The following is a 72,089-nucleotide window of genomic DNA, read 5'->3' on the forward strand; positions in this document are numbered from 1 at the left end:
AGAATTGATAGAGGAGGAGTGAATCAAAGCATGAATTAAACCTAGATTTAAGAAGAGAGATTAACCTAAACCTAATCCTAATTCTAGAGAGAAGAGAGAGCTTCTCTCTCTAAAACTAACTAATCCTAATCCTAATGATGCTAAAAATGATTCCAAGATGTCTTCCCCTTTAATCCTTGATCCTTTTATTCCTTTCTATCAGCAATTGGCGCCAAAATGGGTTCAGAAACCCTTCCAAATCGCCAGGCACGTGTTGTTTTAATGAAATCATGTGCGGACTGTGACGCGTGCGTGCACGGTACGTGTGCGCGCCCCTGGCCGATTCTGAAATGTGCGCGCGAGCGCCTTGTGCGCGTGCGCGTGCTTGGCTGATTTCACTTCTTTGACTTTTCATGCTTCTCTCCACTTGTATGCTTCCTTCCTTGCTCCCTTTGATCCATGCCTAGCCTATTTCAATCCTGGAATTACTAGCAAACACATCAAGGCATCTTATGGAATCAAAGAGGAATTAGAATTCATCAAAATAAGGCTTAAAAAGCATGTTTTTACACTTAAGCACAAATACGGGAGATATTACAAAACCATGCTAATTCATAGGTTAAATGCGAGAAAAGGTCATCAAAATACCCTAAATTCACTACAAGATAAACCATCAAATTGGGGTTTATCAAGCTTTTGCCTTCGTTCTGAGCGGTCTGAGCCGAGGGGAAGAAGCGCGATAGAGACGGAGACCGGGCGACGAGCAGGACGACGGATGGCACAGAAGAGAACGAAGACTGCTAACAGTGAGCCTGACCTTCGAAGGATGACTGCGAGCAGACGACGTCGATAGTAGAGAATGAAGACTGAGAGCCAACAAGGGTTCTTCTTTGGAGGACGCCAATGGAATAAAGTGAGGAGCCCCTGACTGCGACGGACGGCGGTGAGGCTAGGGAACAAAATTTTCAGCACAATTTTAACCAGGAAACTAAAATCTCCTAATTATTTAAATCAATGATTCATCCAAAGCAGAGAACAACACAAAATTTGGTGAAAGAGAACAGGGTTTGGAGAATGAAAATTCTTCTGAGCAAAAAAATTGAAAACAGAGAACAAAAATTAAAAAATTAAGCCATTGCCTTCGAGGAAAAAGCTGTGCACCTGCGATTGGTAAGAGGGAACAGGGTTTGGAGACATGGAGAATGTCGAAAGGACGAAATGAGAAGCCCCTGAGTGTGATGGGCAGCGGCTGCGGCCAACTCTTTCCGACGGTGGTGGAGGCTAGGGTTGAGGGCAGTTTTGCTCTTTGAAGGAAGGAGATTGGCGAAGGGGCTGGGGGCACAAGACACAATGAAGGAGAAACGGTGGCCCCTGAGCACAACAGACGACGGTGTTGAGGCTCTCCTTGTAGTGGTGGGCGAGACTGTAACCTAGGGTAGAGAATTGAGAGAGGAGAGAGTCTGAGGAATGGGGCTGGAGGGAGAGTGGGTGACTGAGCCAGGAAAGAAGAGGAATTTTTTATCCTTAAAGCTAAAAACATCAAACGACGACGTTTCTTTAAAATTGGCCAAGTTCTGGTTCGGTCCGACCGACGGATTCTCGGCCGATTCAACGGTTTAAATGGGGTTTTTAATTTGAGTGGTTTTTATCGTTAACCGAACCGTATTAGCTTTCAGTTTGCGGTTGGACCAGTCCAATTTTTAGAACATTACTTATTACTATTACACTTTGGGATAATTCAACAATGCATGTGACTGGTTCAGCAGACCATCCCTGCAACGCCCTGCTGAACCCTGCAAAAAATATCTCACACCATCAACACTTGTTGTACTGAAGCGTTGCCAACACTTGTCTACACATGTAGATAAAATCTCTCTGTCCACACAAGAGAATTTGCCTTATTTTTATTCATTTTTTATTTGCTTTATTTTTCAGGTAGTGATACGATGATTAAAGGAATAATTTTCTTTATTTGCTGAAGAAACATGGAGAAACAGGCTGGTGAACACGTGTTAAGTGGTTCCCCAAAGAACGACAGTCTTGACTAGAAGCAGAAGCTAAAGAGTGTGACAGATAAAAGAGAATTAATCAGATAAGTATTATTTTGTATTAGTAATTATGATTAAATTTTTTGGCTTTTTTATTTTAGGCCCAGTAATATTTTTTGCAGTTAAATTATTTTTGCAAAATAAATAGATTGGAATAATGTTGTAACTCTTCTCCCTCTGGGGTTTTGTCCCCGTTTAATAATAATAACAACAACAACTACTACTACTACTACGTGAAAAGAAGTATTGAAAAAATTAGGATAATCCAGATTCTCTGTCAGTGTTAAGAGGGCGAAGCCTGACGGCAAGAGACGCTGAAAGGCCTGAGAAATTGAAGGGTACGAACAGTGGCGGATCCACGGGGGGACCTAAGGTGGCCATGGTCCCCCCCAAATTTTTTTAAAAAAATAGTAAATAGTAATAATTAATAATATTAAATTTTTTTATATATAATATTAAAAAAAATATAACTTACAAAATTTTATAAATTAAAAAAACTAAAAACTGCATTATGTATTAGATATTTGAATTATTGTTGCTCTTGTTAACAAATAGCCCATTCTAATAATTAATAAAAATGGTTCTATTATACTAGCCCAAGCCCATACTATTAATTAAAGTAACCCTAGTACATTTTTCAAATATTTGTTTCAAACTATCATAGGCATAGCGCCACTTTTCTCTCTCTTTTAGTGATTCCCAAACTTTTGGTCTTCTACTCTTCTCATTCTAATTTTCTTTCCATACCAAAACAAGACATACGAAGAAAAACCATTGAAGAGAAGTGAACAACAAAATATTAACCATTGAATGCACAACAAAGATTCAAAGAGGTATATTTCAATTTTTTTTAAGTTAATGACAATGTCAAGTATTATTTACATTATTTATTTAAAATAATTAATTTTTTTTTTATAATGGACAGTGTTCAAAGATTGAAGTGAGGACAAAACTCAATAGAATTATTTTTTTGTGAGACTTGGAACAAAAAATAATCAGGTAAATCAATAACTTTATTTTTGGTTATTATATATTTGTGTTTCTAAAATTATTTGTTATTGCTCAATAGGTTTAATATTTTTTTTTAAGAAAATAATATATATGCAATTATTTTTGTTTTTTTTTGTTAGATAGTTCAAGTTAAGTTAAAAATGTCAAAGATGAAAACAATTCACTCATTTTTCAAGAGAAAAGAGAGAATATATGATGAACAAAATTCAGCTTCAGATTCTTTGAGTAATGTTCAAAATATTATTGAACAACCTGTGACACAACTTGTTGAGCAAGATATTCAACCCCCTGCTTCCAAAATAGCAAGGACTGAAATAGATCAAGTTAATATTGATACATTGATGCGTGATCCCGGAAAGCGTCCGCAAATTTGGAATTATCCTATCAATCAACAAGATGAAATCCGTAGAGCATACATAAATTTTGGACCATATCAATTTATTATGGATGAGTACCCTCTTTGTGGTCTAGAAAGTCATCCTCGTCGTTTCAAAGCTCATTGGTTTAAGAGTTTTTCTTGGCTAGAACATTCGCCAGAAGTGGATGCTGCATTTTGTCTTCCATGCTATTTATTTTCTAGAAAATCAAGTCCATTCACATCAGGAGGATTTCGCAATTGGAAAAAAGTGAATAATGGAAAGGATTGTGCATTTTTATCTCATGCGGGTAAATCTCTTAATTCTCCTCATAATATTGCTGTTAAGTCTTGTAAAGATTTGCTTAATCAATTATGTCACATTGACAAAGTATTGGCTAAGCAAAGCTCACAACAAGTTTTAAGCAATAGATTGCGTCTTAAAGCCTCTATTGATACTGTCAAATGGTTAACGTTTCAAGCTTGTGCTTTTAGGGGACATGACGAGAGTCATGAGTCTCAGAATCGAGGAAATTTTCTTGAAATGTTAAAATTATTAGCTTCTTACAATAAAGAAGTGGATGCAGTTGTTTTGGATAATGCTCCTCAAAATGCAATATACACATCACCTTCTATTCAAAAGGAAATTCTACATGTTTTTGCTAGAAAGGTGCAAAATGAAATTCGCAATGAGATTGGTAATGCAAAGTTTTGTTTGATTGTTGATGAAGCTAGAGATGAATCTAGAAGAGAACAAATGACACTTGTTGTTAGATTTGTTGATAAGCATGGATTTGTCAAAGAAAGGCTAATAGATGTTGTTCATGTCAAAGATACTACTTCTGCTACTCTAAAACAAGAGATTTGTTCTGCATTATCTCATCACAATCTCAACATTCAAAATGTTCGAGGTCAAGGGTATGACGGAGCTAGTAATATGCGTGGAGAGTGGAAAGGGTTACAAGCTTTAATTATTCAAGAATGTCCTTATGCATATTATGTTCATTGCTTTGCTCATCAATTACAGCTAGCTCTTGTTGCTGCGGCTAAAGAAGTTGTTGATGTTCATGCTTTTTTCCAAAGTTTGAGTAATATTATCAATGTTGTGTGCTCTTCTTGCAAACGCAATGATGAATTACGATCTGCTTATGCAACTGAAATTTCCCATTTAGTTGCAACTAATCAAATTGAAACAGGAAGAGGAGCAAATCAAATTGGCACATTAAAAAGATCAGGAGATACCAGGTGGAGCTCTCACTTCAACTCAATTTGTAGCCTTTTACGTATGTTTGGAGCAACAACTTCAGTTCTGGAAGATTTGGCTACTAATGGATCTACATATTCTCAACGTGGTGATGCTACTTATGCTCTTAAATCTTTATTATCATTTGATTTTGTTTTCATTTTGCATATGATGAAAGAAATCATGGGAATCACTGATAAACTTTGTCAAGCATTGCAACAAAAATCTCAAGACATTTTGAATGCTATGCATCTGGTTTCTAGTACAAAGTCATTGATTCAACAGTTAAGAGATAGTAGTTGGGGAGCACTTTTGGAGAAAGTTAGTTCTTTCTGCAATGATCATGCTATTCAGATACCTGATATGGGTGCTTCTTTTAGTGACATAATTCGGTCTCGTCGTAAAAAGGATGTTGTCACTGTTGAACACCACTATCGTGTTGACATTTTTACTAGCGTGATAGATTTTCAATTGAAAGAGCTAAATAGTAGATTTAGTGAGCAAGCAACCGAGCTCCTCATACTGAGTACATCTCTAGATCCTAAAGATGCTTTCAAGTTATTCAGTGTTTGCAACATATGCAATCTTGTAAAGAATTTCTATTCTTTAGATTTTTCTGAGCAAGAAAAGATTCAATTGGATTATGAGTTACAACATTATGAACTTGATGTGGTTAAAGCTCCAGATTTTCAGAATTTGTCTACTCTTGCTGAATTGTGTCAAAAATTGACAGAGACAGGAAAATCAAATATATATCCTTTAATTGATAGATTAATTCGTCTTGTTTTGACTCTTCCTGTGACAACAGCAACAACTGAACGGGCCTTTTCAGCTATGAAGATTATTAAAACAAGGCTTCGAAACAAGATGGAAGATGAATTTTTAGCAGATTGTATGATTGTATATATTGAAAAGGAAATTGCTTCAAAATTCACTTCAGAGATGATAATTGATGATTTTAGTTCCATGAAGCATCGTCGAGCAAGTTTAAAAATATCAAAATCTTAAAGTATGTAGTTGAACATTGACTTTTATATAATATAATTACTTTTTTGATATATATGCTACAAATCATATTTTGTTAATTTTTTGTTATATTTTATATTTAATTGGCCCCCCTCTTATGAAATTTCTGGTTCCGCCACTGGGTACGAAGGAAAAGCAACGGAAGCATAACTAATTAGTGTCGGTACCATTTACCCAGGTAAGCTTTTCCAACAGAACACATGTATTGAGTCCGGCTATTTTCTATAGGAATACATATAATTGATGAAGAAGTATATCTAATAGACTTGGTGTATTTGTGTCATCTTTAGAGACATTGAACAACAACAACAACAATAATAATAATAATAGCGTTAGGCTAAGTAACCTCCATATCACGTTCTGCATTATTTTTTTTTTTTGTTTTCAAACGGTTGCAACATATTTTGTGAGTCGTGACCACCTCCATTTGGTTTGAGGTAGTAGAATCCAACTCATGTAACATATTTGGTGGTCCTTTGAATTTGGCTTCATGACCATGATCATCATTAACACTGTGATGTTTTAACTGACCCTATTATCTTTGCCTTGTTATTTTTACGGTCCTAAATTTAAGTGGTTCAATGTTTACGAAGCAAACATAGTGTTTAGGTTGTTAACTGAAATTGCGCAATGGATTTTATTAATGGTAAAAATGGTTGGATCAAATTAAAAATCTAGAATATCATGGATCATTTTTTTTGTCTCGACGTATTATATCTAATATTAAACTTGTTCATTCATGTGGACCTAGGATGGCCCATAGTGAAGAAAAGATAGTGTAACATTTTATTTAGAACATCAGTCTACTGAGGAACATTCACAGTCTGTCATATAACAATATTCTTGTGTGCATACAACACAGACCACTATTAATAGAGCAAAAAATTTATCACCGCAACTATGGAAACAAAAAATTTCTGCAATCCAGAATTCAATCGATGGTTTAACGCAAAAAAATGTTAAATCGGCAACTATGGACACAAGAGATATCTTCAACCCAGATTTCATGTGATGCATCTTGTACAAAAAATGGAGCAACTAATCTATGAATGCGGGAAATTTCATCATCCCATACTTCAGTTAATGCATTTGAAGAGTGTTCCAACACCAAAAAAATGTTGTTAGTGCACAAGGTTTAAAGACTAAGTGGTCCCGCAGGGCTACAGTTCTTCTTTCTTGATTTAACTCATTTTATGTATGAACAAATCATGTTCCTGTCCCAAAATTAGATGGCCTTCTGTTGAACTTCTTTCGAAATTGGGTTATGGTTACCCATAACTAAATCAACAGCAATTGTCAGGTATCGTTGATCTCCTGAAATGGGATCGCACAAGAGTAACAATTATAGGATCCTTGTGATAAAATAAACTTGAACCTAAATCAAGTAGAAGACACAACCTAACCATGAACCATTTAAGTTGCTAACTTGTACGTCATACGATGCCCACAAATCATATTGGATCATCCACTCTGCAACTCAAACCCCGCAGTCCATGCTGCAAACACGAACCAATTATAACGATTAAAGTAAGAATGGTAGAATGGTACAAGTCAAGGAAGTAACAACATATGAGTCCTCAGCCTGCTGAGAAATGTGTGGCTCATGGATCCTGAATTTTGAAATACACTTGGAACACTAGTTTTAGATTCGTACACCGCCATGTCAGATAACAATAAGTCAAGTAAACGAGCCTACATTGTCAAGTAAGATATAATGGTCAGAAACATGTTCTCAGACACAATGACATAACTTAATGTTACATGATTTAGAGTGATGTCGCAAAAGTTGCAATAGATGTCCAGCATCACGCCAAAAATTAGATGAGGAATTACATGTTAATGAAACTCATTATGATTTTGGGCCTTTTAGGCTGAAAGTTCCATATTTTTGGCAATGGAGGAATTTGTTTGTTTTTAGTTGGCTGAAAGAGTAAAAAAAATGTAGTAATGGTCTTAGTGAGAATCATGGCAACCGTGACCGTGTATAAGGAAATTAGAATTCACAGGTGAAAATTGCATGCCAAAAAATCCATCATTGCCATAATGATGGTGCATTGGAGAATATGTTTCAACCGGATCATTACCGGATATCGAGGCCTATCCTCAACCAAAACAGCCGGATTATCACCAGGCTTTAAATAATTTACTTTTGAGTGTAGAATTTGGTCCAACTCCAAACTCAATTGTTGCCGGTGTGAACGATTTTGATAAAATAGGAATGAAGCCAGGGCCAGTCTTCTTCCCAGCTGCAAAAGGAGGGGCAATGACGGTGTCCAACGAGAACTCACGAGGCTCGTCTCCGTCAATGTATTCTTGAAGAGCGGCTGAGACTCTTTTAAGGGATTGGATGTAGGCAATGTGTCCAGTGACGAATGCGTATTGGTTAGGGATTTTCGATTATATTTTTTTAAATTTTTTATTAATTAACTTTTGCTATTTTATTTTATACTTTTATATATATGTTTAAATTATGTGACTTATTTTTTAAAATAAAGATGATTTTATTGGTAGATATTATTTTAAATAATTCTATTAAATTAAAAATTTAAAAAAAAATAAAAAAAATTATATTATAATTTGACTATTTTTTTATTTGGTTTTTAATTATCTATTTTTATTAATTTTAATTATTTTTTAAAAGCGTTAAGCAGACTAGTCCGCCAAACCGCTATAAAGCTAAACATACTAGTATTTAAAATTGACTTTGCTTGGCGCCCTGGTGTGCTAGGACATTATACGTGCTTTGTCATGCCTAATAATGACTAAAGTAGTAATTAATGAGTTTTTTTGTTATTTATGATAAATGACAAATTATATTTTGTTTAGGGGTGTGAACAATGGAATGCTTGTGGTATTGTAAGAATATAAAATTATATGATAAGAATGATAAAATACGATTGTAATTCCTCAAATGTTGGTGGTATTATTTGTGTTTAGGATGAAAAGATAATATGTAATACGAATAATTTATTTTTAAATAGTAAATCTATAATAAAGGATAAAATAATAAAATTAAAAAAATATTATGTGACACTTTAAAAGTATGTTTGGAGTTTAAAATGATTTATCAGCCACCCAAACTATAATAATTGACTAGGATCGCCTTAAGAAGAAGATGATGTTGAAGAACAAATTGTGAACTAAGAGTAAGTCGAATAGTTGTTTATTATTAAAATAAAAACAATTAAATGATGAAAATATTGGTGCAAGAATTTATTTTTGTTATAAAATAAAACATATTTTATTTTTAAAAAGAAAATAAAAGGATATTGTTTACTGAGATTCACTTTTTTTTTGTTTTATAACTACAACATTTTTCTGTACCTCACTTAGTAATTAAATAAATTGTGTATCTCATATTCTAATTAGATATATTTTTATACTATTTAAATTCTATTGGTATATTTTTATTTTTTGAATTAATCTAATTTTATTTAAATAATTTAAAATTTTGAATTAGATAAATATACATTAAGTTAATAATTTAATACGAATACATTTACTTAAAATTTTTAATTTAAAAATAATAATAATATGCTTACTTTTTAATTTAAAAAACTCAGTTTATCAAAATTAAATAAAATTGTTAATTTAAATTACAACCATTTAAATTTCAAATCAATTTTTCTATAAATGTAAATTATTTAAATAAAGTTATTAGCTTCATAATTCAATTATTATATTACGACTACCATGCCTTGTTCCTTTTTGTCTTATGCCTTAATTATGCCTTATTCCTTGTACTTATCTTTCTATTACATTGCAAAAGACAAATATCTCATCCAGGTGAGTTATACGGTACAGATTTAAATTTACAGATATTTTCATAACATCTCTCTTCTCACAACACGTGTACAATTTTGCTTTTATAGTGGGAAGCAGCTTGGCAAGTCGTGGTCGTCTACAAAGTTGGCGGCTTAGTTAAGCACAAGAAAAGAGAAGTCATTCATGTTGGACCTTCTCTGTATATGAGTAATGAGTTGGTTTTTGACTCCTTAAATTGTTTTTTTCCCTCTTAAGAGGTCCTGCAAGAAAAATAAAAAAGAGTTTTAATATCAATAATAATATTAATTAGCTAAGACAAAAAAAATATTAATTAACTAAAATATGAATTTAATTTTAATTGATATAATTATTTTTTAAAAAAATTAAAGCATATGTACTTTTTAATTGATGGAGAAATTTGGTGCCTAATTTTATATATTATATATTAAAGAGAGGTTTTTTTTTTGTATAACTCAAAAATAAAAAAGATTTATATGTGACTTTTTTAATTTATTTATAAATTAATATTTTAAGAGAAATTTTTTGGGTTAAATATTTTTAATAGCTTTGGTTATTATTTAATCAGTATAAATATTAAATTACCTGTAACAAATAAATTTTATTAATTTATATATACAAATTCTAAAAAATATGGATACAAATTATATTAGTTCATGTGTGTAAAATTATAATAAATAATTAAATATAGGTATAAATTATATGCTTCTATATATAAGATATCTATAAATATAGGTACAAATTATTACTGATAAAAAATAATAATATTTACTGTTCCAGTGTGAAAGTAGATTGTGGAGCTGTTACTGAGTGGGTGATAACTGCTCTTTAGTGCTCTTCTTTAGAGAGATTTGCGGAGAGATCATAGCCTCAAGCTTGACCTGTGAAAATTTTCAATTAAACAGGTTGAGCTTTTGACCTATAAATCGGAATTGTAATTATAGTAGCCCCAAACTCAACTTGTTAGATTGAAAAGAGAGAAAAATGAAAAAATTGGTAGTAACGGATGAAATAGATAAACAAATAAATAAAGATGAATAAAAAGATTAGAAAGTGAGATAGTTATGGCTATTCAACGAGTGATAACCTCCAAATTTATTCAATTAGTCGATATTTATTCAAAATCAATTGAATGGTAAGAGTTGTTCGAACAATATAATTGTGTGGGGATACTTTTCTGCGAGAACAATTTTTCATAGATGACATATAGTATTTGATTGACGCGAACTGAAAAGTTCAAAAATATGTATCCGTTAACCTGAATTGATTGTATGATCCGAGGATGTAATGATCAATTGTTTGGAGAAATTTTCCAACCCACAACAATTTATTGACGAATTTCTTACTCAAAGCAATTAATTATTGAATATTGAGTGAATAATAAATATTTGTTTTGATTGGTAAAAAGTCATTTTTCAGATTGATTAATAGCCAATTTTGTTTTCCGATAGATTGATTGATTGATTTTGATATGTGAAATGATAAGATACATACATACATAATATGAAGCATTTCGAATATATAAGGTAGTAGATACCTCGTAGGAAGCTATGATGTATTGAAAGTTGACATAAAAGATTTATACGAGCAAATTAGATTATACATATACATAATTTTACCGAAGTAGAAATGTCAACAGCGACTTATAGGTAAGGTTAGTAAGTAAGTTATAACTCGATCTGAGTTGGTGGAGAAGGTGAAAACATGTCCTGTTCCAATCGCCAATACATTAAGAAGAAATTTTGTTAAATACATATTCTGAAATTATTGGTTAAAGTTAAAATTAAGTTCCGTCATTCCGAATAATTGAAAAAACATGAATAAGACAGCACGAACATTGAGTAATTAGTTGAAGAACAAGCAATAGAGAAGTTTTCAATAATACATGAAAACAATTGAGAAAGAATAAGAAAAAATGTAGCTTATTAACGTGTATAAGACGGCGGCGTTCGGAGGCTTTCTCGGCGGCAGTTTTCTCCGCCTCCAGGATGGTAGCGACATTGGTGAATGTACATTCTTGAAAAGTAATCCAAAAACAAAAAGAGAACCAAAAAATACTAAACGAGAACCAAAAAAAATAATAAGTAAACTATTAAATTTGTCTCTTATGTTTGGACGTAATCCTATTTTGGTTCTTAAAGTTTAAAGTGTCTTATTTGAATAAAAAAAATACGAGGAGCGAAGCCAAGCGCATTCTGTAACAACTAACGACCATGCAGGAATGCCAGAACCATAGTTGTCAGAACCGAACCGGTAATCGAACCGGTAAGGTTACTGGATCACTAGGTCACTGGTTCAATCGGTGGGTCACTGGTCGAACCGATTAACTCGGTATAATTAAATATTATATAAAATTTAATTATTTGACTAGTTTAACTAAATATCATCTAACAATTTTTAACTATCAACCTTATATGAAGACAAAAAATAAAATAATATATTAAAAAAATAATATTAATAGATATCATATAATCATTAAAAAATAAATTGTGATTAATTAAATTTTTAATTTATCTTTTTAATTTATATATATTTAATAAAATTTATAATTAAATAAAATGTAATTGATTTAAAAATGAGTAACTTTGAAATTAAAATAAATTTAATATAAGTAAAAAGAAAATATGCTATATGTATTATAATTTGTATATTAATTGATGAGAAACATTTTAGCTTGGTGGTAGAAGCATGCTTGCTTTACGCTAGAGGGTTTAGAGCATGGTGGAGTTGCAGACCGTTGGTCCATTGTAGATTCTCCTTCAACGTTGACCGAGCGGCTAGAACCGGTCCAATTTTTGCCGAATTTGACCAATTTTCACTGGTTCACACCGGGTTTGACCGGTTCGTACCGATTCTCTACCTTATACGGTCCAAATACCAGACCGGACTGGCATAGGATCCGATTTACTGGTTCTCCGGTCGAACCGGCCGGTCCGGTCCGATTCTGACAACTATGGCCGGAACCGTATAAAGGGACGTGCTAGGGGTTTTTGAATGCGACGGCGGCGTTCGGAAGCTTTCTCGGCAGCGGTTTTCTCCACCTCCAGGGTGGTAGCGACATCGGTGAATGTACATTCCTGAAAAGTAATCTAAAAACAAAAAGAGAACCAAAAAATACTAAACGAGAACAAAAAAAATAAGTAAACTATTAAATTTGTCTCTTACATTTGGACGTAATCCTATTTTGGTTCTTAAAGTTTAAAGTGTCTTATTTGAATAAAAAAATTCATTTAGTTTCAATGTAGTATCACCGTGAGATCAAAATTAAATAATTAATAGAATATTATACATAACAGCAGTACAAGAAGAAGATCAATAATCTGGAGAACAAGTACAAGTTCTAGAAGCACAAAATCAATCGTGAATGCATCAATACATTTATTTATCATTCTTCTTACAATTTAAATAAAATATTTTCTATAAATTATTAATAGTCTGTCACTAGCCAATGGATTGGTGCATGTAAAAGGCGGAATTCGAATTTCCAACACTTGTTTAAGCGGACGAGTGAGCTGATCACTCGACTAACTCAAATTAGTTTAGCTAATTAATATTGTTATTGGTATTAAAACTCTTTCTCTATTTTTGTTGCAGGACTCGTTAAGGAAAAAAAGTTTCAAGGAATCAAGAACCAACCCATATACAAAGAAGGGTCCAACATGAATGATTTCTCTTTCCTTATATCTAACCAAGCCGCCGCCAACTTTTTAAGCTATCGAAATTTACCAAGCTGCTTTCTCAACATAAAAACAAAATACACGTGTTGAAAAAAAAGTAAATATCTGTAAATTCAAATCTATACTGTAGTGTGACCCTCTCATCCATCTTCCTCTATCATCAGTCCGTCACCCTACTCTTTCTCGTTTATATGATTTTTTTTTCTGTTAATATGAGAAAATAAAACTTAAAAGATAGATTTGAGTATACATAAGAAAATAATAAAAATTAGTAAAAAAAATTGTGCACATCTAAAACTTGAAAATTTGTATATATGATTGCACATCTAAAATTTATGCTAACTAAATTTTGCATGTTTTTGTACTATATTTTACAGATTTATCCTATTTAAACTATGTCAACTTATCGTATAATTTGTTTTTGTCTTAAAAAAAACGGTAAAAGTGTGAAATATAAATTTGAAGAAAATACAAGACATAAAATCACGTGTTATTACTTAAAAAAAACTTTTAGCTAAATATGTTAGGAAATTATTTGATTTTCTAATTTATTTGTGGACAATACATATATTAATTATAATTATAAATTATGCTATTTCAAATTAAATAACTTATATAATGGTGATCTCATTTATTGTTTTAAATGCTAACTGAATAAGTCATTATTACTTTTGATTTGGAATTAAATAAGAATAAAACCGGATATTATCTTTTGTTCTTTAGATAATTATCTTTTTTGGATTTTAGATATATTATTTTTTGGGCTTTAGATACTATTTTATTTGGGCTTTAGGATTTAATGGGTGCCATGCTCAAATATAAATAGACCTTCAGGTTTCGGTCCCCAATATACCAAAGCCGCCTTTGTTACTCTTTCCCCGTCAAAAGAGTTACAATTCAGCCACCTAGGAATACAGAAGGTTTTGGTTGAAGAAGATCGAAAGAACCACAAGATCCAAATTCTTTCGATCGTATGATACGCTTGGTGATTCAATATGGATAATTTGAGTTATTGAAAATTAATTATTCCAACAAGTGATATCAGAGCTATCCATAACTAAATCATTAAGTAATAATTAATTCCATTGTTATTTGTTGTTACTTAATATTGGCATATCAAATAAAAAAAAAATTAATTTGAATCAATTGATATGCGTCTTATTCAATGTATGTTGTGCGTTACTTTCCTGCGCCACTTACAGTGTTTCTCCAATTTTAATTATTTGAATGCACGCAGACATTGTAGTCTTCTATATATATATATATAGCTTTCTTAATCTATTATGAAACGTTGGTAATTTCTTTATGTATTATTATTATTATTATTTTGGATTGGTTAAAATCACTTATATGGTATATATTGTGATTTCAAAATAAATAATAATAATAATACCGGTGTTCGCTCAATTCCGAATATTAGAGCAATAATAATGTTAAAATAAAAAAAGGGTTTAATTCCTTTTGGAATTTAAGTATTTTTTTATTGTTACATAAGAAAACTAGTAATAATTTGGATTATTATACCCATCTATTATAAAGATTTGGTTTTAGAATAAATTGATTGAACATTATGCTGCCAAAGTAGCCTCTTTTGTGAAAATTGATTTATTCAAAACATAAGGAATATGGTGATATACTGATATGTAATTCATGTGAATATTAGTCGGCCCAAATGAAGGCTTATATTTGGCCAAATTACATGCACATATTAATGGTAAATAAATATTTGGGAAAATAAGAATAAAGTAATACTTATTATTTATGCGAACAATAATCGGTCCAAAAGAAGTTTATTGTTTGGCCAAAGAATAAGCATTACACACTTTTGTTTATTTTCTATTAATTATGCAGTCAATAATCGGCCCAAAAGAAGGTTATTGTTTGGCCAATTAATAGAAAATATATGCGGTAATAAATAGGTTGCAAAGTTTAAGTCTCCATGTGCATATTAAGTCGGTCTAAAGAAAGGCTTAATGTGTGACAGGAATTTTGACAATATTTGATTACTGCAATGAGAGTATCACTTACAGTTAATTTTTCTATCCAAAGATTGAAAATTAATGTTGTTCTAGATATCTCAATATGGATTTTTTTCCATTATTTAACTAATGTTTATTGCATGTTTTTTGTTCTAATCTAGAAACTATGGCTTTAGCTACCAATGTTTCTACACAAATTAGCAGTATTCCTATGTTGAATGGTTCAAACTTTAAAGTTTGAAAGGATACCGTGGAAATTGTCCTTGGTTGTATGGATCTAGATATAGTTCTTCGAAAGGAGAAACTCACTTTCACTCCGGAAAACCTCAATGAGGTTAAAATAGACAAGTGGGAAAGATCCAATCGAATGAGCATTATGATCATGAAACGCTCAATTCCTGAGGCATTTCGGGACTCAATTACTGAGGATAAAGATGCCAAACAGTTCCTAAAAGATATTGAAAAATTCTTTACCAAGAATGAAAAGACAGAGGCAAGTAGTCTTTTGAGGAAACTTGTCTCCATGAGGTATAAAGGTAAAAGGAACATAAAGGAGTACATTATGGAAATGTCTCATCTTGCTTCAAAATTGAAAGCACTAAAGTTAGAGTTGTCTGAAGATTTACTCGTGCATTTCATTTTGATTTCCCTTCCTGCACACTTTGGGCAATTCGAAGTGCGTTATAACACTCTGAAGGACACTTGGTCCTTAAATGAGCTTATATCTCAATGTGTGCAAGAAGAAGAGAGGCTACAGCAAGATAAGACTGAAAGTGCTCACATGGCTTCATCTTCTCAGTATAAAAGAAAGTGTGATACTATTGCAGATGTGCCTTCTCAGCAGAAAAAGGCTAAGAAACAGGATCAAGTTTCAACCTGTTTCTTCTGTAAGAAGGTAGGACACATGAAGAAGGATTATACCAAATATGCCACTTGGCGTGTGAAGAAGGGTATAATTCTCACTTTTGTTTGTTCTGAGGCTAGTTTAAGTTATGCACCTGTTGATACTTGGTGGGTAGATTCTGCTGCTACTACTCATGTAAGTATCACTATGCAGGATTGCCTATGGAGCCGACCGCCAAGTGATGCTGAAAGATACATCTATGTGGCAGACGGCAATATAGTTGCAGTCGAAACTATAGGAACCTTTAGATTATGTTCCACGAGTGGATTTTACTTGGATTTATTAGAGACATTTTATGTACCATCATTTAAGACGGAATTTGGTTTCTGGTGCACGAAATTGCAATCGCACTTTTGCAATCCGCACAACTAAGCAGCAAGTGCACTGGGTCGTCCAAGTAATACCTTACGTGAGTAAGGGTCGATCCCACGGAGATTATTGGTTTGAAGCAAGCTATGTTTATTTTATTATTCTTAGTCAGGATTTCAATTAAAATTCTCAGTTTGAATTATTAGAAAAATAAAAGAGCGTGAATTAATTACTTGTAATGCAGTAATGGAGAATATGTTGGGGTTTTGGAGATGCTTTGTCCTCTGAATCCCTGCAATATAATATTCAACTAAATAATATAATTGCAAAGTTCCTTCCATGGCAAGCTCTATGTAGGGTGTCACCGTTGTCAATGGCTACTTCCCATCCTCTCAGTGAAAATGGTCCAGATGCTCTGTCACAGCACGGCTAATCATCTGTCGGTTCTCAATCAGGTTGGAATAGAATCCAATGATTCTTTTGCGTCTGTCACTAACGCCCAGCCTTCAGGAGTTTGAAGCTCGTCACATTCATTCAATCCCGGAATCCTACTCGGAATACCACAGACAAGGTTAGACTTTCCGGATTCTCATGAATGCCGCCATCACTTCGGCTCATACCACGAAGATTCTGATTAAGGAATCTAAGAGATATTCATTCAATCTGATGTAGAACGGAGGTGGTTGTCAGACACACGTTCATGGGTTGAGGAAGGTGATGAGTGTCACGGATCATCACCTTCTCCATAATTAAGCGCGAATGAACATCTTAGATAGGAACACGCATATGTGAATGGAAAAATATAAGTAATTGCATTAATTCATTGAGACGCTGCAGAGCTCCTCACCCCCAACAATGGAGTTTAGAGACTCATGCCGTCAAAGAGTATGTAGTTCAGATCTGAAAATGTCATGAGGTACAAAATAAGTCTCTAAAAGTTGTTTAAATAGTAAACTAGTAACCTAGGTTTACAGAATATGAGTAAACTAAGATAATTAGTGCAGAAATCTACTTTTGGGGCCCACTTGGTGTGTGCTGGGGCTGAGACTTAAGCCTCTCACGTGCTTGGGCTGTTTCTGGAGTTGAACGCCAGGTTGTAACGTGTTTTGGGCGTTGAACTCCAACTTGTAACCTGTTTCTGGCGCTGGACGCCAGACTACAACATGGAACTGGCGTTGAACGCCAGTTTATGTCGTCTATCTTTGCACAAAGTATGAACTATTATATATTGCTGGAAAGCCCTGGATGTCTACTTTCCAACTCAATTGAGAGCGCGTCAATTGGACTTCTGTAGTTCCAGAAAATCTATTCTGAGTACAGGGAGGTCAGGATCCAATAGCATCAGCAGTCCTTTTTCAGCCTAAATCAGATTTTTGCTCAGCTCCTCAATTTCAGTCAGAAAATACCTGAAATCACAGAAAAATACACAAACTCATAGTAAAGTCCAGAAATATGATTTTTGCCTAAAAACTAATGATATTCTACTAAAAACTAATTAAAATATACTAAAATCTACATGAAATTACCTCCCAAAAGCGTATAAAATATCCGCTCATCACAACACCGAACTTAAACCATTGCTTGTCCCCAAGCAACTAGATAAATAAAAAAGGAAAAAAAGAAGTCAAGAAGCAATAATATCTCAGAGTTTTAAGTGAAGCCGAGATTCTAATTAGATGAGCGGGACTAGTAGCTTTTTGCCTCTGAACAGTTTTGGCATCTCACTTTATCCTTTGAAATTCAGATTGGTTGGCATCCATAGGAACTTAGAATTCAGATAGTGTGATTGATTCTCCTAGTTTAGCATGTTGATTCTTGAACACAACTACTTTTATGAGTCTTGGCCGTGACCCTAAGCATTTTGTTTTCCAGTATTACCACCGGATACATAAATGCCACAGACACATGACTGGGTGAACCTTTTCAGATTGTGACTCAGCTTTGCTAAAGTCCCCAGTTAGAGGTGTCCAGAGCTCTTAAGCACACTCTTTTTGCTTTGGATCACGACTTTAACCACCCAGTCTCAAGCTTTTCACTTGGACCTGCATGCCACAAGCACATGGTTAGGGATAGCTTGATTTAGCCGCTTAGGCCTGGATTTATTTCCTTGGGCCCTCCTATCCATTGATGCTCAAATCCTTGGATCCTTTTTATCCCTGCCTTTTAGTTTTAAGGGCTATTGGCCTTTTCTGCTTGCTTTTTCTTTTTCTTTCTATTTTATTTTATTTTATTTTATTTTATTTTTGCACAAGCTTTTGCTTTTTCACTGCTTTTTCTTACTTCAAGAATCAATTTTTTTGATTTTTCAGATCATCAATAACATTTCTCTTTTTTATCATTCTTTCAAGAGCCAATAATTTTAACATTCATAAACAACAAGATCAAAAATATGCACTGTTCAAGCATTCATTCAGAAGACAAAAAGTATTGCCACCACATATAGATAATTAGAATTTTTCTTATTAAGAACTCGAAAAAAATATTGCCTCTTTATTCTAAAAATCTACTATCTTATTCATGTTTGATGATGATGAGAAAAATAAATTATAACTTAATTGGAATTAAAATCAAAGTAGAGATACTAATTACTACTATTAATATATAACTTCTAAGGTAAATTCCTAATAAGAACAGTTATCACAGAGTTAAGGCAAAGATTAGAACTCAACGACCTTTATTTTGGGAAGTGGATGTTCCTCTAGTCTGTGGAGTGCTTGGTCCTTCAAGAGATAATTTCTGACGCTTCAGTTCCTTTAAGTCACATCCTTGCTCTTCCTGTTCCCTTAGGTGCCATGATCTTGATGAGTTTTAGCTCAGTGATCATGGCGAATCACACCAAACTTAGAGGTTTACTTGTCCTCAAGCAAAAGAAAGGAAAGGAGAGGAATAGTAGGAGAGGCAAATTCGAAATTCAAAAGATATGATGAGTTGAAAAAGATATGAGAAGAAATTAAAAAGATTTGAAAAGAGTTCAAAAAGATAGATGAGTTTTGAAAAAGTTTTGAAAAGAAATTAAAGAAAAATCAAGAAATATGTTTAGGATTAAAAAAATTTTGAAATTGAAGTTGAAAGATGAGAGTTTGTAACATGTTTATGCAAGAAATCATGAATTGAAACGTGAAAATTGGAAAAAATTTGAATTGAAAACGAAATTACCTCCTCCCCACAATCCTGGCGTTAAACGCCCAAACGCTGCATGTTTCGGGCGTTTAACGCCCAATTGCTGCTTCTCCTGGGCGTTCAACGCCCAGCTATTGCTTCTTTCTGGCGTTGAACGCCAGGAAGTCCTTTGTCACTAGGCGTTTTTCTGAACGCCCAGGATTCTGTCAATCTGTCGTTAAACGCCCAGAAGGTGCTTCTTTTTGGCATTCAACGCCCAGAAGATGCTCCTTTCTGGCGTTTAACGCCCAGATGGCTACCCTCACTGGCGTTGAACGCCCAGTGGGTGCTTCTTTTGGGCGTTCAACGCCCAAAATGTTTCTTACTGTTTTTTTTCACGCCAGTGAGCTTCCAAATTCCCTTGTAACTTTGTGAATTCAAGCAATTGCTATTTTACCTTGAAGATACCTGACATATACCTGTAAAAAAAATCAATTAATTAACAAATACTTTGTAAATGGCTGGGTTGCCTCCCAGCAAGTGCTTTTTTATTGTCATTAGCTGGACTATTACTGAGCTTTAATCAAGCCTCAGTTTTGAGCATTCTTGCTCAAAATTGCTTTCAAGATAATGTTTGACTCTCTGTCCATTAACAATGAACTTTTTATTAGAATCATTATCCTGAAGCTCTACGTATCTATATGGTGACACGCTTGTAATCACATATGGACTTCTCCACCGGGACTTCAATTTCCCGGGGAATAATCTGAGCCTAGAATTAAATAGCAGAACTTTCTGCCCTGGCTCAAAGACTCTGGATGACAATTTCTTATCATGCCATCTTTTTACTTTCTCTTTGTATATTTTTGCATTCTCGAAAGCATTGAGTATAAATTCCTCTAGCTCATTTAACTGGAGCAATCATTTTTCTTTAGCTAACTTGGCATCAAGGTTCAGGAATTTGGTTGCCCAGTAGGCCTTATGTTCCAGTTCCACTGGCAAGTGACATGCCTTTCCATACACAAGCTGGTATGGAGAGGTCCATATAGGGGTCTTGAATGCTGTTCTGTATGCCCACAGAGCATCATCCAAGCTTCTTGCCCAATCCCTTCTACGGTTAATTACAGTCCGTTCCAGGATTCTTTTGAGTTCTCTATTTGAGACTTCAGCTTGCCCATTAGTCTGTGGATGATATGGAGTGGCCATCCTGTGGCTAACTCCATAACGAACCAAAGCAGAATAGAGCTGTTTATTGCAGAAATGAGTGCCCCCATCACTGATTAGTACTCTAGCGGTGCCAAATCTGCTGAAGATATATTTCTAGAGGAATTTTAACACTGTCTTAGTGTCATTAGTAGGTGTAGCAATAGCTTCTACCCATTTGGATACATAATCCACCGCCACCAGAATATAAGTGTTTGAGTATGATGGTGGGAAAGGTCCCATGAAGTCAATACCCCATACATCAAACAACTCAATCTCCAATATCCCTTGTTGAGGCATGGCATAACTGTGAGGCAGATTGCCAGATCTTTGGCAACTGTCGCAATTAAGCACAAACGCTCGGGAATCTTTATAGAGAGTAGGCCAGTAGAAGCCACATTGGAGGACTCTTGTGGCTGTTCGCTCACTTCCAAAATGTCCTCCATACTGTGATCCATGGCAGTGCCATAGGATCCTCTGCGCTTCTTCTTTAGGCACATATCTATGGATTACTCCGTCTGCACATCTCTTGAAGAGATATGGTTCATCCCAAAGATAGTACTTTGCATCCGTGATCAACTTCTTTGATTGCTGCCTACTGTACTCTTTGGGTATGAACCTTACTGCCTTGTAGTTTGCAATGTCTGTAAACCATGGCACTTCCTGGATGGCAAAGAGTTGCTCATCCGGAAAGGTTTTAGAGATCTCAGTAAGAGGGAGGGACGCCCCTTCTACTAGTTCTATTCGGGACAGGTGATCTGCTACTTGGTTTTCTGTCCCTTTTCTGTCTATTATTTCTATATCAAACTCTTGCAGAAGCAACACCCATCTGATAAGTCTGGGTTTTGAATCCTACTTTGTGAGTAGATATTTAAGAGCAGCATGATCAGTGTACACAATCACTTTTGATCCTACTAAATAGGATCTAAACTTGTCAATAGCGTAAACCACTATAAGCAGCTCTTTTTCTGTGGTTGTGTAATTCTTCTGTGCGTCATTTAAAACATGACTGGCATAGTAAATGACGTGCAGAAGCTTGTCATGTCTCTGTCCCAACACTGCACCAATGGCATGGTCACTGGCATCACATATTAATTCAAATGGTAATGTCCAGTCTGGTGCAGAGATGACTGGTGCTGTGACCAGCTTAGCTTTCAGAGTCTCAAACACCCACAGACACTCCTTATCAAAGATAAATGGCATGTCAGCAGCTAGCAGATTACTTAGAGGTTTGACAATTTTTGAAAAATCCTTTATAAACCTCCTATAGAATCCTGCATGCCCCAGAAAGCTTCTGATTGCCTTAACATTGGCTGGTGGTGGTAATTTTTTAATTACCTCTACCTTAGCTTGATCCACCTCTATTCCCCTGTTCGAGATTTTGTGCCCAAGGACAATTCCTTCAGTCACCATAAAGTGACATTTCTCCCAGTTTAAAACTAGGTTGGTCTCTTGGCATCTCTTTAGAACAAGTGCTAGATGGTCAAGACAGGAACTGAATGAGTCTCCAAATACTGAAAAGTCATCCATGAAGACTTCCAAAAATTTTTCCACCATATCAGAGGAAATTGAGAGCATGCACCTTTGAAAGGTTGCAGGTGCATTGCACAAGCCAAATGGCATCCTTCTGTATGCAAATACTCCGGATGGACATGTGAATGCCGTTTTCTCTTGATCTTTTGGATCTACTGCGATTTAATTATAACCTGAATATCCATCCAGGAAGTAGTAGTATTCATGATCTGCTAGTCTTTCTAGCATCTGGTCTATGAATGGTAAAGGAAAATGATCCTTTCTGGTAGCTGTATTGAGCCTTCTATAATCAATACACATACGCCACCCTGTAACTGTTCTTGTAGGAACCAGTTCATTTTTTTCATTATGAACCACTGTCATGCCACCTTTCTTAGGGACGACTTGGACATGGCTTACCCAGGGGCTATCAGAAATAGGATAAATAATCCCAGCCTCTAGTAACTTAGTGACCTCTTTCTGCACCACCTCCTTCATGGCTGGATTCAGCCGCCTTTGTGGTTGAACCACTGGCTTGGCGTCACCCTCCAGTAAGATCTTGTGCATGCATCTGGCTGGGCTAATGCCCTTGAGATCACTGATGGACCACCCAAGAGCTGTCTTGTGTGTCCTTAGCACTTGAATTAGTGCTTCCTCTTCCTGTGGCTCTAAGGTAGAGCTTATGATTACAGGAAAGGTATCACCTTCTCCCAGAAATGCATATTTCAGGGATGGTGGTAATGGTTTGAGCTCGAGTTTGGGAGGTTTCTCCTCTTCCTAAGGGATTTTCAGAGGTTCTATTATTCTCTCTGGTTCCTCCAGATCAGGCTGAACATCTTTAAAGATATCCTCTAGCTCTGATTCGAGACTCTCAGCCATATTGACCTCTTTTACCAGAGAGTCAATAATATCAACGCTCATGCAGTCATTTTGGGTGTCTGGATGCTGCATGGCTTTGACAACATTCAACTTGAACTCATCCTCATTGACTCTCAGGGTTACTTCCCCTTTTTGAACATCAAGGAGGGTTCGGCCAGTTGCTAGGAAAGGTCTTCCCAGAATGAGAGTTGCACTCTTGTGCTCCTCCATTTCCAGCATCACAAAGTCAGTGGGAAAGGCAAATAGCCCAACCTTGACAATCATGTCTTCAATCACGCCTGATGGGTATTTAATGGAGCCATCAGCAAGTTGGAGACATATCCGAGTTGGTTTAACTTCATCAGTCAACCCAAGCTTTCTGATAGTAGCTGCAGGTATTAGATTAATACTTGCCCCAAGATCACATAGAGCTTGCTTGGTACAAGTACCTTGTAATGTGCATGGTATCATAAAGCTTCCCGGATCTTTAAGCTTCTCAGGTAAGCTTTTCAGAATGACTGCACTGCATTCTTCAGTGAGGTAAATTTTCTCAGTTTCCCTCTAATCCTTCTTATGACTTAAGATCTCTTTCATGAACTTTGCATAAGAGGGTATTTGCTCAAGTGCCTCTGCAAACGGAATCTTTATTTCAAGAGTCCTGAGATAGTCTGCAAAGCGGGCAAATTGCTTATCCTGTTCCGCTTGGCGGAGTTTCTGAGGATAAGGCATTTTGACTTTATATTCCTCAACCTTAGTTGCTGTAGGTTTATTGCCTACAGGTGTGGGCTGAGAAGCCTTTTTAGAGGGCTTGTTATCAGCACTTGTATGTGTCTGATCTCCCACTGGCGTTCGAATGCCAGGGGTGGAAGCTGGAGTGGCATTAGACGCCAGCTCCTTACCTGTTTTTGGCGTTTGAACGCCAGAACTGTGCTTCCTTTGGGCGTTCAACGCCAATTCATTGCTTATTTCTGGCGTTGAACGCCAGGACTGAGCATGGTCTGGGCGTTCAGCGCCAGCTTTCCCCCCATTTTCTGGCGTTTGGGCACCAGAGTCATTCCTTTCTGGGCTCTGATTGTCCTCAGATGAATTTTGGGTGGTTTGCTCATTTCTTGGCTTCCTACTACCTTGAAGTGAGGTATTTAAGGTTTTCCCACTTCTTAATTGAACTGCTTGGTATTCTTCTGTTATTGGTTTTGATAACTGCTGTTCTGTCTGCTTTAACTGTATTTTCATATTCATATTAGCCATTCTTGTTTCTAGTAGTATCTCCTTGAATTCGGCTAACTGTTTTGTTAGAAAATCTAATTGCTGATTGAATTCAGCAGCTTGATCTGCAGGACTGAGTTCAGCAGTTACTGTTTTAGCCTCTTTGTTGATGGAAGATTCCCTTCTTAGGTACAGATGCTGATTTCTGGCAACTGTATCAATGAGCTCTTGAGCTTCTTCTATTGTCTTCCTCATGTGTATAGATCCACCAGCTGAGTGGTCTAGAGAAATCTGAGCTCTTTCTGTAAGCCCATAGTAGAAGATGTCTAATTGCACACATTCTGAAAATATTTCAGAGGGGTATTTTCTTAGCATCTCTCTGTATCTTTCCCAGGCATCATAAAAGGATTCATTATCTCCTTGTTTGAAGCCTTGGATGCTTAGTCTTAGCTGTGTCATCCGTTTTGGAGGAAAATAGTGATTCAGGAATTTTTCTGACAGTTGTTTCCATGTCTTTATGCTGTCCTTAGGTTGGTTATTTAACCACCTCTTAGCTTGGTCCTTTATAGCAAATGGAAAGAGTAATAATCTGTAGACATCCTGATCTACTTCCTTATCATGTACTGTGTCAGCAATTTGTAAAAATTGTGCCAGAAACTCTATAGGTTCTTCCTGTGGAAGACCGGAATACTGACAACTTTGCTGCACCATGATAATGAGCTGAGGATTCAACTCAAAGCTACTGACTCCGATGGAGGGTATACAGATACTACTCCCATATGAAGCAGTAGTGGGGTTAGCATATGACCCCAGAGTCCTTCTGGACTGTTGATTTCCACTTAGTTCCATGATGGAGCAAGGGAGATGATATGGATGTTGATATTATTTATTTTATTAATTTTTTTTATATATTTTCGAAATAATAAAATAAAATAAAATGAAATAAATAAAAAAATGAAATAAAAATGAAAATAAAAATAAAAATAAAAATTTGAAAATATTTTATGAAGATTTTCGAAAAAAATGAGGTGAGAGAAGTTGGTTAGGATATTTTCGAAAATTTTGAGAAAAGATAAGATAGAAGATATGATTTGTAAAAGATAAATATGATAGGAAACAGATATAATTGAAGATTGAAAAGATATAAAAGGTATTTGAAAAAGATAAATTTGTTTTGAAAAAGATATTGTGAAGATTTGAAAAAGATATTTATGAGTTGAAAAGATTTTAAGAAGGAAAATATTTTTTTTTTTAAATCTTAAAAGGATAAGATTTGAAAAATTTTGAAATTGAAATCTGAATTTTTATAAAAAAAAAATATCAAAAATATGGCTTAAAAATAGTTAGAAAAGATATTTTTTTAATTTTGAATTTTATGATGAAAGAGAAAAACACATAAAAGACACAAGACTTAAAATTTTTGGATCTAATGCTCCTTATTTTCGAAAATTTTGGAGGGAAAACACCAAAGAACACCAAACTTAAAAATTTTAAGATCAAAACACAAAGAAGACTCAAGAACACTTTGAAGATTCACAAGAACACCAAGAGCAAAAGAAAGAACACCAAACTTAAAATTTTTAGAAAACCACAATGAAATTTTTGAAAATTAAAGAGAGATTAACAAGAAAACACCAAACTTAAAGTTTGGTATAAGATTTAATCAAAGAAAATTTTTTTTTGAAAAAGGTTTTAAAAAGGGAAGATACCCAATTGCCAAGAACATAAGCCAACACTCTAGCCAACTGATTTACAAATGTAACGTGTTTTAATATTGTATATAAAAAGATTTATTTTTGAAAACTAATAATTTGAAATTGCACCATAAAAACACGAAAAATACACAAAACAAAACAAACCAAAGATCAAACAAGAGAAATTGACAAGAACAATTTGAAGATCAAGGAAGAACAAGAACATGCAATTCGAAAAATTAAGAGACAAGGAAAAACATGCAATTGACACCAAACTTAGAACAAGACACTAAACTCACGGAAAAAAAATTAGAAATTGATAAAGAAAAATAATATTTTTGAAAAGGGAATAAAGGACTCAGAATTTAATGACTCTATAACAACAAAAATAAATTATTCCTAATCTAAGCAACAAAATAAACCTTTAGTTGTTCAAACTCGAATAATCCCCGGCAACGGCGCTAAAAACTTGGTGCACGAAATTGCAATCGCACTTTTGCAATCCGCACAACTAACCAGCAAGTGCACTGGGTCGTCCAAGTAATACCTTACGTGAGTAAGGGTCGATCCCATGGAGATTATTGGTTTGAAGCAAGCTATGTTTATTTTATTATTCTTAGTCAGGATTTCAATTAAAATTCTCAGTTTGAATTATTAGAAAAATAAAAGAGCGTGAATTAATTACTTGTAATGCAGTAATGGAGAATATGTTGGGGTTTTGGAGATGTTTTGTCCTTTGAATCCCTGCAATATAATATTCAACTCAATAACATAATTGCAAAGTTCCTTCCATGGCAAGCTCTATGTAGGGTGTCACCGTTGTCAATGGCTACTTCCCATCCTCTCAGTGAAAATGGTCCAGATGCTCTGTCACAGCACGGCTAATCATCTGTCGGTTCTCAATCAGGTTGGAATAGAATCCAATGATTCTTTTGCGTCCGTCACTAACGCCCAGCCTTCAGGAGTTTGAAACTCGTCACAGTCATTCAATCCCGGAATCCTACTCGGAATACCACAGACAAGGTTAGACTTTCCGGATTCTAATGAATGCTGCCATCACTTCGGCTCATACCACAAAGATTCTGATTAAGGAATCTAAGAGATATTCATTCAATCTGATGTAGAACGGAGGTGGTTGTCAGACACACATTCATGGGTTGAGGAAGGTGATGAGTGTCACGGATCATCACCTTCTCCATAATTAAGCGCGAATGAACATCTTAGATAGGAACATGCATATGTGAATGGAAAAATATAAGTAATTGCATTAATTCATTGAGACGTTGCAGAGCTCCTCACCCCCAACAATGGAGTTTAGAGACTCATGCCGTCAAAGAGTATGTAGTTCAGATTTGAAAATGTCATGAGGTACAAAATAAGTCTCTAAAAGTTGTTTAAATAGTAAACTAGTAACCTAAGTTTACAGAATATGAGTAAACTAAGATAATTGGTGCATAAATCCACTTCTGGGGCCCACTTGGTGTGTGCTGGGGCTGAGACTTAAGCCTCTCACGTGCTTGGGCTATTTATGGAGTTGAACGCCAGGTTGTAACGTGCTTTGGGCGTTGAACTCCAACTTGTAACCTGTTTCTGGCGCTGGACGCCAGACTGCAACATGGAACTGGCGTTGAACGCCAGTTTACGTCATCTATCTTTGCGCAAAGTATGGACTATTATATATTGATGGAAAGCCCTGGATGTCTACTTTCCAACCCAATTGAGTGCGCATCAATTGGACTCCTATAGCTCCAGAAAATTCATTCTGAGTGCAGGAAGGTCAGGATCCAACAGCATCAGCAGTCATTTTTCAGCCTAAATCAGATTTTTGCTCAGCTCCCTTAATTTCAGTCAGAAAATACATGAAATCACAGAAAAATACACAAACTTATGGTAAAGTCCAGAAATATGATTTTTTCCTAAAAACTAATGATATTCGACTAAAAACTAATTAAAACATACTAAAGTCTACACGAAATTACCCTAAAAAAGCGTATAAAATATCCGCTCATCAGTTTCTGTTTCTCGTTTGGACAAATCAGGTTATTTTTGTTCGTTCAGAGACAATAAAGCCAGTCTCTTTTATAATTCGAATAATATTTGCTCTGGTCATTTGGTGGATAATCTATATAGGCTTGACCTAAATTCAAATAATAATGAAATACTGCAAACAGGTACTAAACGAAAACTAAATGAGAATTCGGCATCATTATGACACAAACGCCTAGGTCACATCTCTAAACAGAGAATTCAGAGGCCTGTGTCGGATGGAATTCTTGGACCCCTAAATTTGGTGGACTTTGAAGTCTGTATTGAGTGCATAAAGGGGGGAAAACAACAAACAAAAGGAAATTAGGTACCGAGAGAGCTAATGATGTCTTAGAACTGATACATACCGATATATGTGGCACATTCCCTACTGTCTCTTGGAATGGACAACGGTACTTTATTACGTTCATAGATTATTACTCTCGTTATGGGTATCTATATTTAATTCATGAAAAGTCCCAAGCCTTGGATGTTTTCAAGTCTTTCAAAGCTGAAGTTGAACTTCAACTTGGAAAGAAAATTAAAGCTGTCAAATCTGATCGTGATGGTGAATACTACGGAAGATATGACGGTTCAGGTGAGCAACGTCCTGGGCCTTTTGCTTTTTTTTCTTAGAGGAGTGTGGTATTGTTCCGCAATACATCATGCCAGGCAAACCTAGCATGAATGCTGTTGCAAAGCGAAGGAACAGAACTCTTAAGGACATGGAGAGAAGTATGATTAGTCATTCTTCCTTGCCTGAATCACTCTGGGGAGAAGCCTTAAAGACCGCAGTGTACATCCTTAATAGGGTGCCAAGCAAAGCAGTTAACAAAACCCCATATGAAATTTGGACTGGAAAAATGCCCAATATAAAGCATTTGCATATTTGGGGATGTCCAACTGAGGCGCGACCTAATAGGCCGCATGAAAGAAAATTGGACTTAAGGACAATTAGTTGCTACTTTGTTGGTTACGCGAGTGTTCACGGGGGTACAAGTTTTACAATCCTGCATCAAGGTCTAATTTTGAAACGGGAAATGCGAGATTTCTTGAGGATGTTGAGTTTGGGGGGAAGGGAATATTAGAAATGTTGCTTTTGATGAGGATTCTATAACTGACAATGATCAGGACCTTGTGCCTATTATTGTTCAAGATACAGTTATAGTACAAGAGCACAATGAGAATCCTACTATAGATCCAGTTACAGTACAAGAGAACAATGAGAATATCATTGTTGCTCAAGATATTGCTACAGCACAGGAAAATAATGAGAATCCTCCTCAATCCCAATCCATACAGCAAGCTCAACAACCTCAAGAAGTGTCATTAAGGAGATCCAATAAAAAAAGGAGAAAATCCATCTATGGTCTCAAACAAGCTTCCCGTTAATGGTATGACAAGTTTAATTAAGTCATTACCTCATGGTTTTGAGGTAAATATTATAGATGAATGTGTATACCGCAAGTTCAGTGGGAGTAAATATATCCTTTTGGTCTTATATGTTGATGACATTCTACTTGCTAGTAACGATATAGGCTTGTTGCATGAAACTAAGAAATTTCTATCGGACAAATTCGAAATGAAAGATCTTGGTGATGCCTCTTTTGTATTAGGAATCGAGATACTAAGAGATCGCTCTTAAGGTATTCTTGGATTATCACAAAAGAACTATATCGATAAGATTTTAAGTAGATATGGCATAGAAAGTTGTAGACCAATGGACACACCCGTAACTAAAGGAGACAAGTTCAGTCTCAAATAATGCCCTGAAAATGATCTTGAGAGGACAACAATGCATGATAAACCTTATGCATTAGCACTAGGGAATTTAATGTATGCTCAAGTCTACATATATCCCGATATATCATTTATAGTGAGAGTGTTAGGTAGATACTTGAGCAATCCGGATATGAATCATTGGATAGCTGTTGAACGCGTAATGCGTTGTTTAAAGAGAACAAAGGATTACATGCTTATTTATCAGAGATCAGAAAATTTGGAGATCATTAGGTACTCTGATTCCGATTTCATGGCATATGGTTGCGAAACTTTGTCACTAAGCTTCATATAGTAGATGACATTGAAAGACCATTAAAGATATTTTGTGACAATAAGTCAGCAGTATTATACTCCAACAACAATAAGAGCTTGACAAAATTGAAGCATACAGACATCAAGTTCTTAGTTGTCAAGGAGGAAGGTTAAGAAAAATAGATTTCCATAGGACATCTAGGAACAGAGTATATGCTAGCAGACTCAATAACCAAGGAATTGATTCCTAAAGTCTTTCATGAGCACACTGCTCGGATGGATGTCAATATTAGTGATGCCTTGGTTTAATGAGAGTTTATTTTATGCTATATGTCCTATGATAGATATTGAGTTATTTTCTACAGAACTAAGTTGATGGTTTATTTCATGTTATATGAAATGTTCATTTTGCAATATTTGTATTGTGTTTGATCTCAATAAAGTTGGACCAGCTGGAAATAGACATGCATGAGATCACTTGGCATGTAATTTCCATATTACTCATCCAAATTTGATCTATGTCGTTGAGTATATTAGGATGGTGATTGGCGTGGTTTAGTCACGGCATTTAATGTGATAAAAGCTGCGGTAGTTCCATATCTAATGTATGAGACGAAACAGATTGTTAAAGTAATGAGAGAAATAGCATTCAGATGCGCGCATAAAGTTTATAAAGACGTGATTATTTCAAGAAATAGCATATGTATAGCCCAAGTGGGAGATTGTTAGGAAATTATTTGATTTCCTAACTTATTTGTGGGCAATACATATATTAATTATAATGCGGAAGCGTACCTGAATTCATAAGAGTCAGAAATTGATGGAAGAATTTGGATATTGTGATTCTTTTGATCTTCCTCAATCAAAGTCTTCTGTATTCCTAGGTGGCTGAACTGTAACTCTTTTGATGGGAAAAGAGTAACAAAGACGGCTTTGGTATATTGGGACCGAAACCCTGAAGGTCTATTTATATTTGAGCATGTCACCCGTTAAACCCTAAAGCCCAAATAAAATAGTATCTAAAGCCCAAAAGATAATATATCTAAAATCCAAAAAAGATAATTATCTAAGGAACAAAAGATAATATCCGGTTTTATTCTCATTTAATTCCAAATCAAAAGTAATAATGACTTATTCAGTTAGCATTTACAACAATAAATGAGATCACCATTATATAAGTCATTTAATTTGAAATAGCATAATTTGTGATTATAATTAATATATGTATTGCCCACAAATAAGTTAGAAAATCAAATAATTTCCTAACAAAATAAGCCAAATTGAAGATATTTTTCTTTATTTGATCTAATTGATTGATAACGTTAAAATAAATAAAATCGTTTTCAGTAATTATTTATCTTATTATTTTTAGAACCTAAATTTAAGGATTCAAGTCTACACATTCAAACTATGTTAAGTTGTAAATAACTAACTTACAAGCCAAAACATCTAGCCCATTAAGACCTATATTGTTTGAGAAATTCTCCATATACAAGCATTTTTTTATACAAGTCTTTACAAGTTATTATATTAACGCGCTTGAACGTTACTGCACGTTCTTCTTCCTCTTCCTCTTCTTCTTCTTTTCTTTCGTTTCTTACTTTCTCTTTCTCCTTCTTCAACCGTTACTGCACAATTTCACTGCACCGTCTTCTTCTTCTTGCTGCACATTCTTCTTCCTCTTCCTCCTCTTCTTCTTCTTCTTTTCTTTCGTTTTTTGCCTTCTCTTTCTCCTTCTTCATTTACGTGCTTTTTTCTTTGTTTTCTTTTTTCGTTATTCTTGATTTCCATTATTTTTTGATATCAAGCTCTGAAATCATTTTTGAAGAAGAAGAAGCAGCAGAATATGAGGAGGAGAAAGAGAAAGAGTTCTGAATTATGCATAAAGTGTCCTTTGGGTGTATTTCTGTAATCGTTTGGGTGTATTTCTGAAGTTTCATTATTTTCAAAACGATTTCAAAACTTGATTTCAGAAACCATGAAAATCGAAAAAAAAAGAAGTAAGAATACCAGTAATAAACGAGTAAAACAACTAATGAAAAGGCAAAGAGAAGAACGAAGAAATATCGTTTGGGTGTATTTCTGTAATCGTTTGGGTGTATTTCTATAATCGTTTGGGTGTATTTCTGAAGTTCTATTATTTTCAAAACGATTTCAAAGTTTGATTTCAGAAACCATGAAAATCGAAAAAAAAGAAGCAAGAATACCAGTAATAAATGCAAGTAAAACAACTAATGAAAAGGCAAAAAGAATAACGAAGAAATATCGTTTGTGTGTATTTTCTATAATCGTTTGGGTGTATTTTCTATAATCGTTTGGGTGTATTTCTGAAGTTCCATTATCTTCAAAACGATTTCAAAGCTTGATTTCAGAAACCATGAAAATCGAAAAAAACGAAACAAGAATACCAGTAATAAACGCAAATAAAACAACTAATGAAAAGGCAAAGAGAATAAAGAAGAAATACATGGAGGAGGAGGAAGAAGAAGAAGAAGAAGAAGAAGAGGAAGAGGAAGAGGAAGATGAGTTGTTCATAATCTACGGTGAGTGAAGAAGAAGAAGAAGAAGAAGAAGAAGAAGAAGAAGAGGAAGAGGAAGAGGAAGAGGAAGAGGAAGAGGAAGAGGAAGATGAGTTGTTCATAATCCACGGTGAGTGAAGAGGAAGAGGAGTGGTTCATAATTCACGGTGAGTGTAGCGCTTTGGAAACTAAATAACGCATTAAAAGACTCTAATGTGTAGCAACTTGTAAAACTTGTAAGTCAAAAAGACTTGTATGTGTAGCAAGCCTCGTATTGTTTGTCCATTCAAGCAATTTATTTTGCTCCTTCATGTTGCTTTTTTCTTTCCTTTTATACTAGAAATTCTCCATCTTTATATCTAAATTTTATACCTTTACTAAGCCATACAAATTACAAAGACATAAAGTGTAAGATGCTATGATTCGAGACCCTTTTGTGTGTATAAGCTTTAATTAATTAATTGAGTATCCGACTTGACACTCTCACTCACTATAAAGCCACAGAAGAACCAATATACTCTTCTCCAAAACTCTTCAGTCTTCATTCACACTTTGCTCTCTCTATCTCTTTTGCTTCTCAAAATAAATTTTAACAAAAAAATGGAGAAAGAAAAACCAGAAACACAAGCATGGAGCATGTTGCTGAGGCAACCTGAGACACCACAAGACCCTATGGAGTTCTTGTCTCGTTCATGGAGTGCCTCTGCTCTTGAAGTGTGTAAGGTTCTTTCCCCAGCTCAACTTCCAGCACTACCTTCTTCTTATAAGGCCAACTACAACAATGGTGGTTGTTCTAATAATAATAGTAATAATAATCATAATTCTATGCCTATACTTGAGGACATTGCTGGTGAAGCTGCTGAAGAATCTGCCATTGTTTCTGGCAATCCTTTTTCTTTTGCTTCCTCTGAGACCTCTCAGATGATCACAGTCGGTATGTTCTTTCTTTTGCTTTATTAAGGATGTTAATTCAGTTTCAATTCATTCATGTTTATAACATGTTTTGCTGAAAATAGTAGAATCGCCTCTCAACTTGATTCGTAGGTCACAAACCATAATTTGAAAAAGTAGTACTAAAAAGATGAAATTATTTTAGAAATTATAAGCCAAACACAGCCTTAATCTACGCTCATCTTCTACAACAACTCACTTTCCTTGTTTCATGCGACTTTACTTTTGTTTTCACTTTTTACTTTTGTCTCTTTTTGATATTTTCTGTTCTGTTTTCTCTAGTGGTCCAGAAGCTTATTTGCGTTCTGCAGGGTCAGTCTTGTTGTTCAGTTTCTTTCCAAGCTTTCATTTTTCTGTTAATTTTGAATGCAAATCCTCCTCAGTAAGCTTAAAGTTCCATTTTTTCTTATCTGGGTCATCTTGGCAAAAACAGAACCATTCCAATTTTCATTTAGCTTCCATTTTTCTTGTCTTAAACAGCTTATGTTGAGTTATTCTTTAGTGTGTAGACTACGGAGTGTTTAACGTTTCACAATAGTTAGTGAGCACTTTATATGTTGAATTTTAATTTAGAAAAAGAAACTGAAGCAATTGGTGATTGTTGTTTGAGTTTGGTCAGCAGGAGGTGTCTCCAAGAACCTCAGGGAGGCTATCTCACAGCAATGGCCCTCCAGTTTCCCCAACTGAAATTGATGATTTCAAGGTAAGCATCCTTCTCTTCATTTTCATCTTTCTCTTTCTTTTTTAGCCATAGCAATAGCATGAATCCCATATCAACCTAAACAAGACACAGCCATGTTGATTTGTTTTGCCTTTCTTAAGGAAAGGAAAAAATAAAAGAAATATTTTTTGGGTACAAAGCACGAGCACTGACCAAACTGTACCATCTTAGTTCCAGCTTTCTCTGTAACCACAAACAAACTTCGATGACACTCGGAGGACAGTACCCACAGGTTCTCTCTAACACTAACAGACAAACAAAAAGTAGAAATTGAAAATGTTCTAGTTTTGGTTGCTAGTTAAAAAGGCTAAGCTTAATTTAGCTCCAAATGATTAGCACAAACAACAATTTTTAGAGGCGAATTTGTTAGTAATTGATTTTCTGGGGACTGACTTGATAATACATTAATAGTTAAAGTATATCGAAGATTAAGAGAAAAAAAAAAAATCCTTATTGGCATTTCTATCTAACATGACAAAAATTTGGTGTTACCATTTGTCTTTATTGCTGCTCTTGTTAACAAAAGTTGGGGAGGGAACAAAGAAAAGAAAAGAAAGAACAAAATCTCTATATTTGTTTGTTACATTGCATCTCTTCTCATGATTGTCTAAAACCTCTGTCATTCTTCCTGATTCTGGTCCCCTCATCCTACTGTGAAATTGGTTAACAAGATCCCACCTTGAACACCAACCAAAAACTGCTCCCTTTGAGTCCAAAGTTCAGCCCACAAGGGGATTCAAAATTCGTCTTTATTCGCCTTTAGCACTGGCACACCAATCTTGTTACCCATTTAGTCTCCCATAGCAACAATTGCACATTTTAAAGAAAACTAAATAATAAAAATTCCTCACAATTAAACAAGAGCAGAGTGAAACAAAAACACATCTAGTGTAAAGGTTTTTTATTATTATTTTGAATGGGACATCTAAGCTTAAGTTATCATAATAGAAATCAATCTCTCAATAATTCATAGTAGAAAAAGAAAAGAAGAAAAGTACATTGTGACTCGCGGAAGGAAGACATAAAACCTAATCTTTATTAACATCATATATGCAGTGTAGCCGGTCCAACAACAACAACCATAATAGCAACAACAACATCACCAGCCTGAGTAGTCAATACAGGGCTTCCGCCACCGGTGGCGCCGCCGTGGCAGCAGGTGGTAGTGGTGGCAAGACGGTAGGAAGGTGGCTTAAGGACAGGAAGGAGAAGAAGAAGGAGGAAACAAGGGCCCACAATGCTCAGCTACATGCAGCGGTTTCGGTTGCTGGTGTTGCCGCCGCTGTTGCAGCCATTGCCGCCGCCATAGCTGCCTCATCTGGGTCCGGCAAGGACGAGCAGATGGCCAAGACAGACATGGCAGTGGCGTCTGCCGCAACGCTTGTTGCGGCTCAGTGTGTTGCGGCCGCAGAGGCTATGGGGGCTGAGCGTGATCACTTGGCCTCGGTGGTTAGCTCCTCCGTGAACGTAAGGTCCGCCGGCGACATCACGACCCTGACGGCTGCCGCGGCAACAGGTATGCATATAGAAAAGCATTGTTATGAGATTAGAATAACTTTTCTTTTGTTGGATTTTATTTAAAGGAAAAGTCCACAATCAATTTTATTAAATTTTGGCAATCTAATCAACAAGTTTCTAAAAATTAGATTGGATTAGTGGGTTCGATCGAATTAACTGGAAATCGGTTTAGTTGATTTTTAGAATTTTTCTACAAAAAACCGATTTAAAACCGGCTGAATCGGTGGTTAACCGATAAACCGAACGAACCGGCCGGGTTTTTTCAAGTTTAGGTTAGCTGATCCAACAATCAAAACGGCGCCGTTTTGATTCCAGAGAAAAAAACAAAAACTCAATGCTGAGCTATCATCCCCTTTCTTTCTCTTAACAAACACACCCTCACCAACCCTAGATTCTCCTAAACGGCTAAACCCTATCAGAGCCACCATCACCATCTCCCCTTTCATTCTGCTCTTCTCCCCTCGTCGCCAGAAGCTAAGGTCGGTTCAGGGATGTTGTTGGCATCGCCGTTTTTCTGTCCGAGCTCTCTTTGTCGCTGCTTCTTTGCTCTTCACCGTGGTCGTCGCCGCTTCTCCACTCCTCGCCGTGGGTCGTCACTGCTTCTCCCCTCCTTGCCGTGCGTCGTTTCTGCTTCTCACCTCCTCGTCGTTTTTGGCTGTGGCCCCTTCTCGTCTCCCCGCCAGTCTTGTCGTCGCTGCCTCTCTGCTCCGCACCGTGTCTCACCGTCGTTGCTTCTCTGTTTCACGTTACCAAGGAGTGAGCCACCGCTGCCGTCCGTCGAAGTCAGGGCCTTCTCTCTTCGTTCCGTCAGGGTTCTCCAAGAACAACCCCTGTTGGCTCTCAGTCTCGTTCTCTACCGTCGACGTCGTCTGCTCGCAGTCGTCCTTCGAAGGTCAGTGCTCACTGCTAGTGCTTGTTCCTCGTTTGCTCAGCCGCACTTCTTCGCCGTCCGTCGTCCTGCTTGTCGCCTGGTCTCGGTCTCGGTCTTCGTCTCCGTGGTTTTGCCTCTCTGCTCCGACTGCTCGGAACAAAGGTAATGGTTTCTTTTTTTTTTAATTTTCGTTCTCTGTTCTTCTATCTTTACTCAGAACATTGAATCTTTTTGGGATTCTGTTAATGCCACTCAGATTGAAATTTGAATCTAGCTGTATTATATTCTGTATTCTTGTTTTGGATTGAATCATTGAATGATTAGTTGATTTATTTCGCAGGTTAATCTTTGTAAAAATTGTGCTGATTCAGTTGATTTAGTTCACTGATTAACCTTGTTAATCTTCATTAAAATTGTGCTGCTGTCTTTTGTTTTGTGTTTTATGACTCAATGTGTTTAGATTGTGACGGTGTTGATGACTTAATTGTGTTTAGATTGATTGACTAATTGATTATTGATTAGCTATGGCTGTTTTGCTGTGTTTCTGTTTTGTGTTTTGTGATTTTTATATATAGTGATGTGCTGTTGTTTGTTAGTTAATTTCTGTTAGTAATTTTAATCTGTTGAGTTTGATTTTAGTTAGTTAGTAGAACTTAGATTTAGTTTTCTGTTTGAATGGATTAGGATTATTAGTTGTGGTATGCTGCTGTTGGGTTTAGGGTTATTAGTTGTGTAAGACTGCTGGAAGTGTTTGTGAAATTCTGTTGCTTGGTGGATATTGCTGTTGAACATGGTTGAATGTGGTTAACTGTTTGGTTGGTTATTAACTGATTATTGATTGTGCTGAAATTGATAGTATGCTGCTGATTTTTTGTATTATTCTTAGTAAACTTGTATGAATTGAGGTTCAAAGAATGCTTTGTTTTGTGAGAAGTTGTTGAAATTTTGGTTGAATGGCAGTCTTTCGAATTAGGTTTTAAACCGGTACTTGGTGCATTAATTTTACATGTTTAATACGTATGCATGCCTGGTATTTGCCAAATTACCTCGAGTTTTTTATTAAAAATTTTGGTCAATTCCCTAACTCGATGCTTATTTTCTACTTTTTATGACTATTTGCATTGATGAGAATGTACTATGCTTATTGACCAAAATTTTGACACTTTTTTGAATGTTTAAGGTCTTTTGTCCAATAACACAAGATTAAGGAATTGATCCTATGTAACCCCATTTTATTAACTTTGTTTGTTTAAATTGGTTTTGGGTTATATTAGGCGCGAAATTTTATTGACATTAACCTTGTGGTATTGGTTGCGAAAGCTTTTTGGTGTTTGAACATGCTATGTGCACTTTAATTGAACATTGCCCTTGTTTGTTTCATTTTGTTCACCAATTGCTTATGAATGTGTCTCTATGTATATCTTGGATTCCAATTTGCATATTGTAGCTATTATGTAAATGGGATGACGGAATCTTGTTAGGCATGTGATTAAGAATGATATTTAGTTAAATTCTTTTATTGTTAAAAATCATCAAAGTTGAATTGTTATTGATTATCATCACTAAATTTTGAATTTATTGCTGTCTTGTTTATTTAAATTGAGAAAGTATTTTGTAACAGTGACTAATTTACTATCTCTTTTTGCATCATTAGTTATTTTTATTAATATGTTTTTAAAGACATGTATATTAACTTTTAATTTTAATTTTATTTTTATAATTTTATATTTTTATTTAATTATGCTAGGATCAATATCAATGGATCAAATATCAATTGATCAGTAACAAAATTGAATAAAAAAAATAAAAAAAATAGCTAAGGACACAATCACTATTCGAAATGCGACATTGACTAATGGAAGAGAGTTAAATTATGGGAAGTTTCAAAAGCTGAACAAGTTCAAAGACAGATAAAATATTTCAAAAGTTTTGACATTGCCGTCGGAATTTTTTTACCGGTATTGATTTATTTTGACGGAAATGATGGAGACAAGGAAATAATGGTCTTCATGTACGAGAATTATAACATGGATTTAGAAGGCATTTAGGCTGAGTATTGGAACAAATTATATGAATAGAAAGACGTGTCTTGGCAAAATAGACTTAGACTTAAGATACAATTTTGTGATATCTGAAAACATAGCTCTTATTATAGGAATAGAGGGAGGATATTTTCCAATGCAGTGTACAAAGATAAAATTATTTATGAGATGAATAGTCTACGTGAAGTTTTATTATCTTTATGGAATTTCGGTCCACCTCCAAGGGAATTTGACATATTTTTAAAGTTTTTATCAGAGCAAGTTAATCTGTTATTTTAATTGATATATTATTTTATTTGAATTTGTATATATTTTATAGATAATATTTATTACTATTATTTCAGGGCTGAATCATGAAAAATATTTTGTTATTCTTATCTTTTAAGTTATCAACAGAAATCATATTATTTTATTTAGTTCCAGAAATACCGAATGATCATTTAAGTCGGATTAACAAAAATAATAAAATTCTTGATGTCAATAAAAATTAGGCAAAAATATTTTTGCCATCATATATATATCTGTCAAATTGTTCTGATAGAGTGATAGATACAGAAATTGTTCCACCGCTCTAATTTTTTATTATCTCTAGCTGACCAATTTGTCAGATATATATGATGGCGAAAAAGTTCTTTTCTAATGTCAATTGACATCAAGCAATTGTATTTTTGTTAATCCCCTCAAGTGACCATTTAGATATCTGTGAAACTAAACAAACAAAATAATACGATTCTCTTGATAATTTAAAAGATAGGGATGACAAAATATCATTCTCCATAATTCAGTTCTGAAATAATAATAATAAATATTATCTATAAAATATATACAAAATTCAAATAAAATAATATACTAATTAAAAAAACAAATTAACTTACTTGGATTTTGAAGAACATGTCAAGTTCAGTTGGAGGTGAGCTGAGATTCCGTGAAGATAATAAAACCTCATGTAGACTATTCATTTCATCAATAATAATTTAATCTTTGTGCACTGCATTATAAAAGTATCCTCCCTCTGCTCTTGTAACAAGGGCTCTATTTTTAGATATCACAAAATTGTATCTTTGGTCCATGACTATTCTCCCATGGTGCATAGCTTTTACTTTATTATAATGTTGACCAGCCTTTTAAAAATTGTTTTACATGCATATTGAATTTACTCCAATCCTCAGCCCAAATGTCTTCTAAATTCATGTTGTAATTCTCGTACACGACCGTTGTTTCTTTGTCCTCATCATTTTCGTCAAAATAAATTAATCCTCGTAAAAAAATTCTAACGGCATGTCAAGAAATTTTTGAAACATCTCATCTATTTTTGAACTTGTTTAGTTTTAGCCTTTGAAACCTTCCATAATTTTAACTTCTCTTCCGTTGGTCAATGTTGCATTCCAATAGTGATGGTGTCCTTAGCTATCTTTTTTGTTCAGTTTTGTTACTGATCATTGATCCTAGTTGACTGATCATAATTAAATAAAATTAAGATTAAAAGTTAAAATACATGTCTTCACAAACATATTAATAAAAATCAAATATCAATTCTTAAACATAACTAATAATGTAAGAAGAGATAGTAAATTAGTGAACAAGACAGCAACAAATTCAAAGTTTAGTGATGATAATCAGTAACAAATTCAACTCTGATGATTTTTAGCAATAAAAGAATTTAACTAAATACCATTCTTAATCACATGCCTAACAAAAATCAGTCATTCCAATTACGTGGTAGCTACAATACGCAAATTGGAATCCAAGATATGCATAGAGGCGCATTCAAAAGCAATTGGTGAATGAAACCATAGTTTTTTTACTGTGGATGACGGCTCATCACGGTGAGCCAAAAAATCCGCCATAAAATTATAGTGGATGACGTTGCGGAAAATGGCGGATTACCAAAAAAATACACATATGTACAAAAAAAACTTGCAGAAAAATTGCAAATATAATAAACTATAAAATCTATCTATATAAGCAACTTTTTAGTCATAAAGTATCCAATTAATGTAGCAAATAAACATAACATCAAGTTCAAATCATTAACTCAAAAAGTCATAAGGAACCCACAAAATAGAAGACATAAAACATAAAAACTATAAACTATCTAAATTTTAGCTCTCATCAAATTCATCCAAATTAACACGGATTGATGGAGGTACACCTGCTGCATCAAGGGAATAATTGGTTACAGATTTCCAGGAAAAGGATTCTATCAAGGCAGCTGTGGTATGGTATTCTCTGTTGTGCATTTCTTCCTTGTGTTTCCATTATAAGAATTTTTTCTGTTGTATTGGTTAATATTTTTGCTTGAGATAATGATTTGATGTGACATGTTATCATTCAGTTATCCATTAAAGCTGGAGGAGTTGGATTAACTTTAACTGCTGCAAGCACAGTTATCTTTGCATAACTATCCTGGACTCCAGGTGACCTAATTATGGCCGAAGATTGTGCTCATAGAATTGGCCAGTATTCTCACTCTCATGAAGTAGAAAGGAGAGAGCTGTTACTAGTTGCATGACAACATTAAGAAAACAGATAATATCAAATGAAAAGAACTCACGTCGTACTTTTTTTTAGCAAAGGCAACATGCACTGTTATGGTTCTTTGACTAGTTATTTCTTGTTTACAGCCTTACAGGTGTCTTCAGTAAATATATACTACTTGCTGGCAAATGATATGGTTGATGACATCATATACTACATTTATTTTGCATTGACGATCTTCTATATTTTTACATCTTAGGGATGTGGTGCAATTCAAACTGGTTAATTTGGGGCAGGTACATCTCTACATCATCTTGGAACTATCATATGTAATGCAAAATGAACATAATGCTTAGTTTCATATGGTAAAATAAACTGGTGGTTCGATTCTGGTTTATATTTATATTTTGTCAAGATTTGAAGTCTGAGGTGGTGGTCTTCAAAGCCGAGTTGGATAAAGGGTTTGAATGTGGAGCTTGAATCCAAGAACAAGAAGCTCGGTGAGGATCTTGCTGCTGCTGAAGCTAAGATGGTAGTAGCTGTTGGTACCAGTGGCAAGGTATGAGAAGCTTTGATTGGTTTGTTTTCTTTTGATTTGTTTTACCTCAAAGCATGGAATGTGTCATAATTCATTGTTACTTATCTTGTTTTTCTCTTTATGATATAAAGGGTGGTTAATCCATGTCTTAAGAGTCATCAATCACTATCTGAAATAGTTTCTTTATTTCAATGGTTTTAACTTTCAATTCATATGGTGGAACAAAAATGAGATCATATATATATATATATATATATATATATATATATATATATATATATATATATATATGCTTTTATAAACTTTACTTGTTTTTGCTGAATGAAGGAGGCAATTGGGGAAAGCCAGAGCCCCAAATTCAAAGACATACAGAAACTCATTGCTGACAAATTGGAAAGGTCTAAAGTGAAAAAAGAAGCTACTCCTGAAGCGATTTTTCATAAAGCTTCTTCAATACCGTCTCCTACGACAACAATTCATGTCAATTCTGAATCCCAAAGTATAGAAAGAATGTCTCCACCAAACCAGTGCTTGCCACCATCAATGCCGTCTCAGCCTTTGGCAAATTTAGATGATATGAAGAGAGACATAAAAGGGCCTCTGAATCATCCGCAACCGGTAATGATTATTGCACACAGTAGCATTGTTGGAGAATTTCAGAACCGTTCAGCTCATCTTTTAGCAGTTAAGTATTGTGTGATTATTACACTTTCTAGTTCCTGTTTCTTTTTTCACCTCAAAATTATGTACTGCTAGTTGATGACTAATGAATTACCATACTTTCCAGATAAGGGTAGACATTGAAACAAAAGGGGAGTTCATCAATGACCTTATAAAAAAGGCGGTAGATGCTGCCTACATGGACATTGAAGAAGTCTTAAAGTTTGTTGATGGTGAACTATCCTCATTGGTACATTTCTCAGAAAATTATTGATCTGGTGGGCCAATGGCTCTTTATATGTTATTTCATTAATCATTTTGAAGTTATTATAATTACTATATGTAAAACCATTGTTTTAATAGATTTTCTGAGAATTTCTGAGAGGGTGAGCCTTGGTGCAACAGTTTAGCGTCTTGTGATTTCTGACTTGGAAATCAAGGATTGTAATATTTGAAAATGGATAGAATTTTTCTACTTTGCTTCTTACTGGCTTTGTCTTATGTATTCTACAGGTGGATGAGCGTGCTGTCTTGAAACATTTCAAGTGGCCTGAGAAGAAAGCCAATGCGATGCGAGAGGCTGTGGTTGAGTATCAGCAGCTTAAGCTATTAGAACAGGAGATTTCCTCCTACACGGATGACCCCGACATTCCTTGTGGAGCTGCCTTGAAAAAAAAAATGGCCAGCCTCTTAGACAAGTAAGATTTATGTCAAGATAATAGTATTCCTATTTAATAATCTTATGCATTATTTCATCTCATTGTGATAGGTCTGAACTGAGCATACAGAGGCTAATCAAGCTGCAAAATTCTGTCATGCGTTCGTACCAAGCGTACACATTCCAACCGCTTGGATGCTCGATTCGGGGATAATGAGCAAGGTAAATTTCTTTTTAACATATTTTTACTCTGAAGTGAGAACAAAGATTGAAATATGGTAAATGGTTTGCTTTACGGTTATCATTACTCTGGTAGTAGTGGAATAATTATAGTTAGTGATTATCCGAAATTTATCAACATAGAACTTGATATAGTAGTTGATTCACTGATCTGTTTGTTTTTACACATTATATGCACACGTTTCAATTCTCAAATAACATGTATTTTCCTTTATCTAGAGATATATCATTTCGTCTCTTGGAAGATATTGTTCCTTCAATTGTTAACTTTGTAGATTAGTAATAGTAAAGTGTATTCACAAATTTCACACTCATAAGTGAACTTCAAAGCTGCAATTATAAAACTTGATGAAATAAATACACAATCCATGCAGATAAAGCAGGCTTCCATGACTCTAGCCAAGATGTACATGAAAAGAGTGACAATGGAGCTCGAATCCAACTGGAACACAGACAGAGAATCTAGCCAAGATTCTCTTCTGCTTCAGGGTGTTCATTGATTTTCTTCTACTATACCCTTTTGGACTCTTGGTTGTCACCTCCAAAAGCTGGAATACTAACATTCATTACTATTATTCTTTTGTGTTTTCCTCTTTATCTATCTCCCTCCAATGGTCCCAAAACAGAAGAGGAACAAAAATGGAGAAACACCACATATTCACATCACAATCATGCATGAGATGAGGTTGATCTTTATGAAGAGGGAATGGCAATATGCTATCAAAATGGTTACAAACTAGCAGCTTCCAAGATCAACATGTCACAATCTAGGAATAGGATAATAGTTCAGTGTTATTAAATTTCAACAGTGAATTTGTTTGGTGTATGTACTTGTGTTCAGTGTTTATCGCTGTAATAACAATAAATAATTACGAGGAAAAATGTTTACTTAGTTTATAGCAGTGATGTTCAATATGTAGTGCTTGTAAAGAACATGTTGAAGCGTTTACTAAGCATGCTCTGGATGAAGTGAAAAACAAAAGAAAAAGGATAATAATAATAAGGAAAAGTCTAAGGGGCTAGTAATTTTGTTGCATTTTGGTCAGAGAAAGGAGAGTTATTGAATGAAATCTCACACCAATCTTACACCATCAAATCATCATTGATGGTTAGTTGATAGCTACTAATCACAAATGTTGTTGGTCCCTAGCATTACTCTAATAATAATTCATAATTTCTTTTTATGAAAAATACTAAATATAATATACTGAAAATTTGCCACTAAATTAATTTTTATTTATTTTTATATATATTAATTTACATATTTTCTTAATTTAATAATTTGTTATTAAAATAATTAAATATATTATAATAAAATAATTAGATTAATAATTAAAACTAGCTGCAATAATAATTTTTTGAATGTAAAGTTAGATAATTTTTTTTATATATTAGTAATTATTTTTTTTGGGTATATGTAATATATTTAATTTTTTATATGAGAATAATATCATATCTTATCACCTGAATGTGATCCATTTTAGGGATTACTTATCCTAAAAGTCTTGTAAATTTAAAATTTAAAATAGTACTAATAACAAATTAAAAGTAAAATCTAAAAGAGTCAAATATTTTCCTCTTGAAACGTACCGTTTCCAATTGATGCCTTTAGATCCACGTGTACTTTTAAACCGTTACAGGTCATTAAATTTGAACACGTGGATCTACGTGTCGCAACTTGTCATCCATAGTTAGTTCACGATGCATAAGCTCCGTAACCAGCACATGCCAGCACGCGCAATACAAAAATCCATGCCAGGTCACCAAAAGCGAATAATGAATCGCCACGACATTACAAATAGAGAAATCAATTTCTTCATAGCAGCTTCAAACAAAAGGAACGAACCCAGTCAAAAGTTCAAAACCACAGAAGAGAGAAAAGGAGAATTCGATTCCTAATTAATTCTCACCGTCAACGATGGAGGTTTCCGGCACCGTTCTAAGGAATATCACGTGCCCTTCCTTTTCCATGCACGTGAGTTCCCGTGGTGGTGGTGGTGGTTGCGTTTCGGTGCCGGTGAGGCTGAGGAAAAAGGCGGTCGTGCGTTGTTGCTGCGGGTTCAGTGATTCGGGGCATGTGCGGTATTACGGGGACGAGAAGAAGAAGAAGGAGAAGGAGAAGGGAACCGCTGTGTTGAGCACCAAGAAGAAGCTCAAGATGCTGAAGAAACGTGTCCTTTTCGATGATCTTCAAGGAAACCTAACTTCGGTAACTTAATTATTTTTACATCTTGTTGCTTTATGTTTGGACTGAAATTTACTTCATAGGGTTGAAATCAAATTTAACAGGTTTAGAACAATGCATTTGAACATGCGATTCCATTGATTATTTGGTGAATTTAAGTGATAAGTGCATGTTATTGTTGTTGGCCTTTAAGTGATTAACAGAGTCTCAAGTTTTTACTCAATGGTAAATTTAATTATTGTTCTGTTTTTACACAGGATGCTGCTGAGGTTTTGATGAAGCAGCTAGAGCAAGTAAGGGCAGAGGAAAAGGAATTGAAGAGAAAAAGGAAGTAAGAGGAGGCAAAATGTTACCTAGATTATTTCTTTATCAGGTTTACCATTGTAATTATTTTTTAGTGAGAGTACATCAAAAAAAGTACATAGTATATAAGGTGTAATAACTCAACAAATATTTTCTAAGGGGATTTTTCATTCTCTCCAATAATGAGAAGAACCTATCTCTCTCCCTCTCTTAATCCTTTCTGATTCATCAAACCATCAACATCACAGCTTGAACAGCTTAGGGCATGAGATTTTCTTCATGGTGTGGTGAGCGTGGAGAACAACCAAGCTGTGAATCAAAAAAAAAGAAAAAGTTGCGAATCCAATTTTGCCATTCTCTTTCTATCCCTAATTTTTCTTTCGACATTTTCTTTCCCCATTCTTACCTCTTCCTTCAAACTCATCCAATAGAGTTTGATGAGAGATTATTTCGCAAGATTCTTTCTTGATGAACATAGCTGTTCCGATCAACGAGTTGGAAGGAAGAAGATCTGAATCTCTGTGATTCATTGATTTCTCAAAATGGCAAACTTCATTGATTTCTCAAAATGGCAAACATGGCAAACAGATCCTCCCATTGCAGAGGTCGTGGAGCTACATTGGCTTGCTCTCATTGCAACAAGCAAGACCACACAGAAGATGTATGCTATAAGAAGCATGGATACTCCTCCCACTTCTACCAATGGCAGCAACATAACACCACTATCAATCACGTGATCACTGAGGGGCATGATGATATACTCAGTGACAAACAATTCCAGCTCAATTGTCTCCAAGAGAACATTGGAATATCAAGATCTGGATTCACTCCAGAGCAAAGATTTGCCTTGTTAGAGTTGATCAAAGACAAAAGTGTGCAGCAACAACCTCATAATGCAAATCAAATTTTGACTAATTCCATTCACACTTCCACTCCAGGTAAAACCATTGCATTACATTTTAATGCGAGAAATATGAGCATTATCACTCCAAAATCTGCACTATGGATCATTGATTCCGGTGCAACAGATCATGTGACTTTTGACTTAAAAGATTTTGCAAGTTTTCAAAATATTGATCCAATCAATGTGATATTGCCAAATGGAACCAAAACTGTTAGCACCATCATTGGCACAATCACATTTTCTAAAAATTTTTTTCTCAAAAATGTTTTATACATTCCTTCTTTTGATTTTAAATTGATATCTATGTCAAAGTTAACCTCAAACTTACATTGTCAATTGTTAATCAATGATAAGTGTTGTGAGATACAAGATAGATCCACATCAAAAATGATTGGCATTGCTGAGTGTATAGAAGGGTTATATACAATGAGTAGAGAACCAGAATTCTCTCATTTTCCCCCTCTTCCAACAAAGCAAGCTTCATTGGCGGTAACTACTACTACTCATCCCACCACACCTTCACACAGTGAGCACAACAACATTTGGCATCTTAGATTAGGACACATACCCATGCATAAATTGATTTTTCTGAAGAAGTATTATCCTTTTATAGATAGTATTGCTTCAAATTTTCCTTGTGATTCATGTCATTTTGCAAAACAAAAGAAATTATCTTTTAATCTTAGTACAACTAAAATAAAAGATTGTTTTGATTTAGTTCATATGGATATCTGGGGTCCTATTTCTGTCCCTTCCAATGAAGGACATAGGTATTTTTTGACTGTGGTGGATGGTAAGAGCAAATTCACTTGGATTTTTTTTATGAAAACCAAATCTGAAGCATCACAATTGGTTATTAATTTTGTGAATTTTGTCAGAGTACATTTTGAAAAACAAGTTAAGTGTATAAGGACCGACAATGGGCCAGAATTCACTCTAAAATCTTTTTTTTGCATCAACTGGAATTTTACACCAAACTTCTTGTGTAGAAACACCAGAGCAAAACGGGATTGTAGAGAGAAAACACCAGCATATTTTAGGTGTTGCTAGAGCACTGCTATTTCAATCAGGAATTCCACATTGTTTTTGGCAATACGCAGTTGCTCACGCCATTCACCTAATTAATAGGCTGCCCAGCACTAACCTGAATAATGCTAGTCCTTATAAGCTTTTGTATGGCAACTTACCTGACCTTTCATATTTAAGAGTATTTGGTTCTCTTGCATATGCCTCCACATTAACAAATTCAAGAACAAAATTAGACCAAAAAGCCAGAAAAACAGCTTTTCTTGGTTTTAAATTAGGAACAAAGGGTTTTCGACTTATTGATTTAAAATCAAAGGAAATTTTCATATCCAGAAATGTAATTTTTTATGAAACTCATTTTTCATTTTTACATTCCACTAGCACTGACATTTCTGTAGTGCCCATTCGTACTCCACAATGCATTGATCTTTTTCAATATGATACACCATCCACACATCATTTGCAATCAGGGGCGCAGGTAGGTATAAACAAAGGGGGGCAATGGCCCCCCCCCCCAAAAATTTTAGCTTTTATTCAAAAAAAAAAAAAGTCTGATCCCCCTTTTTTTATTTCTCAGCCCCCCTCTCTTTTTGTTTTATCTTTTCCAATCCTCCTCCCCCTCTCATTTTTAATTTCTACAAAACCCAGCCCAATAGCCCATCTGCCCATTCCCTATCCCTTTTCTATTTTCCAATCCTTATCTCTTTTTTATTTTCCAACGTATAATCACTAATCAGTTCCCCAATCCCCTTTTTCTATTTTTCAACATACAACCGGTCTCTTCCTCTCCCTCTCTTCCCACCTTGGCTTTCAAAAAATTCAGGTAACAATTTTTTCTATTCTTCTTCTTCTTTATCTCTTTAATCTTCTTATCTTTTACAATTTTACCTTTTTAACTCTTTTTTTTTGTTTTTTACAGATTAAAAAAAAAGAGTAGTTTAACAAGTAATTTTTCACTCCTCTTTCTCAAAAAAGGTTCTATTTTTATTTTTTTTTATATATTTAGTTATTTACTTAATTAGTTAATTTATTATTATTTGTTAATTAAGTTTATGTTATTATATGTTAGTTTGTATATTTAGTTTTTTTTATTAGTTAACTATTTAATTACAATTTTATATTATTTATACTAAGATATTAGTATTATTGTTCTGAATTTTAATATTTTATTTTAAATTGAAATATAATTTTTATATTTTATAAAGATTTAGACTGTAATTTATACTTTTTGCTAAATATATTTTAAATTATACTATTATAGGAACTTATTTGGCCATTTGAATTATGAGTAAGTTCAAAACCATTGATACATTTTTTAAAAGAAAAGATCAAGAGAATGAAGATGCTTCTACTATTACTACTCCAATACTTGAGGGGTCATCAAATTTCATTACTTCAAGTTCTTCATTGAATAGCTCAAAGCGTCCACGACTTCTTCCAAATCAACTGGATGTTTTTCGTTTGGAAAGAGATCCTGGAATGCGACCAATGATTTGGAAGTTTCCTCCAAATAAAAGAGATGAAATCCGTCGGGCTTATATTAAAGTTGGGCCAAATCAGCCAATTCTTGATAATTATCCATTTTCTAGTGATAAAAGTCATCGTCGCTTTCAAGCTTCATGGTTTAAATTGTTCCCATCTTGGTTAGAATATTCTATAGAAGATGATGCTATATATTGTTTTCCGTGCTTTCTTTTTGCTAAGGAACCTTCAATCAATACGGGTTCAAATGCTTTTATTGAGAATGGTTTCAGGAATTGGAAGAAAGTAAATAGTGGAAAAGAATGTGCTCTTTTGAATCACATTGGCAAAGGTCCTAACTCATTCCATCATAAGGCGCTGAAATCATGTGATGATTTGATGAAACAATCACAACATATTGACAGACTTCTTCATAAGCAAACATCAGAAGAGATTGAAAAGAATCGAATTCGACTAGGAGCATCTATAGATTGCATTAGATGGTTGACATTTCAAGGTTGTGCATACAGAGGACATGATGAAAGCCAAAGTTCAAGCAACAGAGGTAACTTTTTGGAAATGTTAAAATTTTTGGGATCTTACAATGAAAGAGTGAAACAGAATGTTTTGGAAAATGCTCCAAAAAATGCTAAGTATACTTCAAATGATGTCCAAAAAGAAATTCTACATATTCTTGCTACTAAGGTGAGAAATTCAATTAGAGAAGAGATTGGAGATGCCAAATTTTGTATTATTGTTGATGAAGCTAGAGATGAATCTAAAAAGGAGCAAATGGCCATTGTTTTGAGATTTGTTACTCTAGATGGTTTTGTTAAAGAGAGATTTTTTGATCTTGTGCATGTCACTGATACTTGTGCAACAACTTTAAAGAAAGAATTGATTTCTGTCCTTTCTCATTATAATCTCCAAGTTGAAAATATTAGGGGTCAAGGGTATGATGGTGCTAGCAACATGCGGGGTGAGTGGAATGGTTTGCAAGCTTTGTTTCTTAAAGATTCTCCACAAGCATACTATGTGCATTGTTTTGCTCATAGGTTACAATTAGCATTGGTGGCAGCTTCAAGAGAGGTACTTCAAATTCATGAATTTTTTACTCAATTAAACTCTATTGTCACTATTGTTAGTGCTTCTTCAAAAAGACATGATCAATTACAAGAAGCTCAAGCAATTGAAAATGCAAACTTGGTTGCTCAAAATGAATTAGAAACAGGCAAATGTGCGAATCAAATAAGCACTTTACAAAGAGCTGGGGATACTCGATGGAGCTCTCACTTTAATTCTATTTGCAGTTTGGTAAAAATGTTTACTGCTACCAATATTGTTCTCAATAATATCATTGAAGACGGGACAACTTATGCACAAAGAGGTGAGGCTTATGGTGTTAGTAAAATATTATTGTCATTTGAATTTGTTTTCACTTTGCACTTGATGAAAGAGATTATGGGAATCACTAATGTCCTTTGCCAAGCACTGCAACAACAATCTCAAGATATTCTTAATGCAATGCATATTGTTTCTACATCAAAGTTACTTCTTCAACAATTAAGAGATGGTGGATGGTGCAATTTTTTTGCAAATGTTAAAGATTTTTGTGAAAAACATGAAATTGAAGTCCCTAATATGAGTGCACAATATGTTTTTGGAAGAGGTCGATCTCGTCAACCAAGTGTGACAGTTGAGCATCATTATCGAATAGATGTATTCTTGGCAACAATTGACTCTCAAATACAAGAGTTGAATAATAGATTTAATGAGCAAACAATAGAGCTTTTGACTTTGAGTTGTGCTTTGGATCCTAAGGACAATTTCAAATCATTCAATATTCAAGAAATCAGCAAGTTAGCAGAGAAGTTTTATCCCCTTGACTTTCCTTCTAATGAGCTAAATATTTTGAAATCTCAGTTGCAACATTATCAGCATGATATACCAAATCATTTGAAAGGCATTGGTACACTTTTTGAATTGTGCAACAAGTTGCAAGAAATGGGAAAATCAAGAACTTATCACATGGTTGATAGATTAATACGTCTTGTTTTGACTCTACCAGTGTCTACAGCAACAACAGAAAGAGCTTTTTCAGCAATGAAAATTGTTAAGACAAGACTCCGAAGTAAGATGGCTGATGAATTTCTTTCAGACAATTTGGTCATCTATATAGAAAAAGAATTAGCAGCTATTTTTGACACAAATTCAATTATAGATGATTTTGAAAATAGAAAAAAACGTCGAATAGCCTTTTCATGATACAAAACTGTAAGTAGTAATTTTTATATATTATTGTCTTATTTTGATTGAGATTATATATATATATATATTTTTTTAATTTTATCAATAGAAATAGTAATATAAATTATAACACCGCCCCCCCTAAATAGTTAGCCTAGCTCCGCCCCTGTTTGCAATCACCCACACATACCACACTCATAGATTCAAATAAACATTTCTCAAGCTCAATGCACTCACCAATTTCCTCACACACCATTGCACCCATTACCACACCACACACTGATAATGCACCTGCATCACAACACTCTGACATCACACATGACTGCATTACTAGAAAGTCTGAAAGAGTCAAGAAACCGCCTGCTTATTTGAAGGACTATCATTGTATGACAACCCACACAGCTCACTCTAGCAATGTTTCCAACTCTAACTCTTTATATCCTATCTCACAACACTTGTCATATGATAAACTAACCCCGAAATATAAGTCACTTTCTCTAGCCATCACCTCAAATCAAGAACCTAGCACTTATGAGGAAGCGGCTGCACATGAATGTTGGAGAAAGGCAATACAAGATGAATTGACAGCTCTAGATCAGAACAGAACTTGGTGTCTCACTGAACTCCCAAAGGACAAGAAGGCTGTGGGTTGCAAATGGGTTTTTCGGGTAAAATTCAATCCCGATGGCACCATAGAAAGGCACAAAGCGAGGCTAGTTGCAAAAGGATTCACTCAAGTGCAAGGAGTAGATTATGGTGATACTTTTAGTCCAGTTGTCAAAATGACTACCCTACGAGTAATGTTAGCATTAGCAGCGGCAAAGAAATGGCATTTGAAACAGCTGGATGTCAACACTGCCTTCCTTCATGGAGATTTGGACAAAGAAGTTTATATGAAGATACCACCGGGTTTGGCTGTGTCACAACCAGGTTTGGTTTGTAAATTGCAAAAATCTCTATATGGGCTTAAGCAAGCAAGCAGGCAATGGAACATTAAGCTCACTCAGACTCTTGTGGATGCTGGTTATAAGCAGTTTTTTGATGATCATTCCCTCTTCATTAAGAAACAATCTCAAAGCTTCACTGCCATTCTAGTATATGTTGATGACTTGGTTTTAACTGGGAATGACATTGGTGAAATCAATTCCATCAAGCAAGATTTGGATGACAAATTCAAAATAAAGGATCTTGGTGATCTCAAATACTTCTTGGGAATGGAAGTAGCACGCTCTAACTCTGGAATTCACATTTATCAGCGGAAGTACACCATGGACCTTCTCAGAGATTTTGGTTATCTAGATTGCAAGCCTCTCTCTACTCCATTTGATTATAGTCAGAAACTTTCAAAGGAATCAGGTACCATTTTAACAGACAACACTGTTTATAGACAGCTCATCGGCCGACTCCTTTACCTCACAAATACTAGACCCGATATCTCTTATGCTGTGGGACGTTTGAGCCAATTTTTGGACTGTGCAACAACTTCTCACCTACAGGCTGCTTTTCGTGTACTCCGATATTTAAAAGGCCGACCTGCAACTGGTCTCTTCTTCTCCTCTACTTCTAATCTGTATCTCACTGGATTTGCCGATGCTGACTAGGCTACCTGTGCCGATACTCGTCGCTCCATTTCCGGTTATTGCTTCATGCTTGGGAACTCGCTCATTAGCTGGAAGAGTAAAAAGCAAACCACAGTTGCCAAGTCCTCTGCAGAAGCTGAATATAGGTCTCTTGCTGTTGCCACTTGTGAAGCTAGTTGGTTATCTTTCTTAATGGATTTCATTGGCTTGCCGCTTCAAAAGTCTATCACTCTATTCTGTGACAACCAGTCAGCCATTCACATTGCCAATAATCCCATTTTTCATGAAAGAACTAAACACATTGAAGTGGACTGCCACATTGTTCGTGAAAAGCATTTGTCTGGTCTCATTCATCTTATGCCAGTTCGTTCCAATGATCAACTTGCTGATTTTCTTACCAAAGCTCTGCCACCGGGTCCTTTTCTTGCCAATGTTTCCAAGCTAGGATTGTTAGATTTACACAATTCTAGCTTGCGGGAGGGTGTTACCTAGATTATTTCTTTATCAATAATAGGTTTACCATTGTAATTATTTTTTAGTGAGAGTACATAAAAAAAAAGTACATAGTATATAAGGTGTAATAACTCAACAAATATTTTCTAAGGGGATTTTTCATTCTCTCCAATAATGAGAAGAACCTATCTCTCTCCCTCTCTTAATCCTTTCTGATTCATCAAACCATCAACATCACAGCTTGAACAGCTTAGGGCATGAGATTTTCTTCACAAAACTCAAAGCCTCTAAGATGAACACCAACCCTGATTGGGAATCGTCATCGTCATCATCTGAATCTGAATCAAGTGAGAGTGAATGTGACAATGAGGTGGTTGACATGAAGAAGAACATGAAGGTTGGTGTTGCGGTTGCCAATTCCCCACCAAAGGCAGAAACCATGATATATACACCTCCCTTGTTGCCTGAGGATGTTAGTGCTAATGACCATCATCATAAGGCCATGGAATTATTCTCTAGAAACAATGACATATCAGTTGGAAGCATTAATGGTAGCCTTAAGAATGAGAGTACTGCGGTTATTATCACTGAATCTATTCTTCAGAAGAGGATTGAGGTATGCATGGGAAACAAGTGCAAGAAATCAGGATCTATTGCATTGTTGCAAGAATTTGAGAGAGTGGTTGGTGCTAATGCTGCTGCTGTTGTTGGATGCAAGTGCATGGGGAAGTGCAAGAGTGCACCTAATGTGAGGATACAGAACTCTACTGCGGATAAAATAGCTAAGGGGTTCAATGATTCAGTTAAGGTTCTAGCTAACCCTCTTTTCGTTGGGGTTGCATTGGAGGATGTTGAAACCATTGTGGCTAGATTCTTGGGCGAGAATCAGGAAAGTACTAATGGATAGTTTGCTGGTATGCTGTTTGGAAAATTGTACATATGTAGTGCCAGTACGGCAGTACCTATCAGATTGTTGTTTTATTGTATATAAACACAGACAATATATTTTTGTGAGATTCAATTTCCTAATTTATGGAAACTTCCAGAGCCTAGTTTGTGTCCATTCGAGCTCGACTCAAAGATTTACATGGCCTGCCTCGCAGTCACAACTAGCCTGAATTCAAATTTGAGGGCCCTGTTTGGCATTAATATTAATATATTAATATTTCTTGTTATTCCTTGTTGGTTGTTATCATTTTAGCATTCTGTGTTTATTTATTTATTTATCTTCAATTAATTTTTTTGGCACATGTATTTTATCCCAAAAGAAAAGCTTGGCATTGTCATCTCTAGGGGTAGTAGTAAGTTAGTAACCCACTCAGTGAAATCCCATAAATACAAAATTTGTTCAGACCAATGTGTCAAAATATCCACTTTCCTGATTTGATTTACCATATAGTGTTGAATACATTTTTTTGGTAACGGAGGCCATTGATGTGTTATGCAGCATTATGGAATGGTGGGTGTATTTTCTATCAATATAATTTTTTTTTAGATTAGAAAAAGCAAATCGGAGGTCCGATTTGGCTCCTTTAAATTTAGATAAATTTGAGTTGCAAATTTGTTAAGGAGAGAGAAAAATAATAAAATCTAAGAGTTAAATTTGGATGAAGTATTGAGTCAGATTTGTACATTAAAAATTTAAAAAAATTAAAATACACAAATATGAGAATTGTATTTTAAGTGATAAATTTAACGGTCTAATTTATGTTTTTCACACTCTAGTTAAATACATTATTCTCCAATAATATTGTAAAACATCATCTTCTCCTCAATATCAAAAATAAAAAATGACAAGAGGAGTTCTTTATCAGATTTTACATCCATACCATATTTCCCAAAGTTTAAATGATGATATAACCGGTTGAAGTAATTTTTCTTTCCCATATGCCACTGCCGAAAAGTGAAATTTCATGCGTTTTTGACATATTTGGACATATTTCATGCTATCCTATCATTTGCTTGGTTAAGTTGCGAATATAGTACCCATATCCATAGGTCATCTACATATTTCTATTTATCTAGTGTGAAAAAAAATTATATTAACGTACAATTGAGTCCTCTAAAGGTTATTGATTGAATCAAGTCAAATAGTTAATATCGGTTTCTCCTGAGGTCACACTAATCTGTTAATACTATACGTTTATTTTTGGTATTAGCAGAACCAATAAAGTAAAGTTTTAGTTCCTTTTATAACTTTCTCTCCCAAACAAAAGGTTTCTTCCTTTGAACTATTAAAGGAGGACTAGCAAAAGCCCCCGGACATACGCACGAATAGTAGTAGTATTTGACTGTTGTAACTACTCTTTAAAACATTTAAATAAATTTGTGATGGACTATTTATTTGTTTATTTGTATAATTACTTATGTAAGATACGTTGCAAAAAGTATTAATACTTAAAAGATTATTTGAATTGTTGAAGTACGTCATTAAATTAGAAAGAATTTAACATATTGCCAAAGTTTGTATTTCTATTAGACCAAGTGAAATATATATGAATTTAAAGAGATGATATAAAAAATTGTGTACTATTAATAGAAAATTGATGAGTTGTTGATTCTAATTATTATAAATCGGATAAACTACATTATACTCTAAAATTGATTAATGTGGTATTGTTATAAGCAAGGTTCTGAAAACCGAATCGGTCATCGAACCGTTCTAACTACTGATTTACTAGTTTATTGGTTCAACCGGTTCAACTGCAATTTAATCGATAAAACCGTTTTACAATAAAATAATAAATAAAATATAAATAAACGCATTAAAATATAATTATAGTTTAAAATATCATCCAGATTAAAAGTACTATATAAACCACAATGTTATAATATCATTCCAACAGAAACTCAAAAGTCAATTAACAAAAAAAAAAACCAAACATAAAATACCAATAATCATCAGAATCCACCAAAATTTACTGCAGATTTGCTTCGTTAAGATTATCACCTTACAATAACGATGCAATAACAATCCAATAGCAATTTTTATTAATCTCAATACAATAATTTATAATCACTAACCTCTTTGTGATAGTTGTAATTTGTAAAGTCTCTCCTTAATCTCCAAAATATGCCTAATACTACAGAACACTGCACTAGGGAGAAAACAATAAGAATTGTTCTACCTATCTATCAGTTTTTGCCGCTCAGGAGTTCCAAACCTTGGAGCTGCATAATGGGATTTAATTGCCAATGTGCGCCTCTCTTCTTTCTTGTAGTCTAATGAGCCCAATGCACCATTTGGATTGGTTGGCATGAATGCAATCAGTGCAACTCAAGCAGTCCTTCCTGCCAAAAGAAATTCACATCAGCAATATACAAACTTTCCTTCAGTGCAATCACTTAGTTTGTTCAGTATTTTCCAAACAAGTTAGTGCTGGATAATTAAAAATAGAGACGGACTAATGGCAACAGAGCAAATACAAAACAATATATTTAACATTTTGGGATAATCCGCATCAATTGCATTGTGGATTACATCAAAGATGCTACATTCTGCATCCTCAAAAGATTTCTTCCACTCTTGATGGCAATCAGAATTCACGGGGAGTAAACAAAATTAAATCTTTTCCAAGAAATAAATAAAAAATAATTCACCTTTGGGAGATTCTGCTTTTGGGGTACTACAGATTGACAGACATAGATCAAAATCTACCACTGATATAATAACACAACAATCTAACAATCACAAGGTCAAGAACCACACCACAACAATTTATCAAATTAACAAATTAATAAGATAAAGAACATATCAAAACCAGTTAATAATCAAATAAAGAACATCACAAAACAAGTTAATAATCAAAACAAGTTAACAAAACAGCAAACCAACAAAAAACAAAAACTCTTAAGTTTGGAACAGCAACCTAACAATTAAAACAACGACAAACTAAAACAATAACTAAAAACAGAGAAGAGAGAGGGAGCTAGAACTTTATAACTCGATGGAGATGGTTGAACAGAGGGCTGAGCTGCGGCGGAAAAGAGGCTGAGCAGTGGCGAAACGTCTGCACAGAGGTTGTACCACGCAACGGAACCGAAGCTGAACAAAGGCCGGAAGGCGATGGCTGGAGCGCGCGGAAGCACGGAAAAATGGCGGAAAAAGCACGGCGAAACAGAGGGGAAGCTCGACAAAACAGACACGGAAGCGCGGTAGAAAGCGGCTGAACAGAGGCGTTGCGACGACGCTGGAGAAGCACGGACGGCGGCGGTGACACGGTGGATGTTGGACGGAGCAAGGGAGGGAGTGAGAGAGGAGCTTGACGGAAGAGATGCTGCTGCCTGGTACTCTGGTAGTGAGTGACTGCGTGAGTGAGTGAGGGGATTAGGGTTCCTGCGTTATCTTAATGAATGAAACGGCGCCGTTCATGTTCAAAAGAAGAAAACTGGCCGGGTTCCGGTTCGATTCGACTGGGCGGTTCTTGACCGGTTCAGCAATTCATTTACGGTTTTTAAAATAGGCGATTATAGGTTTGACTGACCGATTTGAACCGATTTTCAGAACCTTGGTTATAAGGTATATCTATATATTTATTATACCACCTTATTAGAGTTGACTATTTATGTATTTAATGCAAGAAATTCTACACTTTAAATGTTTAGACTTTTCTTTAATACACTATAACTATTACTCAAGAATATTTGACATTCATTGGTATGATTTGTTGGTCTGTAAATATGAACGAAAAATGTTATAGTTAAGTCATGGAAGTTAATTAATATTCTTTTTAATATTAAGCATTCAATTTTATATAAAGATGTAATGTGATATATTTGCATTTGAAAATAGATTACTAAAATTCTGTACGTACATCGTGTTTTTTTTATTGATTTCAATAAACCGTAACGACATATTATATAGATAAAGATTGGATTTTAAAAAGAACGTACCAACAAAAAATTAATTGAATGTTGTAGTGTGATTGTACTAAGTACTTACATATTAAAGACTCCAGGCTCCAAAAGTAGTGCAAAAAAAAAAAAATAGCAACACCAAGTTGACATTACACAACACCGCAACTTAGATTTAGACATTAATAGAAAATCTCAATAAAAAAAAATTTGCTGTTTTTAAATTCATTATGTCATACAGATACAAAGTTTCACAAGTGATTTCAGTCTTACCTCATCGTCATAAACAAGCTACTGAAACCTCCTTCTTATATCATTTACGGGGTTATATCTAATAATATGGAAGTGGAAAAATTTGCTATCATCCATTTTAAGCATGTGTATGTACCTCTTCATTACGTGGATAAGATCATAGTCTATTTCTAAATTGTAATTTTATCCTACCACTTCATCAATTAAACCTTCAAATACAATTTTTTGACCTTGGTGCATCCTTTGACAACATGCACCTTAAGCACTTTCTTTTCTTTAAATGACCTTATTTTTCTTGCATTGAGTGCGTCTGTATCTCTCACTAATAACCTGATCTACATAAATTGATAGACAAACTATAAGAAAATATATCAAAAAACGAAAAAAAATGAAGCTTTCATAATCGCTTCTATTTTATTGAAACGACCTAAATATTTTCGACATGTTGCAAAATCTGCAAACCACTTACATCATCATTAGCGCTCAAATTAATGTTTGAAAGTAAAAAAACAAACTTACAGGATATATTTATATAAAATCATGCATAACTACAAATAAGAATAAATTAAAATTTAGCTTCTTTTTTATTATATAAAAATTAAATAAAAGAGTCATAAATATGCTATATTAATAGGATTTATAAATGATTAAAACTAAAACATTACTAAACGAAAGGTTGAAAATCAAGATTAATTTTTTAAAAGCTATCCAGATACATGTCATAAGCTAGGTAGTTTATTATCTTTATAAATTAATTGAAGAAAGAATATAGTACACTACTAAAGCTCTTAATATGCACATAATATTAATGAGTAAAAATAAAATCAATTTATATTAAATCTACATCGCTGATATACTGATATTGATATATCTCATATCATCAATTAGCAAGATATATGTCATATAGTTAATCATCAACCATATTAAAAGCTATAAAAATATAAAATTCAGTTAAAAAATTATACATGAGTAACTTTTTTTAAATATATTTAAAAAAAATACAAACATCATGTTTTTTTATTTCTTTAACTACTTAAAAGTTATATATTTATTTTTATTATAACTGCATTGCCAAATCCAAAATCATAGATAAATCATTAACACAAAAAGTTGGGAACAAATTATCATAATAGTTCCTACCATAAATAATTTGCAGCATTTTTTCTCGATCAAAATCTACTGAAAAAATTAATTGTGTAAATATTGTTAATACAACTATAAAGATGTTTTGTGAAGTACATCATCTTTGATATTTTATATATCAAACACACACAAAACACATACAAATAATGTGCAAAAATAAATTATTTAGAAAAAAAAAACGTTACAAAATTGGAATAAAATTTAATTAACATATATAAATTATTTCAGGCTTCAAATAAATTGGAAGCTTTAACAAAACTCAATACAACATAGATCAATTTCTAACTAAATTTTTCTACACTTTATTATTGTTGCAAGTTGCAACAGCAAACTTACTATTATATTAAAGGATCACAAATGAAAGAATTAATTTAATTAGTATATACATAAATTGAATATTTAACCTCTTGTTATGTTAATGTTTAATCAAGTTATAAAAGTTAAATATATAAAATTTAGAATGGTTACTTTCTTTAACAATAGTTAATATTTTATTTGTATTTTTAATAATTTTTTAATTAGTAAATTCTAGAGTATATTTTAATTAAATTTATAAAAACAAATAAGCATATAGATTTGTTGTTATATAAAGATAAAATTAACTATTTTATATGTATTCTAATTATAAAGAATAATATTACATGACTAATAAAATTTATTATTTTTTTAATACTTGGCTTACACTTTAAATATTAAATATTAATTTTATTATAAAATTTAGTAGTATTAATAAAAGTATCAGTCTAAACTCTAAAGTATTGGCCTTTAATATTTTTCTAAAATTAAGCACAAACATATGTTATTTCATGCATATCTTTTTATATATAACCATAATACATTAAGCCTACTTTTTTATTGTATTTTTTTTTATAAAATATTATATATTATAAATTTTAAATTTTATTATTATTTAATTATTAAATTTAACATTTTATTTATGAAGGTTGTGGTAGGCTTAGAGAAGGGGGGGTTGAATCTATGCCTTCTTTTTAAGTAGCTGTTTTGACCCCTTTTTTTAAGCAAAGCTATAAATCTAATTCTGTTTGAACTCAGCAGAAATTTATGAGACAATTTATTTTTGTCTCATGAATATCAGAAAACAGAACATGACAGAGAAGAAAAAGCTAACACTAGCATATATCCTGGTTCGGTTGCTTTGTGCTATGCAACTTACATCCAGTCTCCTCCACAACTATGGAAGAATTTCACTATAGTTAACAGTATTACATACACCAATTTCACACTCAAGTTCTAACCTAACTTGACATTGGCTATGCTAACACTCAACTATTCACTCTTAGTGCTATCCCAACTAAGAAAGGGATACCAAACAGCTACAAGATACAAGACACTTAATCAACCTAAAGAAATCTGAAAATAACTCTAGGCTTTTCTCTAAAGTGTATCTCTCAGCCTTTTTCAACTCTTGGCTTTTTCTCAAGCTTTCTCACAATGCCTTTTCTCTCAAGAAATTACAAAAAGATAAGCTTAGAAAAATACATCACAATCAGTATAATATGAAGGAGATTGACTTCATCAACAGCCTCTGTGCTATGCGAAAAACCAGATTAGCAAGCCTCTGATTCAGTTCTTCATACTGGCAGAATGCACCTTTGATTAGGGTACACTGTCCAGTTAGTTGAACTTCTTCAAAGAGCTTTCTCAGAACAAACACCTCAAGTTCACTGGGTATCTCTCCTTAGTCCTGAATGAACAGAAAAACTTCTTTTAACTTCTTGCATGTTGCTGGGTCCTTCTTCCAAGGTCAACATCTTGAGCCTTGAGCTTCACCAACCACAGATTCACTTTTTCTCCTTAATCCTCAGAATAGAAATTTTTTCTCTGACTTTCTCATCTTGACCGAAAGCCACAAAGCAGTAACCATAGAAATCTTCTCATGGTCAACTTGATCTTAGCCATAGAAAAGCTACTTGGTCCCCAAGTAACACTTGTGACCGTAGATTGTGAAATAGAATAAGGCAGAGAACCACTTTTCCTTGAATGCCATTTTCGGATATAGCAGAGAGTTGAGAAGAAGAGAAGAAGATTTGATGCAAGCAAAATGAGGTGGATTACCTTTGACCTAAGCTTGATTTGGTTTGGATTTTCTGATTAGATTTCTGTGTGTCAAGCTTTAACCTTTCTCTCTTTTGCTTCTTTGGTGTTTAGTTTGGTGAAGAAGCTCTTTCTCTTTCTTACTTTTCTGAATGTTTGATTTGACTTGATTTGAGAGGAGGGGAACGTTGCTTTGGTTGAAGCAATATGGTGGGAATTGAAAATCAAATCGGGCTTGGATCGGTTTGGTTCATGTAACCCGTTTGGCCCATCTGATTTCTTTGACTTCTATCTTTTGCTTTTGTTTGGGCTTTACCCATCAGCCTTGCTATATTGTCTTTATACCATTTTGGGCTGCTTGAATGACTTTGGCCTGCAACATGAAATAAATAATTAGTAATATACCATTAAAATTGATCAACACTAATTATTTATTATGCCCAAAAATAATGTTTGTCATCACTAATTAATTTAGTTAATTTCTTAACTCAACAATCTCTCCCTTGATGACAAACATGATTTAAGCAATAATCAAAAGGAAGTGAATTTGAGTAAGGTTTAGAAAACTCCCTTTGATATTTTTTTATTTGCTTTTATGTTGCTCCCTCTTTCCTTTTCAATATTAGCTCCCCCTGGATTTATGCTTTCCTCTTTGTCCCTGTTTCACATTTGTGCTTAAAGAAGGCACAATAAAGAGTGCACACTATATCTTGTATAAGGAATATCAAATGAGCAACATCACATAATCAGCTCAATATCAAGCTAATACCAGCAGAAAAAGAATTCAGCATGTGAAATCAAATTTTATCATTCTAGTACCACAAAATACTATCATTCTAGTATTCTAGTGCTATTACTCCCCCTTTTGTCATCAAGGGTGGAAGTTAAACAAGATCAACAAAAATATCAATACCAGTCCTGCAAGAAAAGGTTAGACCACAATCTAAAGTTCTAACTAAACCAACAAAAGTGTAGCAGTATTTAGAGTTATTATAGTCATCCAAAATAAAAACAGTTCAACAGTTGCAAAACAAATAGAATTCATGAGACAAAAAAAAAGAGCAGCAATAGCAGTTTTTATGAGACAAATCTTAGGCATCAGAACCATCCCCCTCCGAAGCAGCTTCCTCATCAACATCGGTGGCAATGTCTTCATCATTATTAATGTTATCAATGAAGGTCATGAGCACAGCCACCCTATCTCTTGATTTCTTCAGGAAGTTCTCATGCTTGCTAGCTAGCTTCCTTTGTTCCTTGCTCATGGCAATTAAGTGATTTGATTGTGAAACAAACTCTTGAGCAACATCCTTGACTACATTCAGCAGAGCAGATTTCTTCCCAGTGGAAATGGAAGTACCCTCAGTGGAGGGAGGAGGAGAGTCATCTGGGATGTATTCTTCATCATCATCATCTAGAACCACTCTCTCAGATCGAGTTGGTCCTTTTTGCTGTTTCACTGAACCACCCCCTTTTAGGTATGAATGTTTATTTTCATAATCCTCATTTGAAAAGTCAACACCAAAAATCTCAAATATGCAAGTCAAAAACATGCCATAAGGTAGTGCTTTATCCTTCACACTTCTAACAGAATCAAACATGTATCTAGCCATCAAATAGGCAAAAGAGATTTCTGTTTTAGTGATTAGGGCATACAAAACAAGTGTGTCCGTATAAGAAACCCTTTGATATGAACTACTTTGAGGAATTAAAATGTGGTTGATAATACGATGCAACTGAGCACGTTCATATCCTAGGGCTTTGTGAGTGGGTGTGATGCCATCAATTAAAGAAACATGTTCACAAATGTGAGCAAGAGCATCATGGTACGAGATACCAACACCTTCATCCCACTTCACAGATGTATAAGCACACGGCCCTACATCAGTGTACTTCAAGGAGTCACTGATTGTCTCATTATTCAAGATAATGTCTCTGCCCTTAACATAAGAATGCACGGTTCCTTCATGGTAAGTCATGTTTGCATAAAATTCTTTGACTAACTTAAGGTAAACTGGTTTTTTGATTTTGAAAAGGTGATTCCAGTCTAAAAATTCCAGATTTTCAACAAAAAGAAATCCTTTCTTTTTCAAATCAGGTAAATCAGCAAGAAAAGAGGGACATAGATAACGGTACTGAATAACTCCATCATAAAAGTCATGGTTCATGGCAGATTTGAAACGATGAGGGTTATAGTCTGAGTGAGATGTCATGAAGTGTGATTTGTGAGCAAAGGGATCAATGTCTGGTTCACTAACAGATTTGAGAGGGTGATGAGGGTTACCTCTTTGTAAACGCACAGGAACAGACCTTGACTTAGGTTTTGTAGGCTCAGGAACAGGTTCTTCAACAGCAGGACGCTTACCCTTGGATGAACTCGGTTTTATGGAACTTGGTTTGGATGGCGTTGCCTTCAATGGTGCCGTCGGTTTGGCAGGAGCAGGATATCTTGGGGTGTTCTTGGTCTGAGCCATGGGGTCACAGCGAGGAGGAGAGGTAGGAGGAGAAGGTGAGGGAGTGAAGGTGGTGTCTTGAGAACGGGTTGATGGTCTAGGAAAACCTAGAAGTTTATGGATTTTCTCATGAGGTGCTCTTTTGGCAATGACTTTCTTCCTCATTTTGGTTAAATTGATGCTTTTGATGGAAGAGAGATAGTGGTGTGAAAGGGAAGAAACCAAAGGGTTGAGGAGAAGTTATGGAGGGAAGAGAGGGAGTGTTGGTAACCGTACCAAAAAGCAAATTTCCAAAACCATGCAACTGCATCACCATTTGAAAAGACTTGAAAAGACATGACCTCATAAAAGAAATTTGATTTGATTTAAAAATTAATTTTAAATTTTCAAAATCCTTAAAAATCAAATCACACTGAAAATTCTTTTTGGACAAAAAAATAAACACACAGGCCACTAAAATTTTAACAAAAAATTTGTAACATTTATGTTTGGGCCTTGAAGTGATTTGGATTTAATGAAACACATTTGGACCACTCTTGATCTGAATTTTGAAGTTGGCCCAGATTGAGTTTTACTTGAAACAAGCCCAGATCATGCTGACTTGAAGAAAACTTTCATCGCCTGCCCAGAATTGTCTCATGCCTGTTTATGAGACAAAAAGCTCCAGCAAATACATCAGCAATTTTTAAACAAAGAATCATAACTCAAAATTCCTAGATAAGTCCTAAGCATGCAGAATCTGTCCTCAGCTAATGGTTTTATAAAAATATCTGCTAATTGCTCCTCTGATTTAACAAATTGAATGCAAATATCCCCCTTTTGGACATGTTCTCTTATTGAGTGAAATTTCACTTCAATATGTTTAGTCCTAGAGTGCAAAACTGGATTTTTAGAAATATTAATGGCACTCATATTATCACACATCAAGGGAATATTTTCAGCATTTAATTTGTAATCAGCTAGCTGTGTTTTTAACCATAAAAGCTGAGAACAACAAGAAGAAGCAGCTATGTACTCAGCCTCTGCAGTGGATAGGGCCACTGTTGGTTGCTTCTTACTTGACCAAACATTTAAGGACTTTCCAAGGAAGCAACATAAACCAGAAGTGCTCCTTCTATCAACTCTGTCACCAGCAAAATCTGCATCACAATAACCAACTGCAGAAAAATCATCAATCTTAGGATACCAAAGACTAAAATTGGATGTGCCATGAACATATCTAATGAGCCTTTTAACCGCAGAAAGATGTGACTCCTTAGGTTTGGATTGGAACCTAGAACACAATCCAACACTTTGCACAATATCGGGTCTAGAGGAGGTTAAGTACATAAGAGAACCAATCATTCCTCTATACCTAGTCTCATCAACATCTTTCTCATTTTCTCCCTTATCTAATTTAGAATTCGGGTGCATGGGAGTTCCCATGGGTTTGGCATTTTCAAGACCAAATTTCTTAACTAATTTCTTGGCATACTTTTCTTGATGAATGAAAATACCATTTTCAGTTTGTTTAATCTGTAGCCCAAGGAAAAAATTAAGTTCACCCATCATACTCATGTCAAATTCACTTGTCATGAGCTTTCCAAATTCAGTACAAAGGGATTCATTTGCTGATCCAAAAATAATGTCATCAACATATATTTGGACTAAAATAAAAGAATCATTAGAATTCTTGATAAATAGAGTTGTATCAGTGGTGCCTCTTTGAAAACCATTTTTCAAAAGAAAAGATCTAAGTCTCTCATACCAAGCTCTAGGAGCTTGTCTTAAACCATAGAGAGCTTTAGACAATTTAAAAACATGATTAGAATGCTCTTTGTTTTCAAAACCAGGGGGCTGCTCCACATATACCTCTCTATCTATCACACCATTCAAGAATGCACATTTCACATCCATTTGGTATAATTTAAAACCACAAAATGAAGCATAGGCTAAGAGAAGTCTTATGGCTTCCATTCGGGCAACAGGGGCAAAGGATTCATCAAAGTCTATTCCTTCTTCTTGGTCATATCCTTGTGCCACTAGCCTTGCCTTGTTTTTTGCAATGCAACCATCTTCTCCCAACTTGTTTCGGAATATCCACTTGGTGCCGGTCACTTTCTTTCCACTTGGCCTTGGAACCAACGTCCACACTTGGTTCTTTTCAAACTCAAGAAGCTCATCCTCCATAGCCTTAATCCAAGAGGGGTCACTAAGGGCTTCCTTGACGTTTCGAGGCTCCATTTGTGAAAGGAGGGCAATGTTTGAACCTTCATTTGCCCTTCTAGTGGAAGACCTTGTTTGCACTCCATGAGAGACGTTCCCAATGACAAATTCCTCAGGATAATTCTTCAAGAATCTCCATTCACGAGGCTGGTGGACTTGGAGGCAGATTCAGTCACCAAGGGATTCCGTGTGCTGCTGTCTGCAGAATTTCCTTCAGATTCATGAGACAAAATGGAATTGTCTCTTGAATTTTCAACATTTGCTGTTTCTGGTTCAGCTTGTCCAGAATTTTCTTTTCCATGATCTTGAGCAGTTTCATCCTCCTTTTGAGCTTGATTTCCTGCATCACAGTCTTCCAAAATGCTTTGCACCAAGTTAGTATCACAGAATGTAACATGTATGGACTCTTCAATAATTCTAGCATCTTGATGATAAACCCTATATGCTTTACTAGTTATGGAATATCCTACAAACAAGCACTCATAAGCCTTTGGATCAAATTTTTCCAAATTTTCTTTGTTATTTAAAACAAAACATTTGCATCCAAAGATGTGCAAATAATCTAAGTTTGGTGGGTAGCCTTTCCAAAGTTCATAAGGGGTTTTCTTCAAAAATTTCCTTATGATTATTCTATTTAAAATGTGGCAAGCTGTGTTAACTGCTTCAGCCCAAAGGAATTTTGGAATATTACTCTCATAAAGCAAGGCTCTTGTCATCTCTTGAATGCTTCTATTTCTTCTTTCCACAACACCATTTTGTTGTGGTGTTCTTGGACAAGAAAAGTTGTGAGATATTCCAAATTCCTCACAAAATGATTCAAATAAATTATTTTCAAATTCTGTTCCATGATCACTTCTTATAGAAGAGATTTTCAAATCCTTTTCATTTTGAATTTTCTTGCAAAAAGGTTCAAAGGCCAAAAAGGCTTCATTTTTATGTGCAAGAAATAAAACCCAACCAAACCTAGTATAGTCATCCACAATTACTAAACCATAATGTTTACCACCTAGGCTTTGAGTTCTTGTTGGACCAAATAAATCAATGTGTAGCAACTCAAGTGGTCTTTTAGTAGAGATATTTTCCTTTGGTTTAAAAGAACTTTTTGTTTGTTTTCCCATTTGGCAATCATCACAAGTGATGTCTTTGTCAAACTTTATCAAAGGAAGACCTCTTACTAATTCTTTCTTTACAAGTTTGTTTATTTGAAACATACTTGCATGGCCCAGTCTCTTGTGCCACAACCACTTTTCAGATTCTTTAGAGTGAAGACAAGCTACATTTTGATCCTTTAGTTCATCAAGAGTAAGTCCATACATGTTATTGAAACGCTTGGCAACAAACATCACTTCATTTGTTTTTTCATTAACAACACAGTATTCAAGTCTTTTGAAAACAACTAAATATCCTAAATCACACAGCTGGCTAATACTCAAAAGATTGTGCTTTAAACCACAAACTAAAAGCACATCATCAATGAAAGTAGATTGCTCATTACCTACTTTTCCAACTGCAATGATTTTACCTTTGCCATCATCTCCAAAGGTCACAAAACCTCCGTCATACTTATTTAGTTTGATGAAGTAGGTTGACCTTCCAGTCATGTGCCTTGAACATCCACTATCCATGTACCACATGTCCTTTTTGTTCTTGGATGCTAGGCAAATCTGCATGATGAGTTTCAAGTAGCTTTAGGTATCCAAATTAATTTGGATCCTTTGAAGTTAATCCATCTTGGTTTCCCAAGTGCATTGAAATCACAAACAACATTGTAGACCTTGTTTCCTACAACTCTCTTTTCAATGAAGCATTATGCATATGAGTGACCGAATTTTTTGCAATTAACACAATGATTTTCTAGTGTGTGTCGCTGAAACTTGGGTGAGTTAAATTGCTTGAAGTGATTAAATGGTTGAAATTTTCTGGTTTTTGGGGGAGACACATTTCCTTTAACAAATTGATTTTTGTTATAATTGTTCCTCTTTGCAAAATTGTTTTCACCAGAATTTTTAGAACTCTTTGGATTTTTCGAAAATGAGGTTTTGTTATGGAAAATTGGTTTCTTAAAAGTAGCCTCATTTTTTGAAATATAACCCAAACCTGGCCGGTTTGAACTCGGATCAGTTCTTGGTGAAATTTCAGCTTCATTTGTGTATTCTTCATCAGATTTTTCTTCACAAGTTGAAACATATCCGATACCTGATTTATTTGGTATGGATTTAGTATTTGATGAAGAGGCCACAAATTTCATAGAGGAAGTGTTGGAAACAGCATCTTCCTTGGCTATGTAGCCTAAACCAGATTTTTCAAACAATGGTCTTTGATTTGCAAGTAATTTGTCCAAGTTACTAGAACCTTGAGCAAATTTTGCCAAGTCACCATTCAGCCTTTTAATCATATAATTTAATCTTTCATTTTCAGCAATTAACTCATGAGAAGGATCCACAATGTGCTTTCCTTTTAATTTTTCAAGTTCAGATTTTAGAAATCTGTTTTCTTCAATGATGTCCAAAGCACATTCAGTTTTCTTTACTTTTTCTTTTAAAAAATCATTTTTAGCTCTTAACACATCTCTTTCAGATTTACATTCATTATATTTATCAAGCAGTTTTGATGTGTTTAAAGTAAGATCATCAATAATAGCATGCAAGTCCTCAATGGTCAAATCATAATAATTTACCTCATCAAGATTGTTGTTTCCAGCCATGAAACAGTCTTTGTCATCTCCTTCAGATTCTTCTTCTTCATTTGAGTCATTCTCAAGATCTTTCCAAGCTGCCATGAGTACTCTCTTCCTTTCCTTCTTTCCTTTGTCTTCCTTTTTGAGCTTTGGACAGTTTGATTTGAAGTGTCCAGCCTCCTTGCAATGATGACACGTCACTTTGCTCAAGTCTATTTTGTGCTCCTTTGAACTTGAACCTTTGTATTTGCCCTTGCTCTTCATCATTCTTCTAAATCTCCTAGCAAAAAACAAAAGCTCGTCATCTGAAATACCATCACTAGACTCACTCTCTTTTGGTTCTATTTGTGACTTGAGGGCTATTCCCTTTTTCATAGGCAAGGAGTTTTCCTCTCAGCTCATCATAGGTTATGGGACTTATGTTGTTACTCTCGGTTAGGACAGTGGCAGTGTTTTCCCACTCTTTTGTGAGGCTTCTAAGGAGTTTTCTCACCAAAGTTTGTTCTACATAGTTTGTACCCATAGCATCAAGGTTGTTGATTATGATTGAGAATCTCTCAAAGGCTTCATCAATGCTTTCTCCATCCTTCATGCTAAACATCTCGTACTCTTTTTGCAGCATATCAATCCTCGTTTCTTTGACTTGTTTGGTGCCTTCATGTGTAACCTGGAGTTTTTTCCAGATTTCTTTGGCTGTCTTGCATCTAGACACCTTCTGATACTCTTCAAAGCTGATAGCACAGTGAAGAAGGTTGATTGCTTTAGCGTTCAGCTCTATTTTCTTCTTATCATCTTCATTCCATCAGCACTTGTTTTTGTTGGGATCTTTGGACCGCTCACAACGATCTTCCATAAGTTGTAGGCAATGGATTGGATGAAGATCCTTATTCTTTCTTTCCAGTAGGAATAGTTCTTCCCGTTGAAGAAAGGTGGCCGGTTGTTTGACTGGCCTTCAGTGAGGGTGTAAACAACTGTGGTTGTGCCCAAGTTGTTCGCCATTGGATCTTTGCTCCAAGCGGTTAAGCTTGATTCTTGAGACCTTAGCTCTTGATACCAATTGAAGGTTGTGGTAGGCTTAGAGAAGGGAAGGTTGAATCTATGCCTTCCTTTTAAGTAGCTGTTTTGACCCCTTTTTTTAAGCAAAGCTACAAATCTGATTCTGTTTGAACTCAGCAGCGAAAATTTATGAGACAATTTATTTTTGTCTCATGAATATCAGAAAACAGAACATGACAGAGAAGAAAAAGCTAACGCCAGCATATATCCTGGTTCGGTTGCTTTGTGCTATGCAACCTACATCCAGTCTCCTCCACAACTATGGAAGAATTTCACTATAGTTAACAGTATTACATACACCAATTTCACACTCAAGTTCTAACCTAACTTGACATTGGCTATGCTAACACTCAACTATTCACTCTTAGTGCTATCCCAACTAAGAAAGGGATACCAAATAGGTACAAGATACAAGACACTTAATCAACCTAAAGAAATCTGAAAATAACTCTAGGCTTTTCTCTAAAGTGTATCTCTCAGCCTTTTTCAACTCTTGGCTTTTTCTCAAGCTTTCTCACAATGCCTTTTCTCTCAAGAAATTACAGAAAGATAAGCTTAGAAAAATACATCACAATCAGTATAACATGAAGGAGATTGACTTCATCAACAGCCTCTGTGCTATGCGAAAAACCAGATTAGCAAGCCTCTGATTCAATTCTTTATACTGGCGGAATGCACCTTTGATTAGGTTACACTGTCCAGTTAGTTAAACTTCTTCAAAGAGCTTTCTCAGAACAAACACCTCAAGTTCACTGGTTATCTCTCTTTAGTCCTGAATGAACAGAAAAACTTCTTTTAACTTCTTGCATGTTGCTGGGTCTTTCTTCCAAGGTCAACATCTTGAACCTTGAGCTTCACCAACCACAGATTCACTTTTTCTCCTTAATCCTCAGAGTAGAAATTTTTCCTCTGACTTTCTCATCTTGATCGAAAGCCACAAAGCAGTAACCATAGAAATCTTCTCATGGTCAACTTGATCTTAGCCATAGAAAGGCTACTTGGTCCCCAAGTAACACTTGTGACCGTAGATTGTGAAACAGAATAGGGCAAAGAACCACTTTCCCTTGAATGCCATTTTCGGATATAGCAGAGAGTTGAGAAGAAGAGAAGAAGATTTGATGCAAGCAAAATGAGGTGGATTACCTTTGACGTAAGCTTGATTTGGTTTGGATTTTCTGATTAGATTTCTGTGTGTCAAGCTTTAACCTTTCTCTCTTTTGCTTCTTTGGTGTTTAGTTTGGTGAAGAAGCTCTTTCTCTTTCTTACTTTTCTGAATGTTTGATTTGACTTGATTTGAGAGGAGGGGAACGTTGCTTTGGTTGAAGCAATATGGTGGGAATTGAAAATCAAATCGGGCTTGGATCGGTTTGGTTCATGTAACCTGTTTGGCCCATCTGATTTCTTTGGCTTCTATCTTTTGCTTTTGTTTGGGCTTTACCCATCAGCCTTGCTATATTGTCTTTATACCATTTTGGACTGCTTGAATGACTTTGGCCTGCAACATGAAATAAATAATTAGTAATATGCCATTAAAATTGATCAACACTAATTATTTATTTTGCCCAAAAATAATGTTTGTCATCACTAATTAATTTAGTTAATTTCTTAACTCAACAATTTATAATTTATTTAATTTGTTACATATTTTTATTTTATTTATAAGTTATTATTTAGTGAGTATTCTATGAATAATATATTTTTAGCATATCTAAAAGGTCATTTTGCTGTACAACTGAGCAAAAGAAAAAATTGAAAGTGTTTTCTCAAATTTATATCCAATAAGACTTGCTCAAACACCTCAAACAAATTCTAACTATTATTCACATAAACTAATAATATATTCTCAGAAAATTACACACATTTCTCGTATAGCTTCATTAGCATAATGATTCCAATAAAAAAATCTAGCAGTTGATGTGTGCAGATATGTGTATGTGTAGTTACTTAACACAATAATTGATACAACATAATCAATATTTTTGTTTTACTTAAGCATATATAATTGGCTAAAATATAACTGGCTAAAACTTCAGAAAATTTTTGCTTCTTTAGCTCAGCATATTCAGCAGAAGATATAGAACTCTATCACAAAATAAC

At 34.6% G+C, this 72,089-nt stretch overlaps 6 protein-coding genes and 1 pseudogene across 7 annotated transcripts; all 7 read left to right on the forward strand.

The window, feature by feature from the left end:
- Positions 1 to 3,481: 3,481 nt before the first annotated feature.
- Positions 3,482 to 7,979, forward strand: LOC112737608 (uncharacterized). The gene is made up of 2 exons (XM_025787577.2): positions 3,482 to 5,162; positions 7,822 to 7,979. The coding sequence occupies exons 1-2, from the start codon at positions 3,482 to 3,484 to the stop codon at positions 7,977 to 7,979; spliced, it is 1,839 nt and encodes a 612-aa protein (XP_025643362.2).
- Positions 7,980 to 32,973: 24,994 nt separating this feature from the next.
- Positions 32,974 to 35,746, forward strand: LOC112721704 (VAN3-binding protein). 2 transcript variants are annotated; one of them, XM_072205995.1, is made up of 3 exons: positions 32,974 to 33,398; positions 34,035 to 34,118; positions 35,193 to 35,746. In XM_072205995.1, the coding sequence occupies exons 1-2, from the start codon at positions 33,065 to 33,067 to the stop codon at positions 34,100 to 34,102; spliced, it is 402 nt and encodes a 133-aa protein (XP_072062096.1). In that variant the 5' UTR covers positions 32,974 to 33,064; the 3' UTR covers positions 34,103 to 34,118; positions 35,193 to 35,746. The 2 variants fall into 2 exon arrangements, with proteins under 2 accessions (XP_072062096.1, XP_072062098.1); XM_072205997.1 differs by having other exon boundaries at positions 34,038 to 34,118.
- On the forward strand, positions 35,012 to 35,746 carry LOC140176112 (VAN3-binding protein-like). Its single transcript, XM_072205992.1, has one exon. It carries the CDS (start codon positions 35,187 to 35,189, stop codon positions 35,715 to 35,717), a length of 531 nt encoding a protein of 176 aa, XP_072062093.1. The 5' UTR covers positions 35,012 to 35,186; the 3' UTR covers positions 35,718 to 35,746.
- Positions 35,747 to 35,851: 105 nt separating this feature from the next.
- LOC140173032 (uncharacterized) lies at positions 35,852 to 41,041 on the forward strand. Its single transcript, XM_072205987.1, has 2 exons — positions 35,852 to 36,687; positions 40,903 to 41,041. The coding sequence occupies exons 1-2, from the start codon at positions 36,146 to 36,148 to the stop codon at positions 40,931 to 40,933; spliced, it is 573 nt and encodes a 190-aa protein (XP_072062088.1). The 5' UTR covers positions 35,852 to 36,145; the 3' UTR covers positions 40,934 to 41,041.
- Positions 41,042 to 41,098: 57 nt separating this feature from the next.
- On the forward strand, positions 41,099 to 44,038 carry LOC112737616 (INCREASED PETAL GROWTH ANISOTROPY 1-like protein 2; annotated as a pseudogene).
- An 838-nt stretch (positions 44,039 to 44,876) lies between these two features.
- On the forward strand, positions 44,877 to 45,843 carry LOC112737631 (diacylglycerol O-acyltransferase 3-2). The gene is made up of 2 exons (XM_025787610.2): positions 44,877 to 45,350; positions 45,584 to 45,843. Exons 1-2 carry the CDS (start codon positions 45,060 to 45,062, stop codon positions 45,659 to 45,661), a joined length of 369 nt encoding a protein of 122 aa, XP_025643395.1. The 5' UTR covers positions 44,877 to 45,059; the 3' UTR covers positions 45,662 to 45,843.
- Positions 45,844 to 52,853: 7,010 nt separating this feature from the next.
- On the forward strand, positions 52,854 to 54,475 carry LOC112737624 (diacylglycerol O-acyltransferase 3-1-like). The gene has a single exon (XM_025787599.3). It carries the CDS (start codon positions 53,593 to 53,595, stop codon positions 54,205 to 54,207), a length of 615 nt encoding a protein of 204 aa, XP_025643384.1. The 5' UTR covers positions 52,854 to 53,592; the 3' UTR covers positions 54,208 to 54,475.
- Positions 54,476 to 72,089: the final 17,614 nt, after the last annotated feature.

Source organism: Arachis hypogaea, chromosome 2 (genome assembly GCF_003086295.3).
Source record: "Arachis hypogaea cultivar Tifrunner chromosome 2, arahy.Tifrunner.gnm2.J5K5, whole genome shotgun sequence".
NCBI lineage: Eukaryota > Viridiplantae > Streptophyta > Magnoliopsida > Fabales > Fabaceae > Arachis > Arachis hypogaea.

What these genes read in the sequence shown, in the direction of transcription:
- LOC112737631 (XM_025787610.2), top strand. Translation starts at nt 45,060, where the DNA reads ATGGAGGTTTCCGGCACCGTTCTAAGGAATATCACGTGCCCTTCCTTT. An exon ending in TTCAAGGAAACCTAACTTCG is followed by an intron (nt 45,351 to 45,583) that starts GTAACTTAATTA and finishes GTTTTTACACAG; the next exon opens with GATGCTGCTGAGGTTTTGAT.
- LOC112721704 (XM_072205995.1), top strand. Translation starts at nt 33,065, where the DNA reads ATGGAGAAAGAAAAACCAGAAACACAAGCATGGAGCATGTTGCTGAGG. An exon ending in CTCTCAGATGATCACAGTCG is followed by an intron (nt 33,399 to 34,034) that starts GTATGTTCTTTC and finishes GAGTTTGGTCAG; the next exon opens with CAGGAGGTGTCTCCAAGAAC.
- LOC112737608 (XM_025787577.2), top strand. Translation starts at nt 3,482, where the DNA reads ATGGATGAGTACCCTCTTTGTGGTCTAGAAAGTCATCCTCGTCGTTTC. An exon ending in AACCGAGCTCCTCATACTGA is followed by an intron (nt 5,163 to 7,821) that starts GTACATCTCTAG and finishes TTTTGAGTGTAG; the next exon opens with AATTTGGTCCAACTCCAAAC.
- LOC140176112 (XM_072205992.1), top strand. Translation starts at nt 35,187, where the DNA reads ATGCAGTGTAGCCGGTCCAACAACAACAACCATAATAGCAACAACAAC.
- LOC112737624 (XM_025787599.3), top strand. Translation starts at nt 53,593, where the DNA reads ATGAACACCAACCCTGATTGGGAATCGTCATCGTCATCATCTGAATCT.
- LOC140173032 (XM_072205987.1), top strand. Translation starts at nt 36,146, where the DNA reads ATGTTGTTGGCATCGCCGTTTTTCTGTCCGAGCTCTCTTTGTCGCTGC. An exon ending in TCCGACTGCTCGGAACAAAG is followed by an intron (nt 36,688 to 40,902) that starts GTAATGGTTTCT and finishes GTTATCATTCAG; the next exon opens with TTATCCATTAAAGCTGGAGG.